Here is a 60,948-nt window from a genome sequence, read left to right as displayed (position 1 = left end):
TTATTATCGATATTTTAAAGATTTATAGTTGAGAATGTTGTGTTAACCTCTAAAGAAACCAGTTTGCCTAGAAGTTATTTGAGACGTGGATGCTGATTTTAGTTTCCCTAACATAAACCAAGCTATTCAGAAATATAACGCTCGGTGTCAGATTGATTAATGGGGGAGACACCAATTCTTTGGCTTTCCACTTCTAGTCTTTGACTTTTTCCCCTTTTTCTATACCTTTGTGATGATTTCAACAACTTGACAAGCTAAGCTCAATTAATAAGCAAAGAAATGCTTAGCCGTTGACACCCGGAGTGATGTGCTTCAACAATCGTGCAGATCATCACAGCTATAAGCCGAAGATCCAGCGGCCCAGGGCCACGAGCGCCGGCTCCTCCTCGCCCTCAGCGCGGCGCGGCGCCTCCGTGTCCCAGGGCTCGTCGCGTCGGTTACCCTGGCTCCAGCGCCAGCTCCAGCGCCCAGAGAGAGACGCCGACGCCGATTTGGCCACCGCCGCGGCCTCCGGATCCCACCGCGTCGAGTCGTCGTCGTGCCGGCGGCGGTCAAGGCTCAGCCGCCCGGAAAGGGACGTCGCCGAGGCGGCGACGCGGTCGAGGTACTCGCCTAGCCACCCGCGGGACCCCACCGCCTCCGCCAGACCTTCGGCGGGGGCTGCGGCCGCCGGCCTCGCCGCTGCTGCCGCGGGACGGACGATGGGGGACACGATGGCCTCGACCTCCTCATTGACGCGGTAGTCGAAGGAGCCGCCGAGCGAGTAGGTGCGCCGCTCGTCGCCGCCGCCCGCGGTGGCGGAGGAACGGTGGTTGCTGACGCTGCCGAGCTCGACGCGGAAGCTCCTCCTGCTGCTGCTCGCCCGCGTGCCGAGCGGCTCCTGATGGTCCTGGTCCCCTGCGGCGGTGGCGGCGACGGGGAGGGGCGGGAGCGGCGGGGACAATACGGCGCTGCGGCAGATCGGGCAGACCGGGTTGGTGCGGAGCCACGCGTCGATGCAGGCTGCGTGGAACGCGTGGCGGCACGCCGGGAGGAGCCGCAGCTCGGCGCTGGCGTCGAACGGCGAGAGGCAGACGGCGCAGTCCGGGGAGTTCTTCGGCAGCGCCGCCAGCGCTGACGCCATGGTGAACAAGGGCAGCGACGCGATGAGGCGCTCCGTGTCGGTGTCGTCGTCCGTGTCTGCTGCCTCCGGCTCCACCTGCTCCCTCACCGGATGCACCTCCTCCTCCACCGCCGCGGCGATCATCCTCGCCGGCCCCGCCTCCCGCCTCCCCGCCGTGCCAGCGTCCGCCTGATCATCCCTCCCCTCCAGGACGCCCGGCCGCCTCGCCGCCCCTCCGGCGCGTCGTGGATGCCTATGCGACGAGGACGCGGCCCACCGGCGGAGGATGCAGCGGAGCAGCAGGATTGCGGCGACAGCAACCACCAGCAAGCCAAAGACGATGAGCAGCGTGGACTTGAGCGAAGGCGCCGCCGTCGGTACGGTCTCGCGGGCGTCGGCGGTGGCCAGCGGCGCGGGCGGCGACGCCATTGTGCCGTGTGCCGCAAACGAATTGGCGGAAGCGAATGGAATAGGAATGGCTGAAGGGACTTAAATTTCAAACGCCGTGGCACATTTGGTTTGGAATTGGAAAGCAGTGTTAGAATTGATCTCATCCGTCTTGACCCAACGGTCGAGACGGACCCCTTGACCGCGTCCTGATCGGGGACGTCTAGCCATCTAGTGCTAGTGGCCCCCCGTCGCACAGTGCCTATAAAGAGGAGGTGGGGGCAAACGGCTCGGTTCACGAGGTTCACCGCCGCCACAGCCCCACTGTCCTAACCCTAATCCGATCCAGAGGGTGGCACTGCCAGCGGCGGGAAGCGCCACTGCCTCCACCACCACCGCCGGTCTCCACCGCTACTCCGACCGTCGCTGCCTAGTGCAGAGCTTCACCAACGAACCAGTGAAGGCAGGGAGCTCCTCCGACGGTCAGATGCTCCTACACCTCCCTTTTCTCTCTGTTATCTACTCCCTCTGAATCTCAAAGTCACCGATTATCTCAAATAGAAAAGAACTCACCCCACTGATCTACTCCTAGTCGACCCAAAAAGTTAACAATGGTATCGGAGCAGGTTCTCTAGTATGTGGATCTGGATCGGGGCAAAGAAAAGAAGAAAGAAAAGAAAAAGAACGGAGCTCTTCGGATCGAAAGAAAAGAAATACAAAGGGTTCGGATGAACCCTAACCCTAACCGGGTTAAAGAAGGAGGGATCGGTTTCTCGTGTATGCCGAACCCTAAAACCGCAGTCCCTTCGGGGAAGATAAACAGTGAAACCTAAAAGAAAAGAAACCCTAACCCTAAAGAAAAGAACAACGAAGAAATTTCAGACAGTGAGAAAGAGAAAGGGCCTGCAGGACGTACCGCCGGCGCCACCGCCGTCGCGCGGGAAAGAGATACCGCGACGCCGCCTCGTCGGCGCGCGGGAAGAACAGAACGGCTCCCGGCCGGTTGTTACGCCATCGCACGGCCACGCCTCGGACTTCGAGGTCAAGGACGCCGCCAACGGACCGCTCGACGGCGGCGCGTTCACTCTACGGAGAGAGCGCGCGCACCGGCGAAGGGACCGGCGGCGGCGCCACCACCTTTTCCTCCCGGCCGCCACGGGCGGCATCAGCTCGGTAGCAGCACGAAAAGGGGAGGCGAAGGGAAAGAATAAGAAAGAGGGCCGGCCGGGGAGCTTGCTCCGGCGGTCTCACCCTCACCGACGTCACCGACGGTGCGTCGGCCGCGAGCTGCGCGCTCGGAGGGAGAGGGCAGCAGTGAGAAATGACCTAGGGTTTAGGGTGGGATGCGGCCGGCCAAGTTTTGATCTAGCGAAACTCGCGCTCGACCGTCGGATGCACAGGATGACGAATGAACGGCCGAGATCACTCGGGCCAGATTGAGCCCAGGCGGGCGACGAGAATCCCAGCCCAGGCCCAGGTTGCGGCCTGGGCGGGGGAAGCACGCGTGCGCAGAGCCGCTGGTCCGCCCGCGTCGCTGGGTCGGCCCATGTGCTGCGCGAAATGGGCCGCTGGCCGTTTTGTTTTGTTGGCTGGGCCAAAATGCACAGTAAAGAATTTTCAGGAAATTGCATTTTCCTAGAAAATGATAAATGGCTCAAAGAAAATTAGAAAAGAGAATTTTTCCGTGGGTAAAATTCACTCAATTAAGTTAATGTTTCCGCTGCAAAGTTAAAAGTTTATTGTCTTCTAATTTGAAGAGCAGTTATAGTTATTCAGTAAATGATGAAAAGTTAATCCTCCAGTTAAAATTGGAACCAACTGGAAAAAAAAAATAATAATTGGAGGAATAGTCGGTTGATAGTTAAGATAAATTATAATATTGTTATTTTCTGGCCAACGTTGATGATAATAATATTATAAGTTTTATTTATGAGTTTAAGCTTAAAGTTAAATTATGGTATTGTTATTTTCTGACCAACGTTGATGATAACAATATTATAATTCTATGAGTTTTATGTTTGAATCTCTGATAATTTTGCATCAAAGTGACTAATTTTCAGAGAATAGATAAAGATCAAAGAATGCTCTTAAACTAGAGAAATGTATTTTCATGTTTCCGCTGCAATGAAGTTGATTGTCTTCTAATTAAATTCGAACCAACGGGAGAATTTAATTTTGAGGAGCAGTTCTATGTTTTCAAGATTATTGAATTTCTATACGTTAATTCCATTTCTGCCCAACGGTGATGTGGAATTAATGTAGAAGAATGATGTTTTATTCTATTTCTGCCCAACGGTGATATAGAATAGAACATAAAGTTTTCAAAGTTTAATGAGCATTATTGTTGAATATTTTTCAGACAAAAGACCTCCATGCTTTCATTCTTGAAGGCAGAAAGAGAAATGAGCTGGGTACTTGTGACTCAGATGATGAAATGCCTAAGGGCAAGTTATGTATGAAAGAATGCCATTGGTTAAGGGACTGTGTTCTCTTTAAAGAATGGCTTCAAAAGAAAAGAATTCTAGGATATTGATCTAAGAAAAGAGATAGATCAATGAGAGTCTTCATTGAGAAATGTCTTTTATGTACTCTCTGTAAAGAAGAATTTATTTTCAGTTTCACTTATAAGAGTTGTAAAAGTCATATACATGTTTAATTTGACTAACATTGGATTACACATGTGTGTTAAAGAATATTCAGATTTATTTCTGAATTTGATGATTGAACACGAGCCAATCCTGGCAATTATGTCTGTTCAAGAGAACTATCTCGCATGGCGGGAAAAGTTTGTGATAGTACCCGCATGTCGGGAAAAGATTGAGAAAATACCCGCATGACGAGGTAAAGTTGGCATAGTACATATGTTAACCAATCCTGCATGGCAGGAGAGTTTGGCATAGTACTTATCCCGCATGGCGGGAGGAGGATGTGATGATTCATATGCTCTAAAGAAATATCCCGCACATGGAGAGAAGTTTGGGATAGCTCTTATGCTATTCTAGTATTTACCGTACACTCTGATTGTGTCATGGTCATAAGTACTAAATGAGTTTGTGAACCAAAAGATAAGAATGATATGCAAGTGTGACTTGCAGAAGTATTGACAATAATAGACTATGTTGAGTTTTGAAGTGTAATGAGGAAAAGTTACTCCTATACGAATTTTGTTTGCATGATGTAATTATGTGGATGAAGTAAGTAATCAAAGTTTCCTCATTCACAAGAGTTCTGAATGTTTCGAAATTGTGGTAGAAAAGTTCATACCACATTTCGAGGGGGAGAAATGTAAGACAATTAAGAGAGATACTTTCCCCATACTTCAGATAATGCAATGCATACTATGCATTGAAGGTAAAAGTGATCTATAAAAGATGAATGTGATCATTGAGGGAGTAAGACGGTCATAATAACGATACCCCTAATGTAAAGAAATAGCTAAATTCCTGAATTTTTTTATAAGTTCCGATGGGAAGATAGCATAGTCGGCTAGTATTCATACTGGACGAGTTTAGAGTTATCAAGACGGTGCTAAACGCGCCATATGAGTTTTTAGCAGATTAAACCCAAAATAAGAAATTTGAAGATACACCATCTTTATAGAAGATGGAGTAATCTGGGGGAGCATGGTATGCAGATACCTAAAGCTTGAATAGAAGTGGAATTACATATCCATTATAGTGTTTTAGAGCAACAAATTGCTTAATATATGTTGATGTTGTATGACATATACAACACCTGATGTTAGCTCTTAAAGAAGATGAATAAGTAAACAAGGATCTTGTGATACGGGAGGCTATAGAACATTTGCCCTTTTGGCAATAAAGAGCAACAATAGCCCCATATGAAAGAAGTGCCACGAGGTCCCAGAAGGTCACACAGAATAAGAAAATCAGATTTTTCTGGTGACTAAGAAGTCAATGTTAAGGAAGAAATTCAAATAGAGGGTAATTCCACCTCATTTGAAAAAGCCATGAGAGGCATTCACTCGTCTAAATGGCAAGAAGCAAAGTAAGATAAAATGAAATCGATAAATACCAACGATGTTTGGGACCTAGAAGAAATTTCTAATGGAGCCAAAACAGTAGGCTATAATGGGTCTACAAGACAAAGATGACTCCAAAGGGAATATAGAAAGATATCCAAAGGGAATATGGAAAGCTATAAAGCGCCACTTGTGGTGAAATGATTTACATAAAGAGAAGGAATAGATTATAATGAACATGCAAGGATTCTTTAAGAATCATAATGGTATTAGTGGCACATTACGATTTACAGTTACATCAGAAGGATGTAAAGACACATTCCTCAACGGGGATTTGTATGGAAAAGTTTATATGGCATAACTCAAAAGGTTTTGTCATGGAAGGAAAAGAACGTAAAGGGATGTTGTCTAAAGAAATCCATTTATGGATTAAAGCAAGTTTCAAGACAGTGGTTCTTGAAGTTTGACAGTACAATAAGAAAGTTTGGGTTTTAAAGAGAATGTAGAGGACAATTGTATTTATGCAAAGTTTAAACATGGAAAATTTATTTTCCTAATCCTGCATGTGGGTAGCACCTTACTCGCTAGTAGTGGTGTTAATCTACTGTTGGAGAAGAAGCAGTTCTTGTCCTCAAGCTTCAATGAGAATGGTCTTGGTAAAGCATCATTCGTTACGGGAATTGGAACTTACCAAGATAAAAGGAAAAGGGGTATTAGAACTATCTCAAGTGTATACTTAGAGAAGATTCTAAAGAAATAAAGTATATATGTGAATAAACCTGCGCCTGTTCCTATAGTCAAGGGTAATAGTTTTCGGAACTTTCAGTGTTCCAAGAATAAATGTGAGATCGATCAAATGGACGTCCTATATGCTTCAGCTGTTGGAAGCTTACTGAATGCTTATAAGCAAGAACTTACCCTGACACAGTTTATGTATCCGGGATGTTTTTGGCAGAAGTTCAGTCCAGAAATAGATCACTGGAATGGAGTTGAGAATGTTTTGCAATTGTGCAAAGATTTATAGGCCTCATGGTAAGTAAGAAAGAATAAGTACTCTCAAATAGTTGTGGGTACAAATGTTAAATTTTGGCGAGATGTTTAGTGAAACCCACATAGTAGCTAACACTCGTAGTTGGAGTTTTATTGTGGAAAAGCTCCAAAGAAACAGTTATGGTGTCATCAAAGATGCATGCACATGGTATAGCTTGTTATGAGGCTTAAGGACAGGCGAAGTGGTTAAAAGAACTTACACCCGGAATTGATAATGGTATTCAACAGCAATAACCATTTAAGTAGTTCGCTCCTATAACAACGGGTCAAGTGTGCTGCCAAACACATTGACGTTAAAGTTATACGTTGTGAAGGAGAAAGTCTGGAATCATACTAAAAGTATTGAACATAAAAGCAACAAGCAAGTGTTGCGGATCCGCGTACAAAAGGCTTACCACCCAGTGTGTTTAGAGAACACACAGTCGACATGGGTTTATGGTATAGCCTATGATTTCCGGACAATAAAGGGCCCAAAGTTAAAGAATCTGTTTCAGAAGAGAGATGTGTATTGTAGCTGTTAAGTCTATCGGCGTTTGACCGTGACGATGAAGCATGCTCTATGCACTAATCTGTGATGGAACAAATAAAAGTAAAAGTGATTAAAGTCAAAGTTTAAAGTTAAAGTATGAGTTGAGATCAAGGGGGAGAATGTTAGAATTGATCTCATCCGTCTTGACCCAACGGTCGAGACGGACCCCTTGACCGCGTCCTGATCGGGGACGTCTAGCCATCTAGTGCTAGTGGCCCCCCGTCGCACAGTGCCTATAAAGAGGAGGTGGGGGCAAACGGCTCGGTTCACGAGGTTCACCGCCGCCACAGCCCCACTGTCCTAACCCTAATCCGATCCAGAGGGTGGCACTGCCAGCGGCGGGAAGCGCCACTGCCTCCACCACCACCGCCGGTCTCCACCGCTACTCCGACCGTCGCTGCCTAGTGCAGAGCTTCACCAACGAACCAGTGAAGGCAGGGAGCTCCTCCGACGGTCAGATGCTCCTACACCTCCCTTTTCTCTCTGTTATCTACTCCCTCTGAATCTCAAAGTCACCGATTATCTCAAATAGAAAAGAACTCACCCCACTGATCTACTCCTAGTCGACCCAAAAAGTTAACAAGCAGAATTTCAGATTCCATCGGAAATTATCTGCTGCTAATATAGCACAAATTAGTTGAGTTAATTCAGGTGGTTCATGTATTGTTTCCCATGAAAATGCTCCTTCAAATACAGCAATGAGTGCCAACACAAAACTAAGTTCTAGTCTCAGGCCTTGTTTAGATGCAAAAAATTTTGCAAAATGGCTACTGTAGCGTTTTCATTGTTATTTGACAAATAGTGTTCAATCATAGTCTAATTAGGCTTAAAAGATTCGTCTCGTGGATTTCGTCTAAACTGTGTAATTAGTTTTATTTTTTATTTATATTTAATGCTTCATGCATGTGTCCAAAGATTCGATGTGACGGGGAATGTGAAAAATTTTGCAAAATTTTTTTCAAACTAAACTGGACCTCAGATCATGGAAGGTGTGTAGTAAAACTCAGCAAGGAATTGGAGGAAACAGTTACAGTCCACATCCCCTGAGTTTCGGACTCGTGCAATAGAACCTTCATGTGTCTTGTCAGTCATCAACTCATTGTAAACCCAACGTGTTCCATAAGCAGACAGATAAAAACTGATATTTAGTACAACTGATTTAAAAACTGATATTTAAAAACTGATATGTAGATGTCTGATGTCAACTGATATCATTGTAAACTAATCGTATCCCAACTGATTTAAAAACTGATATTTAGTACAAGAACCAACCTCCTATAGAAATAGAAATCTTGCTGGAAGCCAAACACAATATTTTGTTCAGGATTGGCAGCAAAAGAAAAAAAAAGGTACACTTTCCAGTAATTTAGCTAGATTTTATGTTTGTCATGTGTAGATGTCTGATGTCATAAATTAAAGTTGACCGGTGCCCCAGTGTAGTACTTAGCAATACATTTTTCACAATTATGCAACTTTACTCAACAACCCAAACAATTAAGGCGGTTCTAGATATGTAAGCTATATACAAAAAAAGGGACCAGACTGCAAAAGGCTCAATTCCAGAATTTTGCTGCCTTCGTGGCAAGGATATTCACCAGCTATATTTCTACAACATGTTTTTGTTAAATGTTTGGCTCATAAGATAGGAGTGACATTGGGAAGTAAAGATCACACCAGTTGATGCTTGGAAAGCTGTTTTTTTTTTTCAACATTCTTGGAAAGCTGTTGAGACTGCTTGCTGCAGAATGCTTGAAGAAGAACAATATATTAGCGACAAGAACACGTGGCAAGCACTTCTTGGCTATTTCCTCATATATTTCACCTAAATTTTCTTTTTCGGTTTTCAGAGAAACAACATTGATGATGATTTACTAGATATCTTTACAAAGAACATAATTCAAATTTTCTAGTCAAGCGTCTAGCAAAATAATATGGGGAGAACATTGGAAGAATCTTTCATACAAAATCTTAAAAGTATTAAAATACCAGAATACCTAAGTTGTAAGCCTCATGGTTATATACATCATACACATTCTGCCTTTTATGCCCACATTAAATGCATATAACTTTGTAGTTGACAAACTTTTTATTTGAGATCATTTAGAGGCCCAATCTTTAGAAAATTTGATACAAATATTGATATTGTTTTCTATAAATCTAATCTAACTTTAATTAAAAAATATGATATGAATGTTGATATTGTTTTCAATAAATCTAGTCTAACTTAAAAATTTGACTTCTCAATAAGCGATGTGTGCATTTTTTTGGGGGGCGGTGGAGGGATTACTCATCATCCAGCAAGGCAGCAAGCACTGACAGAAGTAAATATATGTAATGTAATGCATTGCCATCACTTTAACCCTATCCTACTATCCGACAACACTGACAGAAGTCGACCGCCCTGCTGCAGGCACCCTTTGTAGGACGGCGCTGTGGGTATGTGGTCTCTTCTCTTGCTCTGAGGAATTCCACGGCACCCAAACCCTGAAAAATATGATGAAGTAGTGCTTGTTGATCTATCAAATTATCTTGACAGCTTTTTTAACTATCTTGCCAGTCCTGGCAAATCACCGAAAACCATAAGATAATAACTGCCATCTCATATTGGATGAATCTGATTCATATACAATGCCCCTTACATCTTTGAGGACATTTCCAGAATTCCAGTGAATTGTTCACCTATTAAGCACACTACGATGAAGGCATACAGATCACGTTGCCTCGCGGAAACAGTTGGAGTGTTTGTCCCGATCATCCAGATGACAACTTTATTCCTAAACCCTGATGAATGATGGTCATTATGCAGGCCTGGTGCAGGGAAGATGATGATGATGCCAATGCGCTGTGCAGCTTATTGTTGGAAATAACACAGGTGTTTGTTTTGGCACCGGATGACTTGATTCCTCCAAACGCTCACAAGTCACTCCAGCGACAGCTTAGCCATTGTCAAGGCTAGAACCTTCACCCCATTCGCCATGTCCTCCGGTGATGCATACTCCTCCGGCTTGTGGCTGTAACCTGAAAGGGACGGAACGTTGAAGTAGCCATTCGTTTGCAAGTGGTTGCTTAGATAAAATTGAAATGTTTTTACTCCTATATCACTAAAATTGAAATGTTATTGCTCCTACATCACCTAAAGGAACACAATTCTAGGATATATTTTTATTTAACACCTTCAATTATGATATGTATGCTATTATTTTGAGTGATTGAAAATAAGATGGAGCACAAACCTTTGTAACAGGGAATGAAGATCATACCCATTGGTGATACTCTGCAGATCGAAGACATAATTAGACATCACAGTTGATTAAGTGCTTGTATAATGATGCAAATCAGAAAGATATGTAACCTAGATCGCCAAAAAAAAGTTGGCAACTCCTACATAACAACACTAACAGCTGAATCTCTTAACATTAAGCTGGCCTACATTGGGGAATCTCAATTGTTTGCCTGTGACCTCAGGTACAGTGTTCATCACAAGGGTTGGGATATAACTCAAATGAAAGGTGCTAAATTACCTCTTTGGCATAGAAGTGAACAAGAATACTTAGATCATGGTAAAACTGAACTGCCAAACTAAGACATCATAGTTATTTGATCCAATATTTTTCAAAATGCCCCCTGGTTTGGATTGCGAGATTAATAACCATGACCTAAACTTTTGCAGAAAGTCCCTAAAACATCATAGTTATTTTAATGCTGAGAACGTTCTAGCATTGCAATATGGGTCACTATCCTTTACGCCTTAGCTCATCATCGTGTTTATAATTTTTGGATGAAATTTTTCTGTAATCCATTCCGTTGTGACATGGGATGGGATGAGAAGGAATTCATGATATCTTACTTGAATAAGGTAGTCGCTAGGACAATTGCATGATTGTTCTCAAACAGAAAAAGGAAACAATTGCAAGAAACATAGGTTCAAGCTATCCTGAACTGATATAAACTTTTACCAGTGAGATATAAAGTTGAAATTACAAAACAAATTCCAGAAGGAATAGCCAGAATAGTGCGATAGATAGTTTAGACAAGTATGCCAAGTGTTTACTTTCTGCATGGGTGTTATGGAATCATAATCTAGTATTCTGAATCTTTTGTGATTGTTCAGTTCCATATCGTCACTTAATTTGTTATGTATAAAAGGGCTACTCTAATTCTATTTCCTGCGAAGCCACAGCTTTCAACAGTTTGTGACTGGAATTCTGTTGGAAATGATGGTGGCCCTGTATCGGTTGGACAGTTGAGGGGTTAATAGAATCAGAAAATGGAGCACTGACACATTCCGAGGTAGTTCATCTTATAAACATTTATCTTTCTTTCCTGATGAAAAAAATCACTATCTATTTTTCCCATTTTGTTATGCTAACATGGGGACCTAAAACATCTAGTACTGTAGTACATACAGAGATTTCAATGCAGAAACTGACGGTTCTTTTTTCTAAAGGAATATTTAAGGATAATGTTCCAGTTTGAAATAAAAACAAGAACAATTCAGCAATGGGAAACATGAGCTGGGGCCAGTAATTCACCTGGCCATGAAGAGTGAATCGTGGTAGGCTCTGCTAATCATGTTTTTGTACTCCAGGTTCAACTGTTTTGCAGCAAATTCCATTGCGTCAACGACTGATTTGTCAGATAGAGCCGGTGGGTCCTGGTTGACTATCTTAAATTCTGAAAGCTCTACTCCACGGTTCTTTGAAATCTGTGTTGCAGACCGGCGAATCTTCTCAATGACATCATTCCTTCTCTTCTCATCAATATCTCTTACATCTGCATCAAGGATACCATGACTTTATTAGTTGGTAAATCATCATATTTTCCTGAGAACAATCATATTTTATTTGAAAGGAAGTAGGCTCATACCAATTTCTAGGTGTGATTTGCTTGGGATGCTATTGATTGCTCCTGGATGTAACTGCAGAATACCTGAAGAAGAATAGTTTAGTCAAATTAATCTGAGGTAACCATGTCTTGACAGTAAGCTTTCAAATGTTCAACTTTTCCTTTTTGAAAGAATCCATCTTCGGATGTTGGTTAGTAACTATCTCCATAAATATATATTTAATTTAAAATAGGACTCAAGTAGTCTAATTGAGTATCTGGCCTACAAATGGGATAAAATAAAACGTTAGAATTTAGAAAATCATGCTTAACAGACTCTTCACTAGCTAAAGAACAGAATACCTAAGTTGCATGTCTATTGACTTGGCTAAATATGATATGTTTTCTTTGGCATGGAGAGAAGATATAATCCAACAAGATAGGCACAGATTAAATTGCAGCGGGAAAACCACACACTTCATGTGGAAAACAATGTGCTGAGGAATATATATTTGGTCCGACTGTACGACATGATATTATGATGTCACAAGCATAATGGAATGATAGATTTGATGTAAAAAACTAAATATGGTTTATAAAACATACCAACGGTGCCAACAGTATCAATTGATCCTGATTCCAGGACGTGTTTCTCGACTGCTAATGCTAAATCAGCTGCTGCCAGTCCAGCATCGTTTCTGTAGAACACTCCTTTTACATACATATATGGGGAGATCCTTCACAAGAATGTAAATCGCAATAAAATGAATGAACATGCTAACCTTGCAGGCATAAGCACTGCTCCAGCATGACCCCCATTCCCTTCAAAGTCCACCTTAAGACTTGCAGGAGCAGCAATAGCAGTAACAATGCCAATAGGGATACCTATTGTAAGAGAAGACTTGTATACCATCAATTTGAAACTGCAAACATGTTAATTTACTGGGAACCTACCTTCCTTTTCTAAGATGGGACCCTGCTCAATGTGCAGTTCTATAAAAGCAGAGTACGTGTCTTTCTTTAGAAATACACTATGCAGGTCCTCTAGATGCAACTTATAGCCAGCAGATTCTGCAGCATCCAAAAATGACACATTCTGATTGTCAACTACTTTTCTGAGGGATTGAGCTAGTTCTTCAATCCCTGCCATTAAGCGGCTGCATATTTTCAAAGGATCAAAAGATGAGAAGCCACAAATTAGAGCAATGCAGCCATTAGCTCAAGCAGAACTAATCTTATTGCTTAATGGTCCACCTTCCCAAACAGCTAATTCCAAATCGTGTAGGCTCCTCTGATGTAAACATGATAACCTCCAAAGACCTTTTTGGCAGGAAAGCAGACCTGTATGACACATGCAGGCCAAACAGGTAAGGTTTGTCTCAAGATGAAAAACAAAGTTAAGTCCAATATTTATATAGCCCGTATTATGACCTCAAAATGTGTGACAACATAGGCAAAACATGTAAGGTTGTGCCAAGTGAATAGTACAGATAGGTCAACCTTTTTTATCAAACAGCAAAAGCTTGGCCGGTTCTATTGATCTGGTAACAATGTACTGAGTCTCTACAAGGATCCAAAGTAAATCAGTACATTGTCTAATATTTACATACCCTGACATTGGTCAACTCTTTTGTTAAAATTCAGAGTGGTGTAATGATGCCAATGTTCAACAGCAAGGTAGTTCACCGGTTCCTGATTATGCTTTGAACTAAGTATTTCAAGTCTAAAGCACATGTCTAATGTACGTGAGAATGAGATGAAGCACACAGCTTTTCTTTTGCCATTTCGTAAGTATCAAATGTATGCTTCCCAATACTTGGTTGCATCCCACAACTAGCAGAAGTGGGTCTTCAGTTGTCTACTAGACTGTTACAAGAAAGAACTAGTCAATAAGCAGCTCTGTAATTTCACCAAATTAACAACCCTATACTAGCTGATTAAGCACGGTTCATCTGATTCCAATCACATCAGCCCTAGAAACATGACTGTATATAAGATGTAAGATGGTCAACAAACACTGAAGCCAGAAAAAGAGAGGGGAAAAAACATCCACGTTACATATGGACAACACTACAACAGTAAAAGAATGCAATACAAAGGATCATCCTGGGTGCTGCAGGAATGGTGAAGACACTTATAGGCAGACAGAACTGTAACCTTTTCAGCAAACTAATCGCCTCAAGAGCACCCAGAACTCCAACAACACCGTCAAATTTGCCTGAGAATGGAATGGCATCAACATGAGATCCAGTTGCAACAGCCCCTAGTCCAGGCTCAGAACCCTCCCTGTAGAAGGTTGTAATGTTCAATGGGCATGATAATTCCAGCACATAGCAAATTTAACAAAATCCAGAGACTTTTCAGCCAGATGTACTATTACAGCTGAATCCTTGCATGCTTCCTAAACCCAGAGAAATGAACCAAGAGCAGAAAATCCAAAGGCTGTCAAAGACCAACTCACCAGCGGCCAAATATGTTACCAACAGCATCTTCCCGAACAGCAAGGCCAAGTTGATTCATTATCCCTTTTATATACCTAGACATCAGAATCACAAGCCAACAATCAGCAAAGGGGATGTCCACTTTGTTAAATAAATTAACAGCTATCCGAACCCAGAATAATGCAAACTGAAGTTGATCGATCATTGCTGTGTACATCAAAGGTCTCTCAAGCGTGGCACGTTCTACGGCCAAAATCGATGACAAGCACACTCTTCAGAGGACTAATGCCCGAGTCGTTCTTTCGTCCACTCGCTTGCTCTCACGACAACCGGACAACGGATAATATCAACTGCGTTACCTTCGAGCCTGCACATCCTTGTCGGTGTACAGAACGCGGGTCACGGACGGCGCGGGCGAGTCGGAGAACGAGGCCAGCTCAGCAATCTGCGAATAAAAGCACACGCCGTTGGAAACCAACACCTCACTTCACAGCCATAGCCTGCACATCACGAACGCACCTGCCGCTGGAGGCCCTCGGAGTCGACGCGGAAGTCGCTGGAAGGGCCGCCGTCGCCGTCGTCGGAGGCCGGGAAGCCGGCGAACTGCTCCATCGTCCGCCGCGCCGCCGCGTCATCGTGGCCCGCGGCGGCGCTGATGCCGAGGAGGAACGCGAGGAGGACGAGGCGCGAGGAGGCGGTCGGCTTCGACGGCATGCTTCGTTTTCGGCTGACTGCTCAGGGTTCGATGGGACAGACAGGGGGGGCGGCTACTTCGTGGGGCTAGGGAGATTTGAACGGCGGGCGGGGGAGGTGGGAGTGGGAGACGACGCGACGGCACTACCACTGATGCTGTTGGAGTGTTTGGTGGTGGTCACCTGACTGCTGCGTCTGCGTGCTGACGAGGAAGACGACACGGCGGCGGTGGCTGCTTCCTCACGATCACGAGCGCAATCCTATTTTAATTTATTTTATTTATTTAAGCAAGAGGTCTATTTTTAGCCTCCAACTATGGCTACAGTTTATTTTTAGCCTTCTAACTCGAAAATCAGACACGCGCGGTCTCTTAACTCTCAAAACCAGTTAAAATTGGCCCTCGCGCCCATTCGACCCTGGTTTCGGCCCAGTCAACCCGCCACAATCGCGGTTTCGGCCCAGTCTCCATGTCTGACGAGCTGGGTCCACATCGCGAGCTTCCATCGTCTCGGTGCTTTAAGCCGCAGCCGAGGCTGAGGTCGAAATCGACGCCATCGGTGACCGCCTCGACGAGCTCCTGTCCAGCGCCTCGTCGTCGTCCTCCCACCACCCCCAGTCCCAAGCCGTGGCGGCAAGCGCGTTGAGCGCGCGCATCGACCGAGCCCCTCCTCGCGGCGTTCCGCCGCATGTCCGCGCTCGCCGAGGAGGCCACGCCACCCGTGAACCCGGGCGACGCTGAGAGTGCGGTCATGTTCGTCGACCGTGTGGACCAGCTGCGGGACGCCATCGAGGAAGTGGTGGCGTGCGGCGAAGAGGCCGTCCGGAGGGTGGAGGAGGCGGTCGGTTTCCTAGGCCGGACCAAGGCGGCCGGTCGTGGCCATGTCCGGAGGCTGACCGAGGCCGCCGCGGCGCTGCGCGCGGTGTACGAGACGGAAGCCGAGGAGATGCGCGTCGAGGGCCCGCTCGACGGGAGCTCTTCGAGGCGCTGCTCCTCAGGCCAAAACACCCGGTGCCCGTGGACAACGACGTCGCTGGCGCTGAGGGAGGCACGGTCGAGTACGAGCTGGGCACTGACAACGAGGTGGAGGCCGCCACAAGGATGGCCAGGACGCTCGCCGACAACGACTGCTTGGACATCTGCCTCGACATCTACGTCACGGTGAATCATTTTCTCTAACCTCTATGGCCTACAGTGACAGTTGCGATGCGAGTAACTGAAATAACGGTGGGTGACGTCACTCAGACGAGGTACAGGAGAGCGACCAAGGCGATGATGCGGGTCAACCCGGCGTACCTCAAGTCGTACACCCCCGAGGAGATCGACGCCATGTAGTGGGAGTCACTGGAGTCGGCCATGGCGCTATGGAGCCCACATTTCCACGTGGCTATCGCCTCCGTGCTCGCCGCGGAGCGCCGGCTCTGCGCACGCGTGCTCGAGCCCCTGCCACGACCGGTCTGGCGTTCTTTCGCTTCACGGACGGCGTGGTCATCGCGGCGCACGAGCCGCAGAGTCTGTCCAAGTAGCTCGACATGGTCGACGCGGTGGCCCGGGAGAGGGAGCGCCTGGACGAGCTCTTCTCCAACGAGTCGGCCACGCTGGTCGTCATCCGCGAGCGCACGCGCGAGGTGGAGCGCGAGCTGGTGCGCGCCGCGTCCGGCGTGTTCTTGGAGTTCGGTCTCCGCATCGAGACGCTCTACGTCACCGGCACCGGCGCCGACGCCGGGCACGCGCCCAAGATCGTGCAATACGCCGTGAACTACCTCAAGTGCCTCGCGTCCGACGACTACCGCGCGCTCATGGACACCGCGCTGCGCACGGATCTGGAGCGCGGCGACGAGGACGAGGACGTGGGTGAGGGTGACCACGCCCCGCTCGCCGAGGCGACGACGAACGTGCGGGAGGCGCTGCACCGGCACGTCAATGCGGCGCGCCGGGTGTGCCCGGACACGGTGGCGTCGCACATCATGGCCATGAACGCGTACTGGTACATCTACGTGCACGCCCGGGGCTCGGAGCTAGCAAAGCTAGTGGCCGAGGACACCATGCGGCGCCGGTACAAGGCGGCGGCCGAGGAGGCAGCGTGGGAGTACCAGGACGCAGTGTGGACCCTGCTGGTCCGGCTCGTCGACATGGAGACTGGGCCGAAACCGCGGTCGTGGCGGGTTGACTGGGCCGAAACCGCGGTCGAATGGGCGCGAGGGTCAATTTTAACTGGTTTTGAGAGTTAAGAGACTGCGCGTGTCTAGTTTTCGAGTTAGACGGCTAGAAACAAACTGCAACAATGGACTTTTTCCTTTATTTTAAAAAAAATAACAGATTCACGAGTGGAGCTGCGGCGCGGGCCATCCCGGATGCTCTGCGGATGATCGCCTGCGGCCTGCGTGTGCAGGTGTTCGTTTGTGGCTTCGTGCAAATAATCAGAGGATCCTTCCTTCGGCCCCTCCAGGATCCGGTTCCGTGGGACCCACGTCTCAACGTTTGGCCCAATAGCTGCCTGTGGAGTGAAACAACTAAGAAGAGCCCGAGTATTCTCGGCCCATGGGCCGCACGCACGGCAGGATAGGACAAGTAAACGCAAGGCTTAAAATCAAAACCGAGCCGCACGAGCACACCCTCGCGTATCCGGACAAGTCCCGTGCTCTCCCGTCTCAAAACCCTCCCCTCCTCCTCCTCCGGCGGCGGCGGCGGCCGGGCGTCTTCTCCGGCAAGGTCTCCCCCCCCCCACTCACAAGGTTCGCGCTCACTCTTCCTCCTAACCCGCCCCTTTTCATCCGTACGCGGTCGTGTGCTCCCGCGGCAGCCCTAGCGAGCGGCGAAGAGCTCCGAGGTGGGCGACTAGGGTTTGAGTGCGCGCGCAGTACCCTTGTGCTCTCGTCCGCGTAGTTTGGCCTGCTTGATGGACGCGACTGCGTCTGGGCGTTTGGATCGATTTGTGTGCGCCCGTTTGGGGTCTCGTGGTGTGATCTCACTGCTCTGCTGCTGATTAGGGTTTGCTGTCTGTGCTGTTTCCCGTCTGCTAGTTGCCGAGGCGTTCGGGTTTGTGCTGTTCCGTGATTGGGATAGGTGGATCTGCGGGGGGAATGTGTTTTGTGGTGTGCGGGCGACGAGCTCTATCAATTTGGGTATGTGTGGTTATTAGTTCAGCTGGTTTTGTGCGGTGCCTGCACTGCCTTAGTTTTCCCCCCTTGTTCGACTCCTGCAGACCTCATATTTGAGAGCTACTATGCATCTGTATAATTAACTTGAGCTTGGTTGCTTGTTTGTTTCCAGAAAATATGGATGGACCTGTTGACCCTGTGGAGAACAACCTCACCGGAAGTCCTAGTACCCTTGGCAATGAGGTAGAAGCCAATACTTATGCTGATGTGCAAGTCAAGGAAGAACCAGAAAAGCTCTATGACCAGGAATCCAAGGACCCAATGCAAGACGTGTTGGGTAACCAAGAGCATGCGGACATGAAAAATGAAGATGTGGGAGGTCAGAACAAGGAGGACCAAGCTACCCCCACAGAGCATGGTGAGGAAGCTGGGGTGAAGGAGCAGGATGCTACAGTTCCTGATGACAGGAAGTGGCCTGGGTGGCCTGGAGAGAGTGTGTTCCGTATACTGGTTCCTACCACAAAGGTGGGTGCCGTCATTGGGCGCAAAGGGGATTTCATCAAGAAAATGTGTGAGGAATCCAGAGCTCGCATCAAGGTTCTTGAGGGACCACCAGCTGTGCCAGAAAGAGCGGTAAGTCTTTCACTCTCTTCTTTAACTGGTTGCATTGCTATTACAAATAATTTCTTGTTCAGTGTGCCCAGTAATAGTCCTCTAGGCATGCTAGTGTTCATGTGCGAAGATCGCTTGTTGCCTACACCGATAAGTATGCTATAGTTGTACTTTAAAAGACCTAGATTAGACATGTATATAGTTTGTAGCATATTGGTGATTAATTTCTTTTTAGACGTGTTGAAGATTGAATCAGCTAGGAAACGTTTCCAAGCATATAAATTGCTATTATATTTCCCCGACCACTGATACTATGCATTCTATCAATTGATGCTTTGTGAACATGGTTATTTATCGATCTGAAATAGTTTAGTCATTAGTGTGTGTATATTATCTGGTAGTTCGAGTTTACTTTAACAACGTAACTGTTATTTAGTCGTGAAAGCCACATGGAAAACTTGCTGCAAGTTGTAGAAATGAACAGGAACTAGTAATTGAAATTTTGTATTGTACATTGTAATTTGACATACATCTGCAGCCTATCAATTGAAATTTTGTATTGTACAATGTAATTTGACATACATCTGCAGCCTTGTTTAATAAAGCCTCCTTTCTGAAGTGAAAGCTCTTCTAAACATTTTTTTAGTAGTTCAAACAGTTTAGCTTAGCGATCAGGTGCATATACTGCTCCTGATAATTGGACTCATGTTCATATTAACTCGAGCGCAATTTTATATTAAGATGAGATTTGATCATCCAAGTTACTACACTGAAAGTTGTATACTAGTAACAGTGAATAGCTGCCCATAGAGAATGGCTATGTGCTTGGAGTAAATAGTTTATAAAAAAATGAACATAGATTTCAAGATAATAAGTGAAATCCGTTTTAAACTTTGCAGTAGAAATAATTATGCATAATTTTGGATTTTTTTACAATGATCACAAAACTATTGGATTCAACCAAATGAAAGGGAAAAGAATCTCTCTTCTGTAAGAAGTATGACTCTATTGTGGCTCATCGCTGTCGACGACCTTGAGGCGACCTATCGCCTCCTCGATCGACATCGTGGAGAGATCCAGCAGAGACTCGATCGAGGAGGCGATAGGTCGCCTCAAGGTTGTCGACAGCGATGAGCCACAGTCCCTCTCGGGGCCCATCACCACTGGCGGGAAGCTCCTTCTCACTCGGGAGCAGTGGCTTGCCAGCCAAGGTGACCGGAAGAAGGGGGAGCCTTCTTCCGCGACAGGCGGCCGTAAGCGTGGCAAGCCGTGCAAGGCGCGCAGAGACGCCCAGGCCGGGGCGCGAGGACGTGCCGAGGGTGATGCCCGCGGAGGCGCCCAGGGCGGCGCCGCCGGCAGGCACAAGCCGGCACGCCGCCTGCCGCAAATGCGGCCAGCTTGGCCATTGGGCCAAGGACTGTCGACAGCCACGACGCGGCCAGGCCCACTTTGCACAGGCGGAGGAGGAGCTGGCTCTGTTCATGGCACATGCAAGCATCGAGCTACCTCCAGCGGCACTGGCCGCAGCGGCTCTCCTCCACCTTGACGAGCCAAAAGCACACGTCCTCCTCGGCGACGGCTCCGGCAACGACAAGACTGACGGGTGGTGCCTCGACACCGGCCCCACCCATAGGACAACATCTTAGACTAGAGGATAGCATCTTAGAGGACAACATCTTAGACTAGAGGACAACATCTTAGAGGACAGTATTTTAGCATCTTAGACTAGCATCTTGGCTGGCTAGCAGCCTATAAATATGTACCCTCAACCCCTCAGGTTGGTATGGCATTTGGAAATAAACCAGAAAATTGCCCCAACTCCTAGTGTCATCCTCTCTCGACGAGGGTAAGAATTCTGCTACTATCAAGAGTAAGAATTCAGCAACTAACAACTGGTATAAGAGCCGTACTATCCTGTAGCCTGAGCATCTCTTGCTCATCTCCTTTCCCAGCCGCACAACAGCCCCAGCTAGGAACAGCAGCAGCTCCGGCCGCTCCTGCTCACTCCTCTCCCTCTGCGCAGACGAGCAGCAGCTCATCTGAAGCAGCCCTCTCCCCACGCAGCAGCCCCCCGGTAGCGCGTCATGTCCGCAGGGCAGTCTCAGCGCTCGGTCGCCTCGAGCACGCGGCGTTGGCAGGAGGCCGAACCTGTTGCGGCAGAGGAACGCGAGCGAGCGGCGGCAAGGGCGTCGAGGTTGGCAGCGGCGGAGCTGGCAGCAGCCAGAGCGGAGGCGGAAGCAGCGGTGGCGGCGGATGTAGCGCGTGCGGCGGCAGCAGAGGTCGAGGCGCTGCGCGGCAGCATCAGCAGCTCCGTTTCTGCTGACGACAGCGCCGACGCGCACCTCGAGTTGCTGGGGAGGGAGGCAGGACGAGCGCAGGCGGCGCAGTGGGCAGCCGCGCACGCCCACGAGTGCGGCGGCAGCCCCGACAGGCGCGGACGCGCCGGTGGCGCTCCTGCAGGAGGCGCGCACGTCGGCGGCGCTCCTGGAGGAGGCGCGCACGGCGGTGGCGGCGCTCCTGGAGGAGGCGCGCACGGCGGTGGCGCTCCTGGAGGAGGCGCGCACGGCGACGGTGGCGGACGGGTCGATGGAGAGCACGGCCTTCACAGGCAGCGTGGCTCTCTCTCCGGATCGGTACCGTGGTTACCACGGGCTCTAGGCTGTCGCCAGGGACGTCGGCCCCGGCGGTGGGTGGCCTACCCTCACCAAGACCAACTACGTCGAGTGGGCTGCGGTGATGAGGGTAAAGCTCCAGGTGCGGCACATGTGGGAGGCAGTCTGGTACGGCGACGTCGACTATGACCTAGATCGACGGGTATTGGATGGCCTCATCGCTGCAGTCCCGCCCAAGATGCAGCTCTCGCTTACCAACAAGCGGACTGCCAAGGAGGCTTGGGACGCCATCGCTGCGGCACGCATCGGTAGCGAGCGCGCCCGCAGGTTCACACTGCAGGCACTTCGCAAGGAGTGGGAGAACCTGGCCTTCAAGCCAGGTGAGGACGTTGATGACTTCGCTCTCCGTCTCAACACTCTGTTGCAGGAGATGGTGCAGTTCGGCGATGACACCTACGGCGAGGAGAGAGCTGTTGAAAAGCTCTTCCGCTGCGTCCCCGAGAAGTACAAGCAGATGGCTCGCTCGATCGAGTCTCTGCTGGATCTCTCCACGATGTCGATCGAGGAGGCGATAGGTCGCCTCAAGGTCGTCGACAGCGATGAGCCAGAGTCCCTCTCGGGGCCCATCACCACTGGCGGGAAGCTCCTTCTCACTCGGGAGCAGTGGCTTGCCAGCCAAGGTGACCGGAAGAAGGGGGAGCCTTCTTCCGCGACAGGCGGCCGTAAGCGTGGCAAGCCGCGCAAGGCGCGCAGAGACGCCCAGGCCGGGGCGCGAGGACGTGCCGAGGGTGATGCCCGCGGAGGCGCCCAAGGCGGCGCTGCCGGCAGGCACAAGCCGGCACGAGACGACACCTGCCGCAACTGCGGCCAGCTTGGCCATTTGGCCAAGGACTGTCGACAGCCACGACGCGGCCAGGCCCACGTCGCACAGGCGGAGGAGGAGCCGGCTCTGTTCATGGCACATGCAAGCATCGAGCTACCTCCAGTGGCACTGGCCGCAGCGGCTCTCCTCCACCTTGACGAGCCAAAAGCACACGCCCTCCTCGGTGATGGCTCCGGCAACGACAAGACTGACGGGTGGTGCCTCGACACCGGCGCCACCCATCACATGACCGGTCGACGGGAGTTCTTCACCGAGCTTGACTCTAGCGTCCGAGGCTCCGTCAAGTTTGGGGATGCCTCCGGCGTGGAGATCAAGGGCGTCGGCTCCGTCATCTTCACCGCCGTGTCTGGTGAGCACAGGCTGCTCACCGGAGTCTACTACATCCCCGCGTTGAGGAACTCCATCATCAGCTTGGGACACCTGGATGAGAACGGTTCGCGCGTGGTGGTTGACTATGGAGTCATGAGGATTTGGGATCGCCGTCATCGCCTTCTTGCCAAGGTATCAAGAAGTGCAAATCGACTCTACATCCTTAACGTGCAGGTGGCACAACCCCTCTGTCTCGCTGCTCGTCGGGATGACGAGGTGTGGCAGTGGCACGAGCGCTTCGGGCACCTTCACTTCGAGGCCCTGAAGCGGCTCAGTGCCACGGAGATGGTGCGAGGCCTGCCGTGCCTCGACCATGTGGAGCAGCTCTTCGACGTCTGCGTGTTGACGAAGCAGAGGCGTCTCCCCTTTCCCCAGCGGGCGAGCTTTCGAGCCAAGAAGAGGCCCGAGCTTGTGCACGGGGACTTGTGTGGCCCGGTGACACCGGCCACACCTGGAGGACGACGCTACTTCCTGCTGATCGTCGACGACCTCTCCCGCTACATGTGGGTGATGGTCCTCGGTAGCAAGGGAGAGGCTGCGGACGCCATCAGGCACTCACAGGCTGCTACGGAGGCGGAGTGCGGCTGCAAGCTGCGCGTGCTGCGCACCGACAACGGCAGCGAATTCATGGCGGTTGAATTTGCGTCGTACTGCGCTGATGAGGGCATTCAGCGCCACTACTCCGCGCCGTACAACCCGCAGCAGAACGACGTCGTCGAGCGGCGCAACCAGACGGTTGTGGGGATGGCTCGGGCCCTTCTCAAGCAGAGGGTGATGCCGGCTGTCTTCTGGGGAGAGGCGGTGGTGGCGTCTGTCTACATCCTCAACCGCTCGCCTACCAAGGCGCTCGACGGCAGGATGCCGTACGAGGCTTGGCATGGGCGCAAGCCGGCGGTCTCCCACTTGCGGGTCTTCGGCTGCCTCGCGTTTGCCAAAGAGCTTGGCCACATCAGCAAGCTCGACGACAGGAGCACTCCGGGAGTGTTCATCGGCTACGAGGAAGGCTCGAAGGCCTACCGCATCCTCGACCCGAAGACACAGTGTGTGCGCACGGCGCGTGACGTTGTGTTCGACGAAGGGCGAGGATGGGCGTGGGACAAGGCGGTGGACGACGGCTCAGCTTCGACGTACGACGACTTCACTGTCGAGTACGTCCACTTCGAGGGAGCTGGGGGAGTAGGTAGCTCTTCTTCGGCGAGCGCGTCTACCCCAGTCCCCGAGCCTCCACCGACCCCGGCGCCTGCTACTCCGACAGCACAACGCTCTCCAGCCTGGACCTCGGCTGCGATGAGTCCTTCGTCGGCTCCACCACAGCCGGCACCGCCACGCACTCCAGCACCGACAGGCACCTCTTTGGGCACGTCTACTCCAACACCAGCTCGTGTCGAGCACAGCCCGGTTGAGCTCGCTACTCCGCTCTCTCACGACGAGGAGCGCATCGACGCGTACCACGACGGGAGCCGTTGCAGTACCGTACGATGGAGAACCTTCTCGGCGACCAGCCGGTGCCGGGACCGGTGCCTCACGACCTGGAGGCGCAGTTGCACCTTGCGTGTGACGACGGTGAGCCTCGGTCGTTTGCAGAGGCTGAGAAATACGCGGCATGGCGCGCCGCGATGCAGTTGGAGATGGATGTGGTTGAGAAGAACCGCACCTGGGAGCTTGCTGACCTTCCTCGTGGTCAACGCGCGATCACCCTTAAGTGGGTGTACAAGCTGAAGAGGGATGAAGCCGGCGCCATCGTCAAGCACAAGGCTCGCTTGGTGGCACGAGGTTTCGTGCAGCAGGAGGGGGTCGACTTCGACGACGCCTTTGCTCCCGTGGCACGGATGGAGTCCGTGCGACTCCTCCTTGCGCTAGTTGCCCAGGAGGGCTGGCGTGCTCATCACATGGACGTCAAGTCGGCGTTCCTTAACGGTGACTTGAAGGAGGAGGTCTACGTGCACCAGCCGCCGGGATTTGCAATCCCCGGCAAGGAGGGCAAGGTGCTCCGCCTGCGCAAGGCCCTCTATGGCTTGCAGCAGGCACCGAGGGTGTGGAATGCCAAGTTGGATTCCACGCTAAAGGGGATGGGCTTCGAGCAAAGCCCGCACGAGGCGGCCATCTACTGACGGGGCAGTGGAGGAAATGCTCTGCTGGTGGGTGTCTACGTCGACGACTTGGTGATCACCGGCACCAAGGATGCGGAGGTGGCGGCATTCAAGGAAGAGATGAAGGCCACCTTCCAGATGAGTGACCTTGGGCCTCTCTCCTTCTATCTGGGAATCGAGGTGCACCAGGATGACTCCGGGATCACGCTTCGATAGACCGCCTACGCCAAGCGCGTCGTTGAGCTAGCTGGGCTCACCGACTGCAACCCAGCTCTCACTCCGATGGAGGAGAGGCTGAAGCTGAGCCGCAACAGCACGACGGAGGAGGTGGACGCTACGCAGTACCGGCGTCTTGTGGTTGTGGGGAGCCTTCTCTACCTCGCCCACACACGGCCGGACTTGGCATTCTCCGTCGGCTACGTTAGTCGGTTCATGCAGCGATCGACGATGGAGCACCAGCAGGCTGTGAAGAGGATCATCCGCTACGTTGCGGGGACTCGATCACGGCCTCTACTACCCTAGGTGCCCTGGGGCGGCACACTTCGTCGGGTATAGCGACAGCGACCACGCCGGCGACATCGACACCAGCAAGAGCACGAGCGGGATCCTCTTCTTCCTCGGCAAGTGCCTCGTTAGCTGGCAGTCGGTCAAGCAGCAGGTGGTGGCCCTGTCCAGCTGCGAGGCCGAGTACATAGCGGCCTCCACCGCTTCGACTCAGTCGCTCTGGCTCGCTCGACTGCTCGGTGATCTCCTCGGCAGAGACACTAGAGCGGTGGAGTTCAGGGTGGACAACAAGTCCGCTCTGGCCCTGGCAAAGAACCCCGTGTTCCATGAACGCAGCAAGCACATCCGGGTGAGGTACCACTTCATCCAAGGCTGTTTGGAGGAAGGGAGCATCAAGGCGAGCTACATCAACACCAAGGACCAGCTTGCGGATCTGCTCACCAAACCCCTTGGGAGGATCAAGTTCCTTGAGCTCTGCTCCAGGATCGGGATGGTTCAACTTTCCCACAGGACGACACACAAGACTTAGGTGGAGAATGATGGGATAAGTCTCATGTGTGGGCTGGTCTTTGTGGGGCTGTGCTGGCCACATGGTCCTTGTGGCTGCATGGTCTGTTTTTAGCTACGTTACACGGATACGTGGCTGAGGGAGCGTATCGCGTATCGGATACGTTTCTGATACGGATACGCGTCGGACACGCTCCCGATACGTATCTGGGCAGTATCCGATTTTTTATTAATTTTGCAATTTTTGAGTACGCCTGTGGATACGTATCTGTATTTGGGATACGGCCCAGCCCAACAAAAACAATGTCTCCCCGATGCCCTAGCCCCTGACGCTCGCACCTCGTGTGGTCGCGCCGCCTCCGGCGAACGCGCGCATGGAATGCTCATCGATCACCGGCGACGAGCCTCCGCCCCTGCTCACCGGCCGCCGGCGACGAGCCTCCGCCCCGCGCACGGCCTCCTGCGTACATGTGCGCCGCCTCCTACGCAGGGATGCAATAGGTGGCCTCTCCAAATTTTGGCGCGAGCCGAGGCGAGGCGAGCGGCAGGACGAGGAGGAGGGAAGCGGAAGCGAGCTAGGGAAGGGAAGAGATGGGAGTAGTAGCAGCAGTAGAAAATCCTGCGATTCTGGTGCGTGCGTGTGCGCGTGTCCTTGCGGACGTCAAAACCTCACAACCGCATTGGATTCTGACAAGGTCCCGCGACCGCCCTCCCGCCCCGCATCGCTGACGCGTGGGCCCTCCACGTGGAGGGCCGGGTGTGGACCCCGAGGACGAGGGAGACGTTACGCGGGCGCTCGCGTTCGTGTTTGTGTGTGCGGCTTTGGTTTTTTTGTTTCCCCTCCTCGTCTTCCCTTTCCGCCGCTGGCGCCGGGGACTCTGGCTTGGGCTGGGTGTGCGAGGAAGTCAAAAGGAGCCCGGGCGGCGTCGGACCCAGCGCCGCGCGCGTTGCGGCCACCGGTGCGCGGGGCCCGCTGGTGGTGGGGTACGGTGTGTCAGTGGCATGGGGTGCGGCGGGCGGGGGATCGGGCGTGCGCGGCACCGCGGGGACGGCATGGTGGTGTGTGTGTGCTCGGCTGGGCTGCCTGTGCCTGGCGTCTGCGCTGTCAGTGCTGTGCTGCTGGTGAAGCAGTGATGGATGGGAGCCGTCACGTCCACCCACGACTAGTCCCGTCGCTCGCCGTGTGAACGCGCCGCGGGCGGACGCTCACTCCATGACTCCCGTCATTCCTGCTCTACCACTGTTATTATTACTATTATATATTACTCCAACGGTAAGAAAAATTGGTACCATATCATTGCAATAGGTGGCCTCTCCAAATTTGGTAGTGCTGGCACTAGCTAGTGCTAATCTTAGCATAGTATCCGTGGGCGGCCACAATCTCAACAGAGAACAGACAATAGGATTTTCTGTGACTCAAGTTTTAGACTTTCACAATTTTAATTTGTATTATTATTTATTTATTAAAAAAATAGTAAAACGTATCCGCGTATCATGTTTTCTAGAAAATTGCCGTATCCGCGTATCCGTATCCTTCCGATACCGATACGCGTATCCGTATCCGTGCTGCATAGGTTTTTAGGACAGCATCTTAGACTAGAGGACAACATCTTAGAGGACAGTATCTTAGACTAGAGGACAACATCTTAGAGGACAACATCTTAGACTAGAGGACAACATCTTAGAGGACAACATCTTAGCATCTTAGACTAGCATCTTAGCATATGCTTGGCTGGCTAGCAGCCTATAAATATGTACCCCCAACCCCTCATGTTGGTATGGCATTTGGAAATAAACCAGAAAATTGCCCCAACTCCTAGTGTCATCCTCTCTCGATGAGAGTAAGAATTCTGCTACTACCAAGAGTAAGAATTCAGCGACTAACATCTATAATTGACTAAGACAGAAATAGTAGCTTTGCCAAATTATACATCATTCTAAAGATATGTATTGTGTACACTAGTGAATTATCAATAATGTTCGATATCTACCTGGATCAAATAGTTATGATTGCATACATGAATGTCCTTCATTCTAAAAGGATTGGATCAGTTATCAAATGGTACACTGATTTTGACCAACTCAGTAGTTATTTATGTGAATGCGGACTAAAATAAAATACTATGACATGGTTCTTTGGTTAACTGTATATTATGAGGCCTGTTAACTCATTCTTGATGCTAACCCTAAAAGTAGCACAAATAAAGGCACTCAAACTAAAAAGGAACAGATTGTCAGCAAATGGCTCTCAAGCACGGAACATAATAGTTTTGTCAAAAATAACAAACTAATCTTTGCAGGTTCTTACTGCTGTATAAGGCCTCAAGTTGAATCGTTTGTGTATCCAAATTCCAAAATAGACGTACAATCATGGTTACCAAAGTACAGTCTTGTGCTCCTCTGCTGCACATGTGATTTAAGTCTTTTGAATATTGGATGAAGATCCCTGTGAAGAAGCTGCATATATTGTCGGGTAATTCCATGACCTGTTTGCTTTGACCAAAAAGGCATCCGTTAGTTAACAGCAGAAGACTAAAATACTGCACAGAACCTTAATTTTAGGTCCTAATCGTTTCCTAATTAATGCTCTGATACTTTTATAAAGACATGAGAACTGCAAACAAAGAATATGAATATATAGTTCCCAACTCGATGCTTCCTCTTATATTTTGGTGGAATTGGTTTTGCTGAACCAATATTGTAACGTACCATTATCGTTTGTTAATGTCATCAAACGATATGTTACACTGACTAAATAGATCTATTGTTTTTGCTCTTGGGGATTAAGAATCGCATATATATGATAAAATAAACATTCAAATTGAAAGTAGATTGCTTGTATCTGAAATTCCATTATACATACCCATAGAAGCAACAGTCTTGACACATGTACAGTAGTTAAGGAAAACTATTGATGCAGTTAAGGACATGTCTATTGCTTTAACCTGGGGGCATTGCCTCAGTTATCTTGGTGAGTAACTGCATGCAAATATGTATGTTTGTCTGAGAAATTGTAGTTGAAACCCAACTAAATGTGCATAAACATAACCATTACCATTTTGTCTATCTACTGCAGGATGGAAATACTGTCCTTATACCATTATTTCCTTTAATAAGTCTTTGTGCATGTTGCTATAAACTAATCTTTCTCTGTCTAACATACTTCTGTTCCTACTTGCTGAGATCTTGATACTGCTTTCCTGTTTGAAGGTAATGATTTCAGCAAAGGATGAACCAGACACAGTGCTACCTCCAGCTATTGATGGGTTGCTTAGAGTTCATAAAAGGATAACAGATGGTTTAGATGGTGAAACTGATCAGCCTCAACGAGCTACTGTCACCGCTGGGCCGACAAGGCTGCTGGTCCCGGCTTCCCAAGCTGGCAGCCTGATTGGGAAGCAAGGAGCAACTATTAAATCAATACAGGATGCTTCAAAGTGCGTTCTCCGGATTGTTGGTAAGGTTTTACATTTTTCCCTGCGTTGACTTTGTTACGGCAAGGCTTTATGATCTCATACCCAGGCAGTCTTGCTGATAATACAGATTTCTATATTTCTTTGAAATTGCTTTTGATAGCCAAGGATCAATCCGTAGATGGCAAATGTGTGTGGGTTATTTGTTCTAGGAGTACTGTCTGCTTTCACATGAAATATATTTTCGCACATATTGATTTGTGCACTTAGTTACTAGATATTGATGTTTTTGATGATCTTTGATAAGCAGACTTGACAGGATTGACCGATTTAGTTTATCTGTTACATTTGTGCATGCATGTGTATCTGTGACAGAAGTCAGCCTTAGAATTCCACTCTTCTGAACTGATAGATGTTATGTGGAGTATGATTTAATTAACCACATCCAAAGTTGTAGCATTTGCTGCTCCCCTTTGCTTTTTAGGCTATCTAATCTTTTCTTTTTATTTTTTTAGTATTCTTTCTGGATCATGTTTGATCATTTGTACTTTCTACCCTTATTTCTGCAAGTAATTTCACTGGAAGCCCCACATTGCATATATTTGCATGGTACATCAGCCATTTCACTAATATACTATTTTTCCATCACAGAGAATGTTCCACCTGTTGCATTAAACGATGACAGAGTTGTAGAGATACAGGGTGAACCTCTTGATGCTCACAAAGCCGTGGAACTGATTGCAAGTCATTTAAGAAAATTTCTTGTTGACCGCAGTGTCCTTCCTTTGTTTGAAACACAGGCAAGTTTTATTCTACTATGCAGCATATTGGTTACCTTACATGAAGTATTTGGTAATCATAAAACATAAATTTCCTTGACAGATGAAAGCGCACAATGTGCACAGAGAGCAACCTATGCCTCCTCCACAGGCATGGGGTCCCCCTCCGCCCTCACCCTGGGGTCATCCACCACCAAACCTTCCTCCTGGTGGCCCAGGTTATGGTGGGAACCCACAGTACATGCCTCCACCTCCACGGCCACAAGAGAGCTATTATCCTCCTCCTGATGTGCCCCCTGTAGAAAAGCAACCACACTATGGAATTTCTTCATATGGACGCGATGCACCTCTGAGTGCTCCCCCAGGGAATCAAAACCAAGCACATGGGTCTTCTCAGGTTAGTTTCTACACATTTGACTGTTATTAATATGATGAATTATTCGCATGCCAATCTCATGATCATTTGTACTTAACTTTTTTTTTTGTGATTTTATATGACAGGTGACACACAGCATGCAAGTTCCTCTTTCCTATGCTGATGCTGTGATAGGATCAGCTGGTGCCAGTATCAGCTACATCCGCAGACATAGTGGAGCAACTATAAGTATTCAAGAAGGTGCTCCTGGGGAGATGACAGTGGAGATAACAGGAAGTGCTTCACAAGTACAGACTGCTCAACAGCTAATCAAGGTACTTTTCCTCATTATTAAACTGCATCAGCAATTTGGTTAACACATATGATATTGCTACAATCCATTTCCGACCTTCTGATATTGTTGCACTTCACTAAATCGATGCCACCTCTCCAACCAAGTATACTCTGCCTCTAATTGGATGCTTCCTGGATTGGTACAATGCTTGGGGGATACACAACTATCGCATGAATAGGACCATATGTACCAGATGTTACATATAGTGCATTGTGAAAAGACCTGGCATCATATCTTGTTACTTTAAGCAGCGTAGATGCTTGTCATTTTCCTAGGTCAATAATCTTCACATGTCACTGGCTTAATCTGCCATCATGTCACTGGTCGCCAACGTTGGGAGTTACCCATGCTGCCCTTATACTGGGAATACTTAGCATAGATGACCTTTTCATTTGATTGGTATGTTCTCTGTCCACCGCACTCTAATGTTTTCCATTAACTGAGCAGTGATATCTATCCTCTTGCAGAATTTCATGGCTGAAGCTTCTCCCCAGGGACCACCAGCTCCAGCTCCACCTGCTCAACCAGTGGACACGGGTTACAGCTCGTATCCACCGTACGGTGGAGCATCATATGGGTCTCCTCCCGGCGCCCCAGCTCCAGCGCCTCACAATGGTGGAAGCTATGGCGCTGCACCATACCCGCCGAGCTATGGATACTAATCCGGAGCAAGAGCTTGCTTAGGGAAGGAGGGTTATGTTCTGGGTTTGTTGCTAGTCTGTTCATCTGTTGAGAACTCAAGCTCGTTAGGACTTGTGAACTTACTTTTGGTGTTGTAAGCTGCTTTCTGACGCCAATGCCGATTCTTCTCTTAATACTCTCTTTGCTCTATGGTTGCTGAATTTATCATTAACCTAGTATTTTCATATTCAAGAGAAAAACAAAAAAAATATTAAGAACTCCAATGTTATTTTTTCTCCCTAGCTGTGCGGGGATTGAAAAAAAAACTTGCTAGCTTATTTTGCTAGTGGTGTCATGTTGTCTGCCACTTCGTGTCACAGGTCCTCATTAGCTCTTTTATGTTCGAGAACGTGTAATGAAAAGATGAAAAAGAGATGGTGATGAGATGCGTAACTAATAATAGCTGGGTAATGAGCTACCCAAAATAAAACAACGGGCCTCCAAAAGTATGGCGGTCTCATATTTTTTTTAATGTTGGTGAAACACAACAAAAATTTTCCCACTTATTTTGACTACTTGGAATAACACGAATGATTAAACAAGTAGAGTATTTTTTAAGAAACTCTTGGAGATGCTCTAGGAGGTTAAGATTCAATACCCTGTTGCAAACCATTTCATCATTTGGTCCGGAGAAATTTGAGCTCTACAAAGATGTTTTACTTATTTGTTTATTTATTACTTGTCTTAAAAATCTAACGCCAGATCCCCTTAAAAAAAAACTCGACGCCAGATGAAGACATTCTGATTTCTGATCTCTGATGTGTCTATAGCTAGGCTAGCCTATAAATCCGTCGTGGAATTCACGCGATGGATCCTATTAGCGCACGGTGCTAGCGTGCTCGGTTTGGAGATTATTGGGTGCTATCAGAGTGCTGATCTAGCCTTTCAATTCAAGGGCGTAAGACGGATTCGAATCATTTTTCATCTGGATTTTCTACAAGTTTGCACGCAAGGCTTGACTTGTGCGGAACTGCTACCGACCCCAATTGACTTCCTTTCAGTGGACTGTGGGCCCCAAGCTCAGACTTTGGCGGCACGTTATTGGAAAACTTAGACCCAAAGCACTATAAGATAGGACTGCTAAGGACAACAATTATTTACTTTTTTTTTAATCACTGACCACTGCTCGCTTAAGTAGAGGCATGCAACGCCCCACAAGGCACACCTATTTCTTGCAAGAACCGGTTTGAATAAGATAAAATAGAATTAGCCTTCGCTGCTTCCCTACTCAACCCTTGTTTAAATCTAGTGTGTAAAATTTTGGGATGTCATATTCGGTGTCACATGGGGTGTTCGGATACTGATAAAAAAATAAATACATAATCCGTCAGTAACCCGCGAGATAAATTTATTAAGCCTAATTAATCTGCCATTAACACATGTGTTACTGTAGCACCATATTATCAAATCATGGACTAACTAGGCTTAAAGATTCGTCTCGCAAATTAGTCGTAAACTGTGCAATTAGTTAATTTTTTAGTCTATATTTAATACTTGATACATGTGTCCAAACATTCGATGGGATATGGAGTAAATTTTATGGGAGGAACTAAACAAGGCCTCAGTCCTATAACTATAAAAAGAATATAAAAGATGCTCATATTTCTAAGAAAAAATTATATAAACGAGTAAATAAACGCATGGAACCTATACTTTTATTTGGTCATGGGTGAATATAATCGAGGACATCTGAGGTACTTCATTACATGACATAATTTTTTTTGGAGTTCCAACAACATTTTACTAAAAATTTACAAATTTCATCTGGGTCGACGGATCCCGACAAACACAACTAGATCTGCCCCTGATTTTTATCCTTCCCATGTGTTGGTTAGACTAAGGTAACTGATCATTACATCCACAAAACTATATATTTTATACCATCAAGCAACTACATGACACACTTCTTCGTGGGATACCATACATAGAGTTTGGGACCCGCAAGCTAATCCTAAGCTAGAGTTGCATTGGGTCCAATCGGTTGTGGCGGTTGCAGCTGTGTTGCAACTGCAACTAGGCCGTTTGGCGAGCAGCTGTTGTTGCATTGTGTTCGACAGTGGCAGTTGCATTCTAGCCCGCAGCCAGCTCTACCCAGCAGGCTGATTATTTTTGGGACCTTCGAATCCTCTAGAATTTTATTCTTTCTAGAACGACCGGAGTATATCATTACATATATAAACATGTACTCCCTCCGTCTCCAAAGGAATACAATTCTGTAACAGTATCGTGTTTTAGTATGTAAGTTTGATCAATTATAAATAAAAAGTATAAATATTTATAATATAAAACAAATATCATTATATTAATTACGAGCTGTAGTTTCATAATAAATTAATTTGGAGCCATAACGTAAATATTATTTACTAAAAACTTGGTCAAACGTAAAGTACTTTAACTAGCACGTAACCCATAGTTGTATCTTTTAGGGATAGAGGTAGTACTTCCTCTATCTCAGGATGATAAACATATTTTATATAGGAAAAAAGTCAACTTTTACAAACGTTGTTCAAGAACTATTCAAATTTTGTACTATTTTATGACAAAACTTGCACCACTCGATTTGTATTCAAAGTGTCTGTGAGATGATATTGGTCTTTTTTTTAAGAAAAAACTAACATACTATATAAGAGAATTAAGAGTCAAAATAGATTTTGCTTGACTTTTACCTGATCAAAATACGCTTATCATTTTAGGACAAAGAGAGTATACGGTATGTAAGGATGCTAAAAACTCACTCAAATCCGTCGTTCATAATTAAGTTGATCAATACAAATTAGAGTTGGTCCTAGGTACTTGTTTATTGTTTATATTAATTATTTGTTCAAATGTCACAGCAAAATAGGCCAACCGTTAACCATTATGTTCCCTGAAAAAATTATGTGATGAAAGTACAGACACATAGGTGTAAAAGAAGACTTTATGCTAAATATATCAAATGTTTGGTCAGACATAAGCAGCTGTCGATGTATCCAACGTTCCAAATCCCCTCTCCCCTCCCCTGGCCTGCTGTGCATGCTGCTAGGATGTTCCAATCGATTTTGTTTCCCTTCTAGCTTATCAGTGTATTAATCATTCTTAGCAAGATAATAGTGACAGCCGACAGATGGCAAGTTAGCCTGTTCTGTCGCTCAATAATGAGAGCCTTGATAAAGAAAGAAATCAAGGCACTTTTAAAAAAAGAAGAAGAAGAAGAAGCAGAAGCAGCTGTATTTTGTAAAACATTAAGTGCATTTTTTTGGAACATAGGAATTTCAAAATGACTTGCCTGAAAATTAACTCGCATCTGGCAGATAGAAAAGTTTTTTTAAAAATATATATAACATAATAATAAGGGAAAATAAAGTAGCTTCCCTTTTTTTTTTTTTTGCGACGAAGTAGCTCCCAATTATGTCATGTCCTTGCTTGGACGTCAGACAGTGTACAATGCTGGGCCATTGCTTGAAGCTAAATCCCATCCTTGACCTCTGTCACCTTAATTGCAGTTCATGAGACATGATCTTGCACCAAGATCACCCACCTTAAATTCCCCGTACGAAATTGTTAGATCTCCCTAGATTCGGGGGGGGGGGGGGGGGGGCGCCGCTGTATCTGTATGGATAAGACAAGAACTTCAAGTGTGGTTGACCAAGCAATAAATCGTGGGTTGGTGACGCCTGTTCGCTTGAAGTCCAATAATGCTAGCGTGTTCGCTTGAACTACTTCAGCACTACTTCTTGAAGAATAAATAGTATTTTTTTCTCACAGCAAATCAACGTAAACAAAAACGCTATAAGGAAAAAACACTATTCGTTCGCTGACAAATACTGACGATAAGCGTCAGCTAATGTGTTCAACTGTCAACCTCTCGTTAGAAGCATTGAAAGCTAAGAAGAACAAACATGCGACTGGAAATGCTAATAAACTATTTCCTGCCTACTTTTGTTCTCATAGGCCCTCCTGAAATTTCTTGACAAAAATATGACCATGATGACAAAGCTTCTTCCAAATAGTCTATTCGGATGGTATTAAAGTCGGTTGAAGCTGTTTTGTTGTGAAAGAAAAATACTATAAATTCTAACTGATAAGCCGGCAGATAAATTCAAGCGAACAGGCCATTTAAACTCCATAAGTACAAAGTTTTAGTTAGAGCATTCATTCATCTTCTAGATTACCTCTCGAGATTGCTAAGTGGCACAGATTGATGGGGAAATCATTAACACAGAATGCTTTACACAAGAGCAACAGTACTGGGGTGGCAAATCACACCAACAACAGCTTTGCACCTTTCCTTCTGGAATGCTTACACCTGGGCCCAGTTTAGTTCCCCAAAAATTTTGTAAAATTTTTCATATTCCCCGTCACATCGAATCTTTAGACGCATGCATGGAGTATTAAATATAAATAAAAAATAAAACTAATTACACAGTTTAGACGAAATCCACGAGACGAATCTTTTAAGCCTAATTAGACTATGATTGGACACTATTTGCCAAATAACAACGAAAATACTACAGTGCCCATTTTGCCAAAAATTTTGGAACTAAACTGGCCCCTGGAAAACCCAAATGGTCCTAAACCTGCAGCGGTCAGTACGGACCTCCTAATCCAACCTCTTGTGTCAACAAAAGAGGTGATGTGATATTTCAGAAAAGCAAAAGCAACATACACAGGCAAGTTATGGCAAGTGAACTTGTGCACGCTAAAAGCCAACCCTGCCATCCTAATCCACCCTTTTACAACAATGCGCGGTTGTTCACTTCCTTTTGTCAATCTTTGCTTTCAACCCTTCAGACTCACCGGCAAAGTTCACCGGTCGCTATCGGACGCCGCATTTTCCTTCCTGCACCATCTTTCAATTATACTACATGCCACAGCTCACAAGAAAGATGAACAACTTGGCAGCAGTCCCCACTATAGCATCTGCAACAGCGTGTAGCTCAAGGAGGGGCCAAGAAGCTCATCAGATTCTCAAATGGCTCCATGTTCATCGCTGCTGCATTCGAAAATCAAAGGCCTGGGATTCTAACATGACCAGGTCATCCTTCAGAAAAGGCCTGGCCCCCGCACTTCCTGAATGGAGCGACAGTTTACTGATCTTCTAGGTCTGGGCAGGTTGTGCCGGCAACTGGTTATGATTGTGCTCGCCTTCGTATGTCACGATTAGCATCGCTGGGTCGTCTACGCATCGCTCAACGTGCTTCCTTGCCGGGCAGCCCCTGACGCTGCTGCATTTGTAGTAACCCCTGCATTGGATTGAAGTCAAAGAGAACATCAGAATATGTGAAATGGGGGGAACAATCAGCCCCATGTGCTTGCCTTCATGGTATAGCTACATTTTCCTATCATCGAGGGCAGACATTAAAGCTTGATATGGGGTAGGGAATGAGCACAATCAAGATTAGGATGTAGATAGCCTAACATGGCATTCAAATGCATGTAGCAATAATAATTTACCTACTTTAGGTCCCCCATGATAGATCATTGCTTTCTCAGTAAATGGGCACAAAAAGAGTAGAACCCCTGATATTATCCACTAACTAAATATTTAATTGTGGTAGCTACTATGTTATCGACATGCCTAGTTGCAGAAGCACTTGGGAGGAAGGAAAAGGTAAAGTGGAGAGGAGGATCAACCAACAATTAATCAACAGATAAAGGGGCACCCTGAGAGCCTGATGCAGATATGCCACCTCTCATGGTGCAACAAGGGGAATAATGCATCAATCATTATGGCTGAAAAGGATTTGATACACATTTTCATGTTCGTTGAATATTTCTTGTTCAGTTCATATCATACCTCGGGTGGGGGGAACCCTTAATTGGCTTCTGCCCGTACTTCCGCCACGAGTACTCATCAGGAGGTATATCAGCAATTTTGTTGCTAATGGCTGGCACTTTAATCGACCTCTTAATCCGCAGTTTCCTGTCAAACAGAGCAAGCACGATTCAAGGGAGTCAATATTGCACCCAACAAGACATAACAACAAGCATAAGAATGGCTACGAGAACACAACTTACCTTCTCTTTGAGCAATGGCACCTGCCGGTAGTGGCACACTTGCCTCTTCCATCCTCCCCTCTACCCGTGCACCGCCGTTTGGGCGCACGGTGGGCAGGGGCATCTGCCGGGTCGCTCGCCACCGGGGTGCCTACCAAATGAAACGGCCGCTTCCCCTCCAAGCTAGCCACGCTCCCATCCATGCTCAAGGACGACATGAATGATCTCGCGGACGACATCGTGCCCGCAGCGCCACCACTGGGGCTAGGGCTCTCGAACTTGAGGCTGATCCCGCTGTTGCTCCTCTTGAACATCTCGGCCTGCAGCTTCTGCCGCGACGGGGGCTGCTGGTGGAACGGGTACCGATGCGCAACATTCCCAATCTGGAACTGCACAGACAGCGGCTGCACCAGCTTGGGGGCTCCGAATGGATGAGGGCCGACACTCTTGCTGCTGGAGCAGGCCACTAAATCCAGCCCTCGCGAGTCTGGCACACCGTTAAGCCGAGCGCGCATTTGCGCATAGCTAGTGGATGGAGATGGAGACGGAGCCGCCGCCGCAGCAGCAGCTGTGCTGGGCATAATCTCCAGCGGGTTGCCGCCGCCGGTCCCCAAGGGGCTCTTCTGGTTGACGAGCCCCATAGGCCGGACTCGTCTGGAGAACCTGCCTCTAGCATGGCCGCCGCCACTGCCACTGCCACCGCCGAGGAGGGCGGCAACTTTCCTGAACTTGGCGCAGGCTTCGGCCGTCTCTGACGCTATGCTCTTGAGCAGGGCCGGGTCCTGCTGCTGCGAGAGCAGGGCCAGCACCCGGTGGCAGCTCTCCACCGCGGCCCTGTTGGCCACCTCCACCTCCTCCATGGCTGGCTGGAAGCAAACGAGCTCCCTGTGGGCGATGAAAGGATTGTTCTTTCGTCCAGCCACGAGCTCCTCTTCCACCTCGCACGGAGCTCAGGCTCCTTGCAACTCTCAAAGGCAGCAGCGTCTGCGCATCGGAACCAGAGAGCCGCACGAATTAAGCAGATCTCCGGGGAATCTCAAAAGGCTTGGAAGGAAACTGCACAGGAACGAAAGAAACGGCCCATCAGGATTCAGGGTGGTGGATTATTCAAATCCTCGGCTCAGGGAAAGAGCACGGACCGGACTGCGCACCTGAACTGGAGGAGGCAACACGGCGCAGCGCGAGGCTCCGGGACGACAGGCGGCGGCGGGCCAAGAACGCGCCGAACGAATCCGCCCACTCCAGAACTACAGGCGCGCGCGCGGGGGAACGGCCGGCGGAAGCGGAAGCGGCGCGGTCCGTCCGTGGCCCTGGCGTGGAGGGGATCGAGGAGGGAGGAGGAAGAGAGCAAGGGGAATGGGGGGGAGCGCGCGGCGGAGGTATATGAGGGGCTAATTTGCCGGATCCGGAGGGGTGTTTTCGGGAAAGCGTCGCTTTCGGTTGGGACTCGGAGTCAACAATGTCAAAGACAGCGGTCAGTGGGGTACACACACAGCTTGAAAAAGAATACTCCTACTATGAAATGGTGACTTTGGTCTCATATGCATTAATTAATTATTAATACATGTGGCTTTATTATGGAGTAATAATATATGTGTATTTTCAGATCAGATTAGAAAAAGAGAGAGTAGCAAGAGGAACGCCGCTGAGTAGCTTAGGTTTTTTTTTTTTTTTTTTTTTTTTTTTTTTTTTTTTTTTGTGAGCAAAAGCTGAGTCCTCCGGAGCTTAGCTGACGCCGCCGCCGGAGGCGCAGGTAGCCCACAGGCCACAGGCTTGAATTTGAAACGAGGGGGGAAGGTCCAGGTCCGGCCCAGCCCTCCACGGCGGCCAGTTGAGGGGCGCACCACAACCGCTGCGAGGAAAGGTTAAAAAAAAAAAAAAATCTTTATTTCACCTTCTCCGATTTCGTGAATTCCATTAACCTCTCCTAACTGAAACACTGTTTCTTGGCCTCCTCTAACTTTGAAAAGTGTTTGAATTGTTCATTGGGCGGTTTTGGCTGATGTAGTGTTAACCGTTCTACATGACACTATGTTAACCACGAAGGAGGTAAATTGAACTTCATCAATGGTTCACGAGTCAATTAGACTTTATTAAAAAAAACTATAGAACAAGGTTTTCTATAAGGCAACCATAAAAATTTCTAAAAAGTTTTGATATTAAAAATCCTAAAATCTAAGAAATATCATAGAATAAGTGATTTTCTAAAGAAATGATGGTTTTTTTTCCTAATATCATGCTTTATATTATAGTGCCTTGATGGGATTATTTGAATCTTATACGGTCTTCTTTTGATGTTTATTTGTTAGTATATATACTCACATTATCTATTACGACCTAGACCACATAGAAGTTTAGCTGATTTCGATTGACAACATATGTACTACATAACCACCTCATACTCAACCCTATTCATTACTCCCTCCGTCCTAAAATAAATGCGTATCTAGCTTCTTGAAAATATGAATACATGTGTCACTTATACACCCGTGAACACACATTCATCCTTGCAGGGACACAGCCAAGATTTGGACATAGATGGTATTTAAACCGATAACAATCGTGTATGACGAGATACATAAACAACTAAATAAAATGTTTGTACATTACAATATAAAGGAAAGCTGAAAATAAAAAAAAACTAAACATTATTATAGACTAATAATTATATCAAGATTTCTACTCTTTACTCTATTAATCTAGTTGTTAGAACAGAAAAATAATCATGTGTTTGGTTGGATCGCAATTCAACAGACTACAACCTGTTCGGTTGGCTGGTTCGTGAAGAAGTACTGTTGGCTGGTTTGTGAGAGAGAAAAATACTGTTCCAGCTGAAAATTTACGATCGTTTACGATAAGCCACAACCAAATGAACAGGCTGCTAGTCAGTCCCCCAGAGCATTGCGCGGGTGAGAATAGTAATGGGTGCATGCTAATTGTATATCATTACACGCTTGTTGTAAGCATAATACAGAAGAATGGATTAAAATTAGAATCCTGACAAAAACCAATGTTTCATACATACACACGAAGCAATTAGTAGTAAAATGTCTTGCAGAGATTATTTGAAGCTGGCCCGTAGCACCTTGGTGCCTAGTCATTTCATCAAGAGGCAGTTGAAGTAGCGTATTAGTAAGGAGAACACAACGAAATAAGTCATTAGTTCGTTGATTAGCCTATTCTTTGGCTTTGATGTGAATGGTTTACCAACCAAAAGCGAAACAATAATGGTGTATAAACCAGAGGAACAAAGGAGGCGTGCAAAATTGTCGAAGATGCCTTCGTGCATCATCGAATGGAGGCCTGTTATGTCCAAAAAGAGATTTTGCGAAGCAATATATTCTTGGAAGCTCACCTTGTAAATGAGTTAAAAGTAGATAGGCTTAGGTTGCTGCGGGCACAGCATAGGAGGATATCTTGCACAGGACGTATTGTAAGATGAGACAATTACAAATGACAGTGCTTCATGGTTTAACACTAAATTGCACGATGACGTGAGGTAGGACACTGAGTAAAGATGATAACCAAAAGTAACTAAATAAAAATTGAACAGGATGAGAGATCACCGGATCAGGTTGGCCAAAGCAGTTTCATGTTTTGCAGAACCGCCCAGCTGCTATGCAAGGGTCGTGACATGAATGTTTTCCTGCAGAATGAGCAAGAAAAAAGAAATGCACATAGTGTATCAGTCTTTGTAGAGTGGCTAAATTGCCATATATTATTGCTCATTTCGACAATGGTCTAAGGCTTTGGAAACTAAATTTTACAATAAATGATGAGGTATGTACTAATTGAATGTTTAGCAACCGAAAGTAACCAAAAAAGAAGGCATCGTATTGCAGTTTGCTCTATAATCAGCAATTAATTAGAAATTTACACTACTGGCAGGACGTCCATGAATTCAAATGAGAAATGTGATAGAAGTATTCGGGAAAATGGCATGCAGGTAAATGTTAGATGAAGAATACATCAATTCATTTGACAAACAAAAGGGAAACAGAAGGCACCATTTTTTTTTGGATTAATCTCTACTTGCATACCATAAAATAAGACATGATGCACTTTGCTATGTACCTGAGTTTCCTATCAAGCAAGAGGAAAAGATTGGCACATATAAAAAAAAGGGCGTACCCCGGGTCTGAGGAAGGGTGTCAGCGGCAAGCCTTACCCTTGCCTGTGCAATGCGAGGAGACCGCGACTCAAACCTGGGACCTTCCGGTCACAGGCGGTAAGACTCTACCACCAAATTTGCTTCATAAGCTAAGTAACCTGTGATGCTCGTAGGAACCAAATATGGAAATAAAATCATGAATATGGCACTAAAGTACGAAGCAACAGCAAGGGGAAAGAAAGAGTTCTGATTTTTTTTTTTTTACCGTGGAACACATGAGTTTGGTTGCCACAAAGAAGGCATTAGTACCCTAAGGAATTGCTCTAATTCCTGATATAACAATTTCAACACAGTACTATTAGTGTTTTAGGCACAGGGTGTGGTTTACTAGATGGGCTGCTCAATATAAGCTAAAAGGATTAGGCCTTTCATAAGCCGGCCAAGCTTGGATGTACATGTACATTAATTAAGTAGCTAAAATTTTGAGTAGGTGATCGAAGGACATAACAGAGCAACGGGATAGCATTTACCGCTATGGCCCCGTTCGCGTGCCTTTAAACCCGACTTGATTCACTTCTTTTTTTTTATCCGGAACAGTGTTTTTCTCTCACAAATTCCTCCAGAATTCCTCCAAACCATCCAAATTCCTCGAGAACAAGGGCAGCCGAACACCCCCATAGGATGTTGACATCTTCAACTCTGTGCCTATAATGGATGTTGGCTTCATCACCTGTCGGCCTATATGCTCCTGAAAATTTCGGCATTAGACTGGCCAGAACATAAGGGAACACGGGGAGATCACGAAAAATACTTGAACTTTTCAGTAGGTGATTGAAGGACGTAATAGAGTAACGGGGTAGCATTTACTGCTATGTCTTTTGTGCCAATGGTTGTGGACACCTTCGCTTTTCCGCGCTATTATGCTCGTGCGAATTTAGGCATTAGACTGGGCAAACCATAAGAGAAAAATATGGAGATAAGAAAAAGTGGCCAGGTCGAGTAAGAAGGAAACGACATCTAGTACCTGGAGTTTCTTGGGAAGTATGAGGGCTGAGGAGATCGACCATGATAGACATCTTGATAAACGCCTGCATACTGCACAGTAGAAGTAGAGGTACTGATTTGATGAGCTGATAAACACAAGTTGGTTGTACAATAGCAACAATGCTCCATGTTTCAACATGAAACTTTTCTCTGCGTGGCATCGTTGCGGTCAGGGGAAACGGAAATTAAGGTTCATTGTAGATTCGCAAAACATTCAGAAGGTCTACTATGCATCAATTCTCCGTTGCACAAACCATAGAAGAGGAAATGTACAATTGGTATTGTAAATCGAGACTGTATATAATTGGTATTGTATAAAATTGCTACTGCCATCTACTGAATATACATTGGATCGACATCTGCATATCCTGAATATACATTGGGTCCACATATGCATATCGTTTCCAAAAATTGACGAAATAAAAATAGAGTAGGCAGAGCATACCTCCGGTTGAGGCACGTGGAGGACGGCACCGGTGCAGCTTCCGTGCAAGGGAGAGGGCTGTAGGCGCAGGCGTTGCTGCTGCCGGTTGCGTGAGGGTGAGGCGAGGCGCGAGGGAGTCTCCTGGTGAGGCTCCAAGCGGACGTCACTGGTTTGCAGTGCGAGGGAGAGGGCTGAGGCGAGTGCGTGGGTGCTGTGGGGTTGCGCGGAGGGCCGGCCGGTGTGGCCGCGAGGCTGCTGCGTGGAGGGCAGGCCGGGGCGGCGGAGAGGACTGCGCCATAGATCGAGCGGACCGGGACAGCGGAGAGGACCGGGACAGCGGGCACGATGCGAAGGGCAGGCTGGCGCGGCGCCGGGGCGGCCATGGACGGCGCGGCAGCGCCGGCGAAGCCGGCCGCCGGAAGCTTCGAGGCAGGTCGCTTTTACGTGTGGGTCGGAGGTGTGCTGGGAATGGCGGCACGCGATGGATTGCGGAGGCGCGGCATCGTGCGGCCAGGGGAAACGGATGACGTGGCTGCAGGAGGGATCGTATTTGGTATACGAAATACGTGCACAAATGAGTTCTTCTGGGCAGGCCAGCGAGCAAACCACACGAGTGGAAGTGGAATGGGTAGAAATGGATGCCACCGTGGTGTGTATTGCTATTGGGCTGACAAGGTCCGAGGCCGAATACTGGCCCATGATTGTGGACCCATTATCTTCTCCAAAGAAGCTTACGGGTAAGGGGCTTTTTTCTGGCAAGTCCCTGGTTCTGGGCCCAGGTGGATAGGTTCTAATCACAAAAGGAAAAAAAAAAGTAGATTTGACCTTTTCCAACTTTTGCTCATGTCTGATTTACCTTTTCCAATAACTAAAAACCGTTTTTTATTTCCTCTAACATTTGAAACCATTTGAATTTGCTCCTTTGGGTGGTTTTAAAAATGATTTTGGCTGATGTAGTACCATGTCAAAAACGAGAGTGGTAAATTGGACTACATCGATAGTTTAGAGGTCAATTAGACTTTAAAAAAATTCTAGAAATAATTTTAAAAAACTTGATTAAAAATCCTAAATCTGATTCAATCTTAGAACATCCATTGAAAATTTGTTTTAACTCAAAAATAAATATGAAACCAGATTCATATTTTTCTAAAAAATAATGCTCTATATTATGGTACCTTGTTTAGAATCTTTTGAAACTTTTATAGTCTTCTTTTGGTGTTTATTTGTTAGCAGATGCTCACGTTATCTATTATAATTAGTCTAGGTTAACTCCGACCACATAGAAGTTGAACTGACTTCAGTAACAACAAATGGGTAGTTTACACGCATGCACACTTACAATACGAAACGCACACACATAATGACGTGTTTGGCCATAGATCTTGAGATGGAAGAGAGCTGATTTCACAATATTTCGTAACTCGATGTAGTGTTACGTAGGACGGCTGACCAGAGGCCACATCGGCTAAAACAACTTTTAAAACCATCGAATGCAAGGAGCAAATTTGGTCTACTCTTTTAAAAGTTAGAGGAGGCAACAAAAGTCAGTTTTTTTTTTCGCGACCATGCCTTAGCATGTTTATTATTAAGATGGAGTAGGAAAAAAAACATTACAGAACATGAGCTTAGCAACCAGGATGTTAATAATGATTACCTACCTGTTGCCGCTTAAAGTTTACTCACTGGACGCTATTACAGACTCAAATTTGCTACTAAGAAAGAACCACTCCACCGTTCTAGTAACCGGTTATTATTTTGGGAGGGCGATGGGAACAAAAATAGGTCAATAATAAATAGTCCTTTTGCCATCAATATGTCTCTAGGACTTATGCCATATGTAAAGCCTAGTAAACTCGAGAAAAAATTGGGTGGGCGACGGGCGCACCAGCGCGCACATGTGCCCCCCTGCCCGATGGTTGCCACGTGGACCCAGACGCCTATCATGCGGCAGCAGAAGCTACTCCAAATCGGCAAACACCATGCAAACCGACACGATGACCGGGCTCCAAATCCACATGCGGTGCGAGGACCGAGCGTCGTCTACAGGTGCCATGCGATGGCGTCTGGGTCCACGTGGCAACCATCGGGCATGGGCCGCATGCGCGCGTAGGTGCTCCCGTGGTCCACCCATTTTTTTTTTCCGTAAAGGAAACTCGAGCTTCTAGATGGTGGTTTAGCTTGGAGTGCATAGGGTGCACGGGTGCAAAGACAAAAACGACCGAACACAGGCACGGTGCACGGACATCGTAGAATACTCCTAGCCCAAGGTAGAGGTAGGCAACGAACACATTGTTTGAGGCGACCGTGCTCCCAGCTCCTGGGAACAAGCAATGCTAATCCAGGAGGCTTGTACAGCTAGAGCCCGGTCATATGCATGCCGTCGTGAGAAGAAGGCGCAGCGCAACAGCATACGCAAACCACGTGGGACTTGCATGCACTCCACATGCATGTAAAATCTATCAAGCTTGCTTCAACTATTCAACGCTAATTTATACTGTGTATATGTATATAATACATAGGAGTAGTGCTGTACGTATCGCAGTCGCCTGTGCCCTTGGCACTTGGCACTTGGCACTTGGCAATGGCAGCAAGCGAGGCGAAGGCGGATCGAAACGGGTCATGATTACCCTGCCCGTACCCTCCTCGTCTTGCGTTGCGTTGCGTCGCATGAAGATATGGAAAATTTGCGTATGGAAGTTTTTTTTTTTTAAAATGAGTATGTGGATTTCAACCTTTGCTTTGCGAACTTGAAACACATGTAGTTCAGGTTGTGGCTGGCACGTGTTGCAACACAAACCTGAAGCGTATGGAGCTACCAAGCAGGGACTCCTCTGTTCTTGACGTGTCCTTCCTCTTTGGTCCTTGCAGAGCCACCTAGAGAGAATACTCCTGTTTCCAACATGGTTGAGCTCCTCAACCCCCTATTCTCCCGTTTGGCCCTCTCCAACGCTGTCGACCCTCATTTCTCTTGCAGACGCTTGCACACCCACAAACTTCTTGGTCCATGAGGAACATATGCAATCAATGAAGATTCCCGCTAGAAGATAATAGAGCAAGCCATTGCGGTGCCCTCAGAGACCTCCACTATTCAAGTAACAGAGTGTGCAGTACTAGATGCGGTCACTCCTATTGAGCATATTGTTCTGGTTGAGGATGTATCCGATGATGAGGAAGCTACCTCACAAGTGACAATTGAGGACCCTATCTTTCTCATCACCATTGAAGATACCCTTACACAATCTATGATGACTGAGGTCAACGTAGAAGTGCCCCAGCTAAAAGAGGATCTACTGATAAAATCAACATCTTCTCCGCCTGCCATAGCTAGGAAGAAGATGGACGTGGCATGTCCTCCTATATATCTTGCCTTCACCACCTGCCATAACAGCAAGACACACCGACGTAAGTCCTTTGATAGGTCCTCACTTCGTCAAAGTGTCCGCCTTGCACAATGTGGTGTGTTAAAAGATTTGGGCATTGATGGGAAGGACGGGAAGCTCGATGAGGATGCAATACAAGATGTTGTAGACTGCTTAAAGGAACTATTGCCGCCAGACCTCCTCAAACCATTCGGAGGTTTAAAAGGTCATGCCTTTTGAGACCTTGTGGGCTTGTGGCGGAAGTCTCTTTCCTCCCGCAATGGGTCGCAGGGTTTTGTCGCTGATATGGCTATTTATGTTGGTGTTTGCTCGTGTTGTCAATGGCTTGCTATTGTTGGCTGAGTTATCTCAGTCATAGTGTTTTTGTTGTTTTCTGTGGTACCACTGTTGGCTCAATCTAGATCTTCTTCTTTATTAATATAACCGATAGCTTTAATTGATATAACTGAAAACTTTACTGCTTTTGGTTTGTTTTAAAAAAAGAACAAGAAAAAAGTTCAGGCAAAAAAGGATACAAGCTAGGGCCGGTAAATAAAGGGCACACTCTAGTAGTGGACTAAAACATGATGAGACTGTCTAACTGCAGTGCGTTATTGCAAGTATTTCGCTCGTTTTTCAACATATCTCACTAATAGAGAACAGGCTTTCGGTTTAGCACATTAGTCTCGGCTAGCATTATTGGACCCGGGACTAATGCGCTTATATTAGTCCCAGGTCCAAGTTTCCTGGGCTGCAGATGACCTTTAGTCCCGGCTGATAAGACCAACCGGGACTAAAGGGTCTACATTAGTCCCGGTTGGTATTACCAACCCGTACTAAAGAGCCTTGGCCTTTAGTCCTGGTTGTTGGTAACACCAACCCGGATTAAAGGTAGACCTTTTAGTCCCGGTTGATGTTACCAACCCAGACTAAAGGACCTCTTTAATCCCGGTTGGTGTTATGAACCTAGACTAAAGGGCCCCTTTAATCCCATAATGCATGGGGTCTTAGGTTCGAATCCTATGAGGCACATGGGTGGGAGGCATGATTTTTTTAGCCTCGAAGGACCTTTAGTCTCGGTTCAAATCAACCGGGACTAAAGGCCTTTTCCATCCGGGATTAAAGCCACGTTGTGTACCAGTGTCTAATATGATGCATGACTTGAAAACTTTAAGAGGGCCTCTATTTATTATCTTAGTTTTTGGAAAAAAATGAAAGAAGCTTCTACATAGATTCAAAGATTCACCCACAAGGCTTAGAAATAATGACATTAGGCTGAGGAAAAAAATAGAAAGAATGATCCTATATATACATGTTGATAATTATATATTTACACACCACACTACCATGACATAAAAAGTAATTCAAACGAAAATACCAATATATACCTATTTCCATTTCATTATTACCCCACCAGCATTCCACTATTAAAGAAACAAATCCAACTACTTTTATTGCAATTTATGTGCATTTAAGAGTTTAAAACCGTGGTGCAAATGATCTTTTGACATAAACTATATATAATACAAAATAGAAAGAAAAATGTTCAAATTACTCCCCCTAGTTTGGCCTGTGACCAGATAGCCTCATAAACTAACATTTAGTTCAATTTACTACCTCTAACTATTTCATTTAGTCTAGTTTATCACTTAACATTTTTTTCTCCACTTATAAGTTGAGTTTTAATACCAAATTTTGTGAGGTCATAAATGACATCATAACACTAGTAGAGAAACTAGCTGTACTCCCGGTTCTCAACCCCCTTCAGTCCCGGTTTTAGAACCGGGAGCACAAATCCGGGACTAAAGGCCCCCTCCTTTAGTCCTGGTTTCGCGTCCGGAACTAAAGGTCCACCTTTAGGCCCGGTTGGTAATACCAACCGGGGCTAAAGAGGCCTCCCAGCCTGGCCACGTGGGCCGACCCTTTAGTCCCGGTTGGTATTACCAACTGGGACTAAATGTTTTTTTGTTTCTATTTTCAATTGATGATTCGTTTTGGTTTTTGAATAGGTTTTCGAATACGCATTCTACGCTGCTAATAATATACGTATTCTACACGTTTATAATGTTCGAACATTTTGTATAAACTAAAGTATAAAACTAACGTATATATTACATGCATATATATATTATACGTTATTTTATGTACATATAATATGTATATATATATATATTACAAATAAAGCTTGCATTATATATTCTATCATATCCTTGGGATAACAAATTCACTCCATCTGGTTTGGCTTCCATGTTTTGTTCATGTCATTGTAGAACTCGCTGGCGGGGTTTAGGACCTGGTCATTAAGAAATCCTGCTATGGTCTCTTGAATTGCTTTCAGTTGGTCACATCGTATGACTTTTTCCTTCAACCATAGAGTCTTCAATAAAAGTTAAAGGAAAAGTATTAATATATATATATATATATATATATATATATATATATATATATATATATATGTGTGTGTGTGTGTGTGTGTGTGTGTGTGTGTGTGTGTGTGTGTGTGTGTTGATCACGTGATTACTTATATATATGAGCAATAAAAGAAATTGTGAATATATGAATATATTTATATAAGGTACTTTGAGGTTCTCTTCAGGAGTTCTTTTTGAGTACGCCATGATGAACTCACAAACATAGTATCCGCAGTAGTTGTTCCCTAGTTCTTGCCTCAGAACCCACTTTTACGAGAAAAAAGATCCAGTGAATTGAAAGCATGCATGGTGTTAATTAAATTATATATATATAAATGTAGCTAGTACTTACTTTGTGTGCGATTACATCCAGTGGCGCTTTGCAATGTTTTATGTGGTGTTCCTCAATGAAACTTTTCCAAACACTGCGCCCAATAAAATAAAAAATTAATTTGGCCTTTAATAATTGTTGTAGTTAAGAGATCGGGGTATATATATTTGCTAGAGAGACCAAATTACCCTCGGATAATATCTATCATGTCTTAGTACTCTGTTTGCTCTTTTCTTAATGAGTCTAAGATGCTCAACCGACTATTAGCCATATCGATGACCATCAATATCCAGTGATTGCTGCATATGTTTTTATACACAAATATGATCGACATTAACTAGAGTCAACATAACTATATGGGAGATAGCTTAGCTAGTAAGCAAATAATTGAACAAATATCCATATGATCGATATTAATTATTTAACACTCACTTGAAGTTGTCGAGGAAGAGTATGTCCTTGTTTTGTTGGTTCACTAAGAACCTCATGAGATTTTTCTCGAGTTCAGCTTTCCATTGAGACGGGGGATCAGGGTGTTTGAATACGATATTTGGATCAACGAAACCAACATCATTATTCTTTCTCTTTCTGAGTTCTGTCATCTCATATATGCATATATAAAAATATAGTGTGAGGATATATAATATATATATATATGTAGCTTTATATATATACACTTTAATAGTAGAAAATAATCACACTTACAGACAATAGCAGCTAATGAGACTTTTGTCGAGAGAGTCCAGGTGGCATAGTTGGTGTAATTCTAAAAACTCGACATATATAACGTCATCGCTACGGAAGTAATGTTGGTTTCTAACTCTGACAGAAACAAAGTTCTCTCCCCGTTCACACGCCGTCATGTACCACTTGTTTAGCAGGTACATTTACGTACCCAGTTCATCTAAGGCCTTACGGTTATATAGACTCTTTCTATATTCAAATTTCTTCCAAGGATCCACTTTCGGAGCAGATGGTCCTTCAGCGAGCACTTGGGCAAGGTCTAAACCAGTATCCTCGTATAACTAAATCAGGTCCTTAAAATCGACGTCCGGTAAGTCTAAGTTTGAACCATATTCATTACGAATGACAAGAGGGGGGACTGATTGTTGCGATTGTTGTCCGAGTTGTGCAACGCCTTTCCCTGCTCTAGTCTTTTTCTGCGCCGCCTCAAATGACTTGGTGAGAGAGCGGTCGTAGTCCAATTTTGGCCGGGTCTTTTGAGATTCCTGCTTTTTCTGGTCCACCTTCTTTCTTAGAAGATCTGGAGCTAGGTAGAAGTACGGTTTCTCCGAGTTCTTCCTCGCTTCTCGTTGCTTTCTTACTTTTTTAAAGAAACTTTTCACATCTTTTTGTACTGCATCGTTTAATTCCTTTTCACTTTTCTCATAAGATAGTTTTTGGGGAATAATTGGATTAGAGGAGGCTTTCTTCTTTGCCGGTTGGTGGGCCAACGGCTTCATTTGCGTGGCGGACCTCTTAGGAGCTAGCTGCTTCTTGATCATCATGGGAGGCGGGGCAGCCGTTGGAGACCTCCTTGGAGGCGTTGGAGACCTCCTTAGAGGTGGCGGCGGTGGCGGCGTTGCAAAATCATTGTCCGGAGCACTATGATGATCTGGAGATTGAATAATTGGACTTAGGTTGGCGGAGGCCCTGCTGTGTGAGTACAAAAAAGAATAATTAGGTATAAGAAATATTGTTATTATTAATCATGCATGTCAATAGAAAATTAGTGAAAAAATTATTTCGTTCACTTTTTTCCGCACCTATTGTCTGGCAGTTGAGGAAGCGGCGGTGGACTAGAGACCCCGGGAATAATGATGTAGCGCTTGCGCCATAGTATGAATGTCTTCTCTGCTTCTCCTAGAGTCTTCTCCCCATCACCTCCTGGAATGTCAAGAGCTAGATCACTAAAACCTTTGTTAACTCTATCCACTGAGACGCTAACATATCCAGGTGGTATTATTGCCCCATGGATTCTTGGTGTCTTGGTAGGATCTAGAGAAGAAAAAACACCGAGAGCCACCATGATTGTGGCATTCTCTTTTAGAATATGTAGCTCACATGATGTAAACGGTGCAGTGATGTTATCCACGGGGAAACATAGCATTGCGTCAAATTAATTTGGCAACTCCGTGGAAGCGCAGCTGCTTTTCAACTGATCAGGGAGGCTAATATTAATGTTGATTCCTGGATCTGATGCCTACCTTTGGGCACTCATTGCTATTTACACTTGCTTTATGATTTCGTCCTGCATTCTAGCTTGCATGTCTTTTTTGCGCTCCTATGCTTGAAGCAATGCCTCCCGTGACTCACGAACATATTCCTCCAACCTGCTGATCCACGCTGCATCCTCATTCTTCCTTCTCTGCCGGCTTCTATAGGTATCTCTGTCATTAGGGAAACCATGCTCCCAAGAAATGTTTCGTCCTAAATCTCTCGTTCGGCCACTGTGTTCAGCAGTCCCGATGGCATACGTCAGTTCATCCTTCTCTCTATTGGGCCTGAACACACTAATAGCTTTAGCTTGTAGAGCATAAGAAAATCTTTGTGTTGCTCTTTCGAGTTTTGGGCCATGATCCAGCTTCCCGGTCTCTAGGTCCAGTCTTCCCCCATGAGCAAAAAACTAATTCTTCGCGCATTTGGGCCAATTGAGTGATTCTGGTGTGATACCCTTGGTAAGAATGTTCGCTTCCATTTTTCTCACTTGAGAATGGCAGTCGCATAGCCACCTGATCCCATGCCATGGTGGTATACCTTCTGTCGGGCATTCTCTTGGTTCCTTCTCACCCGTTCCTCACCCTCTTCCGATGTCTTGTGCTGTACAAAATCATTCTAGTAGGGCCTTAACTTCGTGAGCGGGCCACTAGTATTGAAATTGGACGTTACGTTCTTCTTGACGTATTTCGTGTATAGGGATTTCTTCCAAGTCTAAAATTAAGTGACCATCTTCTTCATAGCACACTTTCGAACTAGTTCCTTCAATTCATCATCATTGATAGCATCATAATCATCCGCTTGTAACGTGAAATGTTGAAGGATATCATCCTAAATTAAATTCTTATCAAGATTAGAGACAAAACTAACATGAGGCTCGTTGATCTTTTGCTTCCATTCACGGGCACTGATCGGAAGTTTGTCCCTTACAAGGCACCCACAGTGTTGCACGAATTTCCTTGCATGTGGACCAAGTGGTTCGCCTATCTCAATATTGAATTCCGATATTATGTAGCGCCCCTCCAATGGCTTTTTCGGGCCTCAAATATTTTTGCTTTTCGCCGTTGTGGTCGTCGATCCAGAGGGCTACATATAAAAAAGAATAAATAAATATCATGTGTACACATAATAGATGATAGATATTCAAATATATATATATATATATACTATTCAAATATATATATAAATATATATATACCTCGCCAGTATTTTCTTGCACAATATTTTCTTGGTTATCTTCAAGAGCCAGGTATTGACTCCCGTCATCTACATCCTGCTGGTCACCATCGGCAAATTGAGTGCCGGTGTTGATAATATCCATCATTTCTTCATCCATGTTGTCTCTTGGGGCAGCCATCTTGCTTTTACACCACTAGATATATCTATAAAAAATAAAAACTATATCTATCAAATATCCATCAAATTCTTGCTCAAAAACATGTTTAAATAAATAACCATCCGTACTAGTTAACCTTGCTTACGTGATCATCTCGGCGAGCATTTCTCCACTAGACGGCACCGTACTTGGCCATGGAAGAGCTCTGATTCTATGAGGAAGGGAACACGGTCTTCCACGACCGTTGCCGCTCTCCCTCATAGAATCAAAGCTCCTCCTTGACGTCTGTTACCGCTCGGCAGAGAACATGCTAGCTGAGATAAACACGGTCTGCAAGTTCAACTAGTACGGATTTTCTACAATTTTCTAACTATTTTCTAAGTTTTTCATTTCATGGAAAAATTAATTCTAAAAAATAAAAGGCATGATTTCTAAGTATTTCATTTCATGGAAAAATTAATTCTAAGTGACCTGCTCGACATTGGCGAGCTCATGGGCGTTTCATGGAAAAATTAATTCTAAGTGACCTGCTCGACAAAATTGAGAAAAAACACACGCTCTCATGACCTCACTCATCTTCTAAGATCACGTAAGCTTCCGTACTAGTTGACCTTGCTTACGTGATCATCTCGGCGGGCATTTCTCCACCAGACGGTACCGTACTTGGCCACGGAAGAGCTCCGATTCTACGAGGAAGGGAACACGGTCTTCCACGACCGTTGCCGCTCTCCCTTGTAGAATCAAAGCTCCTCCTTGATGTCCGTTACTGCTCGGCAGAGAACATGCTAGCCGAGATGAACACGGTCCGCAAGTTCAACTAGTATGGATTTTCTACAATTTTCTAACTAGTCCGCACCAAGGAGGCGGAGGTATGCCCGCCCGAGTACGAGAACTACGTGCCCTGCTACTACAATGTCACAGACGCCATCGAACATCTTGGATCTAGGGGCCAGCATCATCATAAGCTACCGTGCAAAAAGGAGGAAACGACGAGACACCGGGCCACGCCCGTGCTCCACTGAGCTCGATGGCTCAGCGCAAAATTGCATTACAAGATTGCCGGCACGAGGGCTCGGCACATGCATCCATCCGATTACAAAAGGTTGGAGCAATTAATCCATCATAAACAGATTATATATGGTGGCGGCGGTGGCTCACATCTAAGGTGTCAAACACGAGGTCCAGCTCCTACAGCCAAAAAACATGTTAGAGACTTAGATTTTACTAAAAAACAGTAATAATCTGTTTCATTACAGGACTGGGAAGCTATCACTATTCCTACAATTAGAAAGAATATTCCAGTCACAGATCATATGCCGATGGTAAATATGGCTACAGGAAATCCCATCCATTCGAGCTTTGCCTCTTAAGAGCAGTAAGTATGGTTAGGTGAAATCAAATATCGCCATGCAAAAGTAGCAGACTAGCTAAATTGTTACCCTCAACCTCAAGTGGCATGGGTGATTGACTGGTAATAAAAGTGGTACACGTCTTTGCCATTTAATTTGATCATCGACACGCACATGCAAATACATATTACATAGGGCCAGACACAAGCATAAATATCAGTATGAATTCATGGCCTTAGTCACCCACATTCTAGCACCAAGGAGCCTAACATATAAACAGAAGTATGCACCAATTGCAAAGGCTACTAGCTAGCACCAAATCAAAGCGATACATTCATTGAGCAATGACACTGAACGAGTTGGCCATACAACAGCAAGAGAGTGCAGAGGAAGTGGGAGACCAGGCCAAACCTGGAGAAGACGTGCTGTAATAGAGATGCTGTGGCCTACTATGGATCTTAGAGAAGATTGCGTCTCATGGATCTAACACAAGAACGAGGGCTTCAAAGTTCAAACATTGCACAGAGAGGAGGATGAAGAAGGGGATGAATTGGAGGAGATAGACACCTCGAAGAACCTTGAACTGCTTGGGGGCGAGGTGGGCTGGGGATGAGGACGACGTGAGGCGTGCGCTGGTCGATCGGAGAAGAAGCGCGCATGCGTGTGGGGCCAGTGACAGCGTGCGCACGTGATGAGGTGAGGCTAGGGTGGTCGCCTAGGGGGGCGGCACTGCTGGATCAGATCGATCTAGTGGAGAAGATGAGGCGACGGAGAAGAAGACTTGGCGGCTACTAGATCTGGTTGGAGAAGAAGGCGGCGGAGACAGAGAGGAAGAGAACTAAGAGAGAAGGGCGTGCTTTATAAAGGGGTACCTGTAGTCTCGGGTGATGGTTAGAACCGGGACTAAAGGTTCTTTAGTCCCGGGTGATGGTTAGAACCGGGACTAAAGGTCTAACCTTTAGTCCCGAGTATAGCCACGGCCCAGGAGTAAAGGGGATTTTGGTGGGCCGCGAAAACGCAGCCCATCTTTAGTAGTCCCGGGTGATGGTTAGAACCGGGACTAAAGGTTCTTTAGTCCTGGGTGATGGTTAGAACCGGGACTAAAGGTCTGACCTTTAGTCCCGGGTGGTTGGTCCACCCGGGAGTAAAGGTGGGCTGCAGTTTGGCTTCCCACCAGTTTGTAGAAGTTTTTCCTTTTTTATATATTTCTTTTATATAAATATGCAGAGAGTTGTTAATTGCCTAGTAAATAAAATATTAGCAAAAAAATTACAAAAAGAATTTTGGGACCTGGTTTTGCATTATTGTACATAAGAAAAATCTATAACCTAAACTCTTTTGTTTTACCGTATACATATTTAACATAGTGTAAATAATAATAATAATTTTCACCATGCAAAAATGTACTACTTAATTAAAATCATTAAAACTATTGCTTTTCGACAGGAAATTAGTTTTCATATCTTATTGACGTTGATCATTTGTTTTTTCATCACACATTCTCCACAGGAAATCCACCGTCAAGCAAAAAATTCATTTAAATCATGGAAAATATGAATACACGACAGAAATATGAATACACTATATATATCAAGCGGGCACAGTAGTGACCTTCTTCTTAACGTATATCCCTTGGTTATGATCGCGCCGTAACCTTGGAGTGTCCTCATCATTTAGCTGGATGCTTGGGTCTTTGTTCACTGTGAAGGGTGGAATTCGGTCATCCTTTTCATAATCTTCTGATATGTCTGACTTGTCTTCAATTCCGACGATGTTTCTTTTCCCTGAAAGAACTATGTGGCGCTTTGGCTCATTGATTGGGTCGTTGTTGTTTTTCCCTCTCTTCGGTTTTGTAGACATGTCCTTGACATAGAACACCTGATTCACATCCTCGACAAGGACAAATGGTTCGTCTTTGTACCCAATATTATTGAGGTCCACGGTTGTCATTCCATACTAGTTGTCGACTGGTACCCTGCCTCCAGTTGCCTTTACCCATTGGCACTTGAACAAAGGTACCTTAAAAGTAGGTGTATAGTTTAGTTCCCACATCTCGTCTATGCGGCCATAATATGTTTGCATATTTCCATTAGGGTCGGTGGCATCTATGCGGACACCACTATTTTGGTTGGTGCTCCTTTTATCTTGGGCTACTATGTAAAATGTATTCCCATTTATCTCGTACCCTTTGTATGTGAGGATATGCCACGATGGCTGCCTAGCCAACAAATATAGTTGCTCATCAATACTCTCATCACCCTGACATTCTTTTCACAATCAGTCGCTGAAAGTTTCCATGTGCTGACGCGTAATCCAAGCTTCCAACTTCCCTGGAAACTCAGATCGGAGCAACTCTTTATGTGTCTTGATATACGGATCCACCAAAAAGGAGTTTTGTAGAACTATGTAGTGTGCTTTATTAAAAGAATTGTCCTGCATACCAATATATGTTTTCTTCCCTAGTGTTCCCTTTCCACTTTGTCTCCCCTCATGTCGCAATTCAGGAACACCAATCGGGTCAAGGTCGGGAATAAAGTCAACACAAAACTCAATGACCTCCTCTGTTCCATAGCCCTTGGCGATGCTTCCTTCTGGCCGAGCACGGTTGTGAACATATTTCTTTAGGACTCCTATGAACCTCTCAAAGGGGAACATGTTGTGCAGGAACACAGGACCGAGAATGCTAATCTCCTTGACTAGGTGAACTAGGAGGTGTGTCATGATATTAAAGAAGGACGAAGGGAGCAGCAACTCAAAGCTGACAAGACATTGAACCACATCATTATGTAGTTTAGCTAGATCCATTGGATCGATTGCCTTATGAGAACTTGCATTGAGGAATGCACATAGCTTCACGGTGGCTAGACGTACATTTGGAGGTAGAATTCCTCTTAATGCAACTGGAAGCAATTGCGTCATGAGCACATGGCAGTCATGGGACTTTAAGTTTAAGAATTTCTTCTCTGGCATATTTATTATACCCTTTATATTCGAGGAGAATCCAGATGGTACCTTGATGATTACTAGGCATTCAAACATGCTTTCCTTCTCTTCTTTGCTAAGAGTGTTGCTGGCAGGACTTAAGTAATGGCGTCCATCATCTGTCTTCTCTGGATGTAGGTTATCTCATTCTTTCAAACATCGCAGGTCTTATCGTGCTTCAAGTGTGTCCTTAGGCTTCCCATACATACCCATGAAGCCTAGCAGGTTCACACAAAGATTCTTCATCAGATGCATCACGTCGATCGCGCTACGGACCTCTAGGACTTGCCAATAGGGTAGCTCCCAAAATATGGACTTCTTCTTCCAAGTGCGTGACCGTCGGCATCGTTCAGAACAGGTTCGCTGCCATGTGCCTTTCCAAATACTACTTTCACATCCTTGACCATATTGAGTACATCCTCACCAGTTCGGTTGCCCGACTTGGTCTGGTGGCCTGCCTTACCTTTAAAATGCTTTTCTTTCTTTCTTAGGGGGTGATTCGCAGGAAGAAATCGACGATGGCCAAGGTACATGACCTTTCAACATTTTTTCAAGAATATACCTTTAATGTCATCGAAACAGTGTGTGCATGCATTATATCCCTTGTTTGATTGTCCTGAAAGATTACTTAGAGCAAGCCAATCATTGATTGTTATGAACAACAATGCTCGCAGGTCAAAGTGCTCCTGTTTGTGCTCATTCTACACACATACACCTGGTCTATTTCACAAAAGTAGAAGTTCTTCAACTAGTGGCCTCAGGACACATCGATGTTTGCTAGGTTGCCTTGGGCCTTGGATGAGCACTAGCATCATAATAAACTTATGCTTCATGCATAACCAGGGAGGAAGGTTGTAGATACATAGAGTAACAGGGCAAGTGCTATGACTACTGCTCTGCTCCCCGAAAGGATTCATACCATCCGTACTTAAAGCAAACCTTAAGTTTCTTGTGTCATTTGCAAACTCTAGGAATTCTCTATCGATTGCTCTCCACTGGGACCCATCAACAGGGTGTCTCAACATATTGTCTACCTTATGGTCTTCTTTGTGCCATTGTAACAACTTTGCATGGTCTTTGTTTCTGAACAGATGTTTCAAGCGTGGTATTATAGGAGCATACCACATAATCTTAGCAGGGATTTTCTTCGTGGGACGTTCGCCCTCAACATCACCAGGGTCATCTCGCCTGATCTTATACCGTGATGCATGACATACCGGGCATGCATCTAACTTCTTGTACTCCTCACCACGGTAGAGGATGCAGTCATTAGGACATGTATGTATCTTCTGGATTTCTAATCCCAAAGGGTAGACTACCTGTTTTGTTTCGTACGTAGTGACGGGCAATTCGTTATCCTTCGGAAGCATCTTCTTTTTTATTTTCAGTAACTCCCCAAATCCCTTATCAGATACACCATTCTTTGCCTTCCATTGTAAGAATTCCAGTGTGGTACCCAACTTTTTCTGTCCCGCATCACAAGTTGGGTATACCAATTTCTTGTGATCCTCTAGCATGCGCTCGAACTTGATCTTCTCCTTTTCACTTTCGTATTCTCTTTGTGCGTCACGAATGGCCTAACCAAGATCATCAGCGGGCTCATCTTCTGCCACTACCTCTTCTTCAGCTTCCCCCATTGCAGTATCATTGAAGTCACCATATTCAGCAATAATATCATTATCGTCCCATTGTTCTTCTTCACCTTCTTCCATTACAACCCCGGTTTCTCCGTGCTTCGTCCAACAAATATAGTTTAGCATGAAACCCGACTTCAACAAGTGTGAATGAAGACTCCTTGAGCTAGCATATTCCTTTAAATTCTTACATATGGCACATGGGCAGCACATGAAACCATCGCATTTGTTTGCCTCGGCCACACGTAAGAAAGAATGCACGCCCTCAATGAACTCTTGGGAGCGACGATCAACATTGTACATCTAATGCTGACTCATCTACATTACATGACATACATACCATATTAAAACCTAGAACATAATTAGTTAATTATACGACATGCATGCCACCACACAAGGTATTAATTTATGAAAGTCTCGCTACAATGTAGACAATCCCAACTACCACTAAAAAAACTAAAGCTAAAATGCACTTCAGCAGCATAAGGATTTCGTGACCAATTCCAATTAAAACAGACAGATGATGCGTTTGTTCAACATCTATGGGCTTCTTCCGTAGGATCACTGCCTCATCAGCCGCCGTAGCCGCCTGTGCAAGAGAGTTTTGTACGTGTTCAACATACTCTTCCTCCTAGTACCAGCCTAAACATCCAGTGCCATCCCACTGAAATTAAAACAAAAAATTAGAACTTTAATCACAATCATCATGAAAATAAGTATAAACTAACCATAATCATCAAATGCGACAAAATAATTCACATTGTGATCCGGACACTTGTAGAAGATACGACTCTTGTTGGGACACTCCTTGCTCACCCGGTACTCCATCATAATCTTCTCCTCACACTTGCCGCATGCAATGAGAGAGAGGTCCGGCCTCAGTCGCTTTGGAACCCGATGAGAGGCCGAGGACCCGGAAGAAGTTGACATCTACTCTCTATACTCATTTTTAATATAATATAAATTTCTCATTTTATAAACAAATAAAATTAAAAATCTCTAAAATTCTCTATATCTCTAAACCATGAAGTGTGCTATGCATGCTAGAAATGAAAGCTGAATACTAGTTTTGAATAACTACTTTAACCTTCCTTCATCCAAATATGCAAACTTTAAAGTGATTTTGAGCTTAAATGGCTTACAAATAAAAAAAATCCACAATAAAAACCACATATATCTAGTCCACAAAATGCGATATGCTACTGATGAAACATGAGAGTATAAAGTTGGTAACCTTTAGAACCGAAGAATCAATGGAGGAATCGAAAAAATCTTGTGATTACCAGCGATGAGGAAGAAGAGAGATCGGCGATGAAGCAAGAACACTGAGCTCGAAGTGGCACGGGCTCGGGGAGGAAGAAGGGCTATATAGGAGGGGACCTTTAGTCCCGGTTGGAGACAGAAACCGAGACTAAAGGTCCCTTTCTAGTCCTGAACGGAGTCTCCAGCCAGAAGTAGACTTTTACTCCTGGTTGGTAGCTCCAACCGGGACTAAAGGTCCTCTGTAGCAAAAGCCTGCCGCAGTAGCCGTTGGGCAGGGACCTTTAGTCCTGTTGGAACTACAAACCGGGACTAAATGTCTCTTTAGTCCCGGGCGCGAAAAATACCGGGACTAAAGCCAAATTTCAAGCTGGATCAAAGGTCGTTTCTCTACAAGTGTAAGTTATGTTAGAAAAATATATCTTATTTTTTCTCCACTATTTTGATAGCTTAGGAAATTTAATAATAAATTAACATTTGAGATATATTTTTCTAACATGCATGGGCGCCACCTGCCCCGGTGAGGTGTACAAGCGTAGCTACCCAGTGGCAAGGGCTTGCAGAGCCACTGGCGGATTCATGCGTGTCTGTCTTCATCACCGTAACACCTAGCTAGGATATATAACTCGTGCATGGATTGCACTATTGCAGCTCATCATATATATAGCATGTAGCATACATACATAGTACACTTACATATATATGGATCCCTTTGGAATGCACGAGTGAAGAAATGCAGAATAGAAAAAAATATAGGAATATGATAGGAAATATATGAGTGTCACTAAATAGCGAACGTTGACCAGATTCAAATCTGGTGAACGGTCAGACAACCCCCCTGACTTTTCTTTTTAGTAAAATTTTTTCGCAACTTTCCTTTTTTGGAAAGTATTCTATTTTTGGCAAAAAAAAATTCCATAACTTTTTTTTTAAAGTTACAAAGTTATACTCACAACTTTTACGTATAATTTGTGGAACAAACTTCAACATATAACTTATACACTTAAACATATACCTTCAACGTGATAAAGTTACGCACAAAACTTATATATATAGTATATTTAGTACTCAGCTACAAAATAAGTTATTTTGTAGCCACCTCCATTTACCATAGTTTTATATACTAATTTACGATAATATCAATACATATTTACGATATTTGGGTTACTATAACACATGGGGATATTTATCATAACGTTATAGTAAACCACTCAGTAAGGAGTTACTATAATATCGTAAATTAACAT

The 60,948-nt window shown here is 45.8% G+C and overlaps 4 protein-coding genes and 2 pseudogenes across 12 annotated transcripts; 2 read left to right on the top strand and 4 right to left on the bottom strand.

Annotated features, from left to right (window-relative positions):
- Positions 1–337: 337 nt before the first annotated feature.
- On the bottom strand, positions 338–1,632 carry LOC136503612 (E3 ubiquitin-protein ligase ATL4-like). The gene has a single exon (XM_066498631.1). It carries the CDS (start codon positions 1,529–1,531, stop codon positions 338–340), a length of 1,194 nt encoding a protein of 397 aa, XP_066354728.1. The 5' UTR covers positions 1,532–1,632.
- An 8,001-nt stretch (positions 1,633–9,633) lies between these two features.
- LOC136504250 (ureidoglycolate hydrolase-like) lies at positions 9,634–15,145 on the bottom strand. Its single transcript, XM_066499111.1, has 12 exons — positions 14,835–15,145; positions 14,675–14,760; positions 14,336–14,410; positions 14,032–14,160; positions 13,129–13,215; positions 12,829–13,031; positions 12,657–12,759; positions 12,481–12,572; positions 11,917–11,979; positions 11,583–11,823; positions 10,284–10,324; positions 9,634–10,068 (listed from the first exon to the last, which is right to left on the bottom strand). The coding sequence occupies exons 1-12, from the start codon at positions 15,027–15,029 to the stop codon at positions 9,971–9,973; spliced, it is 1,413 nt and encodes a 470-aa protein (XP_066355208.1). The 5' UTR covers positions 15,030–15,145; the 3' UTR covers positions 9,634–9,970.
- On the top strand, positions 15,028–17,572 carry LOC136503611 (exocyst complex component EXO70I-like; annotated as a pseudogene).
- A 435-nt stretch (positions 17,573–18,007) lies between these two features.
- On the top strand, positions 18,008–31,401 carry LOC136504898 (flowering locus K homology domain-like; annotated as a pseudogene).
- Positions 31,402–35,672: 4,271 nt separating this feature from the next.
- LOC136504687 (protein WRKY1-like) lies at positions 35,673–38,702 on the bottom strand. Its single transcript, XM_066499658.1, has 4 exons — positions 38,395–38,702; positions 37,265–38,299; positions 37,044–37,169; positions 35,673–36,489 (listed from the first exon to the last, which is right to left on the bottom strand). Exons 2-4 carry the CDS (start codon positions 38,101–38,103, stop codon positions 36,345–36,347), a joined length of 1,110 nt encoding a protein of 369 aa, XP_066355755.1. The 5' UTR covers positions 38,104–38,299; positions 38,395–38,702; the 3' UTR covers positions 35,673–36,344.
- A 238-nt stretch (positions 38,703–38,940) lies between these two features.
- LOC136504688 (early nodulin-like protein 1) lies at positions 38,941–43,337 on the bottom strand. Of its 9 annotated transcripts, none has more exons than XR_010770951.1 (6): positions 42,844–43,337; positions 42,379–42,449; positions 42,222–42,269; positions 41,885–42,102; positions 41,375–41,512; positions 38,941–40,889 (listed from the first exon to the last, which is right to left on the bottom strand). XR_010770951.1 is itself a non-coding variant. In XM_066499659.1 (4 exons), the coding sequence occupies exons 1-4, from the start codon at positions 43,203–43,205 to the stop codon at positions 41,939–41,941; spliced, it is 645 nt and encodes a 214-aa protein (XP_066355756.1). In that variant the 5' UTR covers positions 43,206–43,337; the 3' UTR covers positions 38,941–41,938. The 9 variants fall into 9 exon arrangements, 1 of the variants encoding a protein (XP_066355756.1); XR_010770953.1 differs by having other exon boundaries at positions 41,412–41,512; XR_010770957.1 differs by having other exon boundaries at positions 41,375–42,102; positions 42,222–42,300.
- Between the last annotated feature and the right edge of the window lie 17,611 nt (positions 43,338–60,948).

The sequence above is a fragment of the Miscanthus floridulus genome, chromosome 14, assembly GCF_019320115.1.
Source record: "Miscanthus floridulus cultivar M001 chromosome 14, ASM1932011v1, whole genome shotgun sequence".
In the NCBI taxonomy this organism is placed as follows: Eukaryota; Viridiplantae; Streptophyta; class Magnoliopsida; order Poales; family Poaceae; genus Miscanthus; species Miscanthus floridulus.
The sequence above is the reverse complement of the archived record's forward strand: the minus strand, read 5'-3'. Positions and strand labels throughout refer to the sequence as shown.

Excerpts from the sequence above, each read along its gene's own strand:
- LOC136503612 (XM_066498631.1), bottom strand. The coding sequence starts at position 1,531 with ATGGCGTCGCCGCCCGCGCCGCTGGCCACCGCCGACGCCCGCGAGACC.
- LOC136504250 (XM_066499111.1), bottom strand. The coding sequence starts at position 15,029 with ATGCCGTCGAAGCCGACCGCCTCCTCGCGCCTCGTCCTCCTCGCGTTC. Across the intron at positions 14,761-14,834 it reads CCGAGGGCCTCCAGCGGCAG|ATTGCTGAGCTGGCCTCGTT; the intron begins GTGCGTTCGTGA and ends TTTTATTCGCAG. Across the intron at positions 12,573-12,656 it reads GCAGTGCTTATGCCTGCAAG|AAACGATGCTGGACTGGCAG; the intron begins GTTAGCATGTTC and ends AGTGTTCTACAG.
- LOC136504687 (XM_066499658.1), bottom strand. The coding sequence starts at position 38,103 with ATGGAGGAGGTGGAGGTGGCCAACAGGGCCGCGGTGGAGAGCTGCCAC. Across the intron at positions 37,170-37,264 it reads TGCCATTGCTCAAAGAGAAG|GAAACTGCGGATTAAGAGGT; the intron begins GTAAGTTGTGTT and ends TCTGTTTGACAG. Across the intron at positions 36,490-37,043 it reads AAGGGTTCCCCCCACCCGAG|GGGTTACTACAAATGCAGCA; the intron begins GTATGATATGAA and ends AATCCAATGCAG.
- LOC136504688 (XM_066499659.1), bottom strand. The coding sequence starts at position 43,205 with ATGGCCGCCCCGGCGCCGCGCCAGCCTGCCCTTCGCATCGTGCCCGCT. Across the intron at positions 42,270-42,378 it reads TACTTCCCAAGAAACTCCAG|CGCGGAAAAGCGAAGGTGTC; the intron begins GTACTAGATGTC and ends CGAGCATAATAG. Across the intron at positions 42,103-42,221 it reads TTGGCACAAAAGACATAGCA|GAGCATATAGGCCGACAGGT; the intron begins GTAAATGCTACC and ends CGAAATTTTCAG.